Here is a 60,948-nt window from a genome sequence, read left to right as displayed (position 1 = left end):
CAATGGCTTAGCTAATTGGGGTCCCTTTCCACCCTTACTTTTTGCAATTCTATGAAATTCTAAATCCTTAATAAAAAGAGCTCTATTCCTATAAAGTATATGATTGACACCTCACCAAAAGCTAACTTAATAATTCTATCAAATATAATTATTTTTAATTCAGGTACAGTGTGAGCATGTTATTAAAACAGCACTAAGAATCACTTCTGTACATCCAGGTGTGTGTGTGTGTGTGTGTGTGTGTGTGTGTGTGTGTGTGTGCGTGTAAAAGTAAATGTATGCAAGAGACAAAAACAAAACATAGCCAAGAAATCAAGATTATAGAATATATTCTGGTCAGGGAAATGTTTTAATAATATCCCTACAGTTACATTTATCTGTTCAGAGCAGCTTAAAAACAAGTGCTGAGCTATACTCACTCTCCTGTAGGACATAATTGAGTAGCTCAATGGTTCTCAACCTTTTCTTCACCACGGATCCCCTTTAAATACTTTTTGTAGCCACGGACCATGGCCCCCCCCAAGACTTAACTCAAGATTTAAATCATATAATTTCTTCAAGCCTTTGTGGACCCCGTGACATCATGGCCCCCACCTCAGAGGTCCACAGACCACAGGTTGAGAACCACTGAGGTAGCTTGAAGAAGTTAATGGCCCAACTTTCTTCCTAACTCACTGAAGGCTTAAGAAGGCATGCTACAAAAATGTAAACAAAGGCACTTTGGTGATTAAACTGACAACTAGGCAGTAGCCAACGGAAGGCTCTTCTGACTTACCTGTGGCTTGACAAAAGAGGAGGAAGGTGCTATGAGCATTAACATGCAGGATCTGGTCGCTTAGGAAAGGTGGTAGCAGCATAACTGGAGCATGATCTGTGATAGACCAAACTTCAGACTGGGGACAGCTGGGTGAAGGGAAATCACTTCCAACACAGGACAAAGAGGTACCGGTAGGAGGAAAAGCTACAGAAGCGGAAGCTGTGGCAGAAGAGGACAGAAAAGGAAAAAAGAAGAAAAGGGCACTAAGGAAAAAAAGTCTGCAAGAAATACTTCACATGCCAAAGGAATAATGTGCATAGGAAAGAAAAAGAAGAGGAAAAAATAGAAAACAGAAATATAAAGGAAAGTCATGTGGATTCTGTCTTCATTCCATTCTGTGTCCACCAAACAAGGAACCAAACATTTGTGGATTTCATTGTGATAAAATCAATCTAAAGCTCAGATAATAAAGATGGAATGCAATTAATTTCAATATTTATTCCATAACCTTTTCACATATACATAGCTAAGATAGAAAAATAAAAGCAAAATGAATCATACAAAATATAGAACTATTCACAGCAATACCATCTAAGAGAGGTTGGGGAGTTAACAACAACAAAAAACCTTGGGGACAATTTTGCCTACTGAGCAAGGAAATTTCTTGCTATTCCTAACCTCCCTGTTTCTTGTATCACAAAGGAGAGACACAGAGACAGCAAAATACAAGTATTAAAACTGTACATCACAAAAGAATTTTACATACAAATAGTGCCACTGTGAACCACATTTAATGTATTTTAACCCATGAAGAGATAAAACAGTTTGGGGGCAGTTTTGGTTTGTCTGTCTTGTTTCTTCACTTGCTTTTTTTCAAATGTTGATGGATGATGTGACAAACGTGTGAAAACATTTGGCAAAGTTGACTACGGGTGGTGTAATCTGATTACTTTGCAACTGTGAAAAAGATTGAAAAATAAGTAGTCTCTATCACCTCTTCAGGGACATCCATCCAATGTTTGTCAAATTCTGCATTGTAAGCACACAAGGCTCTCAGAATGTGTGCAGTTTGGTGACAGTGCCTCCCCATCATCCAATTAAAAAAATCCCAAAATGTAGTTAGTATGGCAGCGTCTTAACACATTTTTGTTTTTTTTAAAAAAACCTCTTTCTAAGCTACATTTCCCCATAATCCAAAATTGAGCACTTATAGTGATTACCATAGTAGTATCTCTAAAAATAATAAAACAAAATCATTTAACCAAAATGTATCCCTGAGAACCTTATGCAAATCTATCCAGACCTGTCCCAATATACAGCATATTCTACAAAAGGTACACAAACTTTTTGAGAAAACTTAAATGTTTCTTTCATCAACTATAGTTAACAGACAAAATACGATGACGGCAGTACATTAAGCATTATAAATCACTAAATGCAAAGAAATGTCCAAAACTGGACAAAAAGCCTATAATTTACCAATCTGATAAACTAAATATTATTTCCAATTTGGAATTAAACTGAAATTAGATTTTTAACAGCAGTTAAATATATGCAAGCTGTAGCTACTTAAATCCTTTTTGGCATGGATCTGCAAAAAGTGTTAATTTTACTTTCTATGAAAACAGGAAATAAAGTAGTATGTGCAAATGTTAAATCAACCTCAAGGGGGGAAAAGTTTGAAATTTACAACTGGCCATTTAAAATAAAAATTCAACGAACAGATGAGAAAAATAAATGTGAAAGAAAATGGTTTTTAGAACACAGCAGATGGTTCTTTGTTCAATCCAGGTATGAAATGACAAAAGTATCACACATAGAACTAACAACATGTAGATAGCCCTTTACGGCCCAGTTATCACATTTAAAATGCAGTGTATTAAAAAAAACAATTTTGGACAATCAAAATTTCATCAGAAAAACTGGGACCTGTTGCCTTTAATCAGCTTCAGCATCTGAGTCAGCAAATTTCAGTTCACACTTAACATCAAAAGGTTTGTCCTTGACATCTTTGTAAGATTGCGAATGGTCCTCATCATGCTGAATGTGGCCATTTCCATAGTCTGCTTCGGTTTCATAGCCTGTGTCATGCGATGGCTTTGGATGTTCTCCACTTTGGGTCAGAAGACTGCCTGGCTCCACCAAGGTTTCTTTCACACTTTGCTCACAATCAGAAAAATCCGCCTTGGGCTTCTTCTTCCCAAGTAACATAGCAGAGCGGAACTTCAGACACTGGTCTGGTAAATATCCTTTGTAACAATTGTAGACAAACAGACTCAAGAACAGCGCAAAAAAGAACAAAAAGAGAAACATCAAAAGGGAACTATCATTTGATTTTAGAAACATGGTCTTTTCAGGGACCTCAAGAAGCGATTTGGAGCGTTCAATATTGGAGGCAGTACTCATTAACATTGGGACAAGAGGATTTGTTATTATCCTGGTTGTTGTGACTGGTACAACTGGAGTAGTTGGAATGTGAAGAGCTAACCCTTCAGTAGAAAAAAAAGCCATTCTGGATGTCCCTTTGTTACCTTCTGTTTGTGGAATAGGCTGCTTTGGGCTCAGAGTGGTATGCTGGATTTTTTTCAGTTGCAAAACATGCTTAGCCAACACTTGAGAAAACTTTTGATTCTTCACTTTTTCCTCTGACAGGCATTGATAAACACCACTGTCACCCTCAGACAAATTGAAGATGAGCAATGCTTTCTCCAGAAGACGGTACTTAGGGCTTTCCACTTTTAGCACATCATCCTTGAATTTCCAAACCACCTGTGCCAGTTTGGATTTCTTTGAACATTTTAACTCTGCAGTGCTCCCATGCCCGAAAGTGTGCTGCAGAGAATGCTCTCTGACTTTATCTGAAACAGTAAAATAAATGTGAAACCACATCAGAAATGACTTTTTGAAGAGAAAACGAGACTAATTCAGCCGTGTTGTAACATCAAATGCTCATAATGTGAGTGCAGGTAGCTTATGACATCACACCTATGGCAGTATCCAACTAGTATCCTTCTGTGGACAGGAAGCATCAGTCAGGGTAATACAATGGGGCCCTTCAAATACTAGGCATTCGTAGACTAGTTTGGAGGATGGCACAAGGCCTGCAGACTTATATGGTATCACTGAAAAAAATCATTCTTTATTCTGTTAATGAATGCCTCCGTCAGAAGACTTCACAATGGACATGACCATTAGCAGTGCGAGACAAGATACAGCTCAATATAAATTATACCCAAGTTCAACAAACAAATATGTGTAGAACTGAACTGCTGCTATATTTGGAAGTGGAAGGAAGCACAGGAAAAAATGTATGAATGATCAGATCAGATCAAAGTGAAAAATGTCTAACAAATGTAAGTTGTATAACGAGCATACCACAGTAACAAATATGGTACACAGGCTTAACCTAAAAACAAACGAACAGCAAATACAACAACAAATATAACACAAACTATTGCGAAAGAATTATCATCTTTGAAACTGAACCTTGTGTTTAAATACTCTTGTATAGAAAAACCTGTAGTTTAAAATAGTTAATGCTTTAAAAACAACTCTTATGATTCTTGGTACTTTTGATAAATTAGTATGAAATCTGAACCAGGAACAGCATCACTGGATAGATAGGCTTTCAGTGTTCAGAGCACAGCCTAATTAAGGAATGTTCATTATTTTATCAACTCTGACCACAAAACAGGCTTAATATGCATGTAGTGGAGTTGATAGGATTTTGAAAAAAGTCTGCATTGCAAAAAAAAATGATTTGGAGGTTTGATCAGAATTTGAAGGTAGATTACAGCTACAACAGTACCATGTCACAATAATTATCATCCCTGGACATTGAACATTTGTTTTGGAAGGCAAGATCTCTCAAGTAATTTTTTGGGGGGGTCAGTTTGGAAAGTCTTGCTCAGAGAACGAGGAACAAGAATCTAAAACCTATTAAAAAACCTCTTAATTAGGGTAACTAAATCAGAACACTGAAGCCATACTAGATGAAAAGTCTACTGTATGTATTGATCCATATGTAGGCAGATTTGCATATAGCCTTTGTGTAAGGCTATTGTTTGGTATTTCTCAGAGTTTCCCTTTATAAGACCCCCATGAATTCATGTGCGGCCTATTCCTGGTTTGTGCAATTGGGCAATTCCATAATGGACTTGGTTATGAATCCAGAGATGATCAATCTCATTTCTTCAAGATTTTTAAGGATAGTTACAGAATAAAAAAACGGAACACATTAAAAATATAAGCAACGTGATAACTATCTATATATTATATGCAAATAGAAATTATTGCCTGTAGTAATTATAAATAAATACAGGTATCAAACATTTGTTCTGTGTTATTGTTCAATCATTTATGAAAACCAAAGCTTACCTGAACAAGAAGAGGCATCGCCAGTTATATTCTGAATCCAATCCCTAAAAACATATAGTGTGAGATAAAATAAATTGTCATATTCCATATTTACAGCCCTACTACGAAATCATCAGAACTTTTTAAAGTTACACAAATGCACCACTAATTATAGCTAAAGGTAAAGGTTCCCCCGCACATGCATGCTAGTCGTTTCCAATTCTAGGGGCCGGTGCTCATCTCCGTTTCAAAGCCGAAGAGCCAGCGTTTGTCCGAGGACGTCTCCGTGGTCATGTGGCCGGCATGACTAGACACCAAAGGAGCATGGAACGCTGTTAACTTCCCACCGTAGTGGTCCCTATTTTTCTACTTGCATTTTTACGTGCTTTCGAACTGCTAGGTTGGCAGAAGTTGGGACGAGTAACAGGCGCTCACTCTGCTACACGGCACTTGGGATTCGACCAGCCAAACTGCCGATCTTCTGATCGACAAGCTCAGCATCCTAACCCACTGAACCACCGCGTCCCTTAATTATAGCAAATAATATTCAAATAAATACTGAGGTAGAAACATGTTTGCAGAGGGTTATGCTGCTTTTTGATAAACAGCTGCTCGCTGAATTATCATGCTACTGATAACTTGTCTGTTATGGTGATAGTGACTAAGTAACTGGATGAGTTACTCGTTATGATTTATCAATGAAGGAAAATGTTGTGCTCTGCTTACTATTTCCAACCACTAGCCTTTGGTTTTCTTAGCATTCCTGCCAAAAGTCTGTTGTCACTTAATCCTGGGACCTATTATCCACCTCCACAGAAAGGGGAGATCTGTAGGCTGCCATCCAACACATGGAAGAGTCTCCATGCACCAGTGTGACATTAAGTACAGAAAAGCAAACAGGAAAAGATATAACATTTGAAGCCAATGTGAGTATGTGTCTGTGTATGATCCTTTGATTCGTCAATCTGGTTTGAAATAATTCTTCTCGGCAAATCAGGACAATCCATAGTAAACAAAACAAAAAATCCCTTGCTGGGGAGGGGGCGGGGGAAGCAAATGACCAAGGCAAAAAAAGACAGGAGTGTCTAGGATAGACAAAATGGCTGATACCTTCCCATTTTCATAACTTCCTTATTCTCCATTTACACTAGGCACAAATAAGTGATCCCAATTTAAAGTAAGAAACTGTTTTTTCCTCCTAAAATATTCTAAATAATAATTATGTAGATAATATGCCTTACAGTACTGCTATGAAATGCAAATAAATATGAAAGTTCCAGTTGGTTTGGAAAGAACAGCAAGGCAGGTTAGTGTAGTCTATAATTGAGTTGGGAGACTGATCTAAGAGGTGTGTTCTGGTTCATGCAATTTGTTCTCTTACAGCCTAATTTTTGCTTTTGCATGAAAATAAGTATATAAAAGGGCCAGAACACAACAGTCAAAGCTGGGATGACAAAATAATTACACTATTTAGACAGAAACAATCCTAGTTTTTTTTTTCTTGCCTTCTTCTTTCCTCTCTGATACAATTAAAAGTTGTATTTTTCATTTATGATAGTTTGCCAAATCATGCAATTCTGGCACTCTGATTAAACTGAAATAGAGTTTATTCAAAAGCATAGTTTATGAAGCTGCCTGATTTCCATAAAATATAGCTTAATTTAATCACATTGGAATTTAGATACGATACTAAAGCATTACTAAAATCAGAAAGTGAATATTTCCAATGTATTGTACACAGAAAGACAAACAAATGCACCTAGGGGAGCATAACTGGAATTATGTCTAAACAACGAGTGCCTGGGCTGCACTGAGTGAAGAAGAATTGTCTTGGGGTACATACAAAATATATTATTTTATATAAGTTTGTATAAATAACAAATGTCCTTTATTATTTTTAATTATTTTGTGGGTCCTGTCCAGAACTGTGGACTACGGGTTGGATCCACCCAAACTAAACTAATCATGACCTGATTTCACAAAGCAAAATATTCAAGATATTTTTTTACTTTGCATGTTACATATTCTGCATTATATTTGATAGAGTTTGGTTTAGAATTAAGTTCTGTAAAGTTGCATACATTTTATGAAAATCACAACATCCCTATGAATCTTCAGTTCATATTATTTGTTCTAATTCTACAAACAAGTTAAAGTTGCAATTTATATTATAGTTCTTTACTTATGAGTAAGATCCACTGAAGTCAGCTGGACCTAGTTCTTCAAAGTAAACATACACAAATCTATTAAGTGTTCTGATCCCACGGTTCACTGGAAAGTTGTTGAGTTATTTTCTTTTCGAAAGTGTTTTTCAGAGATCTTTTTTCTCTTTCATCCCATCCCTACTACTTTTCAGATTTCACTAACTATCCATATGTGTGCTGCCACATGGCTGTTTTGGAGAAATTACAATGTGGGCAGTCAGACCCTCCTACCCTATGATGTATTTCCTCTTCCCTCCCCTTTCTGGGATGGACTTCCTCCTCTTTTGTCCCTGGAGTATCTCCTCCTCCATTAACCAGCAAACATGTGACAACAGCAGACATGTGCAGACGCTGGGAGTATTACCATTTTCTGACCTTGGAGATACCTTGGAAATATCTTGGAAATGCTGTACAAACATCATCTTAATGCGCCCCACCTACTGTATTTGACTCTACATGCAATAAAGGTATTTCTATATGATAAAAGGTGTTTTCCACAAGTTCAACTATCTGGAGAGAGCTGTTAATGTTAATGACATCTGCTTATATAGACCATAGAAGTCTTAACAAGAGATTAATTACAGTACAATGGCTTGGATCCAGAATAATATGCTTAAAGTTCTTTTGCCAGAGGAGGTAGAAGGAATTAGAACAAGAAATAAGAATTTTTTAAAAATGGGGACTCTCAAGGATGTTGCATTTTGTGTAATATGCACGCTTGGAACTGCTCATTGAATGACATTTTCTTTATTAGTTGATCCACATAAATACGTTTGATCTACATTGTAATATATAATGTAGATGCATCTCAGTACTTTTACCTGTTATTCTCACTTTCTTTGAAGATATCAGTACAAACGGACTTATGGGAATTCCAACCACAGTATGGATCTCTTGCCAGGACACAGTCCACACAAGTACTATACTTCTCACAAAATGCAACAGGTGACTGGACTACTCCAGTATTAGATCCTGCATAGAGGTATTGCTTTCCCTGCAGAAAATACAAAGGCAGTTGTTAGAAGATGGCATATTTCCCTTCCCACCTCCAGCAAGAAGGAAGCTTTGTAAAAGATTTGATACAGTGTTTCTCAAAAAAAAAAAGTGTGGTGTGTAAGCCAAGGTATACAACTAATGTTAAAACTAACAATATTGGGCTATTATGGGGCTAAACTGTTTAACACAACTTCTAACTTCCAATCTGTACTTATTACAAGGAGCTTCATTTAATATAATTGTGCTTTTTGTTTTTACTGTAAATGGGAGAAGCAACAGAAGTGTCTTCTGGACAGATTATTAAAACAACTATAGACCTTAAAACAACTATAGACCTTACTATATATTCCTACAGCTGTTGATGCTGCAACATTCTTTTCTCCATTGAAGAGAAGATTGGGGCATTAATATAAGCTCCCAGCCCTAATCTTTTTAAAAGAGATAGTTTATCATTATTTTATGATATGCATCACTTGGTTTAAAAACAGGAGATAGATAAACAATGGGAATGAGCTTGTAACATACTCGGCAGGCAGGACTCATCCATAATGGCTTCTAAGCCATCATGCGGTTTGCTTATTTATGCCTTGGTTATTGTATAACCTCAATCATACTGGTTTGTAAGTCATAGATTAAGGCAGGAGTTGACAATCTTTTTCTGAGTTATGAATGCAGTTGGTGAATGGTAGTCACAGATGGGGACCATTTTTTTTTTGGTGCCGAGTAACCTCTGGGAAGCCCAACACACTTTCACTCTTAAACCCACTTCCCAATCAACTTGCTGCTTAAATTCAGTAGCAAATTTTTCACATTAAGGTAGCTCAATTTCAAAGATTTGGAGGTAAGGATGAAAATGCTTAAATTTGCCACTGAAGATGTCAACTAGTTTATTCAACAAAGTATAATAAATTGTGGCTCAGTACTTTGTGGGGACACAGGAAGCTGAATGTGTCAGATTATTTGTTATTTGTCCATCTTGCTCAGTAAATCTGCACCCTCTGACATTAGTTCTCCAGGCAGAAGATAAGACTTTTCACTCCTCATGCAAATATAGGCTTACCTCTGAATGATTACATTCCTTCCTGCCTATACTCCCAAATCCAAAAGCTATACAGGTAATCTTCAATTTAGGACTGCAACTGGGAAGGGATGCAGTTGTAAAGCATGACATGCGTAACTACACTGCTTGGCAACAGCAATCCTGCATTTACTGTTGCCATCATTAAGTGACACCTCCTGCTCCTTCCCAACAACAAAGTTGGGGGAAGCCAACAGGAAGTTGCAAGTGCCAGGTGAATTACGAGTAGGCTGGCAGGTGGGTTACGTGGCTGTTGCTGGGTGGGAAATGGTGAGGAAGTGGCAGAGGAGGTGTGGCGCCAGCACAGCTGCTGCTGCATAGGAGAGGACATGTGAGTGGTGGAGTAGGTGAGGCACAAGGGTAGCAGGTGTTACTGGGTGGGAGAAAATGCATGTGTGGCTGGGGAGGTATGATATGGGTGCAGCAATGCTCAAGAAAGTTGCATGAGGGTATGCAAGGGGCTGGTGATGCATAGCATTAGCACAGAGGGGCTGGGGAAGGGTGCATGTGTGAGGGAGATTAACCAAAGTAATTTGGTGTCTTTCCCTGTCAGCTTCCCCACTGACTTTGCTTGTGGGAAGATGGCAGTGAAGATCACAAATTATGATCACATAATTATGAGATGCTGCAAGCATCATAGTGTGAGCTAGTTGCCAAGCACCCAGATTGCAATCACATATCCCTGAAAGAGCTGAGATGGCTGGAATATCAAAGTGGTTGAAAGCACCACTTGTTCGAAACCACCACTCACTGTAACTTTGGTCACTGAACAAGTGCTTGTTAACTGAAGACTGTAGTCTCTGAAAGGCTGCATGAATACAATTACAACTGGATGCTTCCAGATTAAAAGTGAGCATATCAACTGTCTTTTCGGGTTTTTGAGTCTTGTACATATTTCGAGCTACCCACCACCTAGGGATCTGCATCAGTCTTGCAGCTTAGCAAGACAACTGAGTTCCCAGTCATCATCTCTGAATTCAGCAGCTAATTTTCCCCCATCTTTACATATTGCAAGCTTTGATTCTCCCAGGCCTCATCTTCTTTTTTTTCAGGATTACAACAATTTCCTTGACTTTACCTTTTTTGAAGAAAGCAAGAGTGTCTGAATAGAATCAAAATTTGGGAAGAGCTGAACTTCTTCAATAATATGCATTCCATTTTCATAGCTGATTGCTTTGTGAAGAGCACCTTGATCTGAAATGAAAGAAAGAAAATGTTTTGGTACCCGTGTAAAAATAAACACACTTTGAAGTCTACAGATTTCTTCTTCACAGGAGATATCAAAACCTTTCAGCTTTCACTGCTTTTTCAATATTTTACATATTGCTTTTTACTATATAACTGCCTACTTCAGCAGTCTCACCTCCAATTTTTGCCTCATATTTTATCTCCATTCTGTTGATTTTAGTTTTAGGTAAAGTGCAGTGATTTATGTAAGCAGCTCTTGAAAAGTAGAATGAATTACCTAACTTACCCCACCTCAACCAAATAAACATACAATATACAGGTAGTCCTTGACTTATGACCACAATTGTGCCAAAAAATTCTGTTACTAAGTGAGAATTGTTAAGTGACTTTTGTTCCATTTTATGAACTTTTTTGTCACAGTTGTTAAATGAATCACTGCAGTTGTTAAGTTAGTAACATGGTTAAGTGAAAAGAGCCTTGGTGGAGCAGTGGGCTAATGCCTCCTTAAGTAACACCAGCTGCCTGCAATTAGTGCAGGTTCGCATCCCACCAGGCTCAAGGTTGACTCAGCCTTCCATCCTTCCCAGGTAGGTAAAATGAGGACCCAGATTGTTGGGGGCAATAAGCTGACTTTGTAATAATGCCGCTTGGGGGGGCGAAAGCCCTAATAATAAGCAGGCATATACATAGAATGAAGGCTATTGCTAAGCACATTGGTTTGTGCTTAGATTGTAAGCCGCCCTGAGTCTTCGGAGAAGGGCGGGATATAAATAAAATAATATAAATATAATATATAAAAAAATAAAAATAAATCTGGGTTCAACATTGACTTTGCTTGCCAGAAGATCACAAATTGATCACATGACCTTGGGACACTGCAACCATCATAAATATCAGTTGTCAACCATCTGAATTTTGATCACATGACCATGGGGATGATGTAACTAAATCACTTTTGTCAGTACCGTTGTCATTTTGAATGGTCATTAAACAAACTGTAGTAAGTTAGGGACTATCTGTAGTAAGTTGGGGACTATCTGTAGTATCAGCAGCTACTGCATTTCCCAGAAACACTCAGAGAAAGAAAATTTTATCCAGTGATAGAAAGCTGACGATACAAACAGAACATTTTATAATAATTCCCAAGCTGAAAAGATAGCATGTCTTTTACTTAATTGCTGAATTTCAGTTAAGCACTTCAAAGACACAAAGGAGAACTTCTGAAGATGTATACAGGTAGTCCTTGACTTACGGTCACAATGGAGGCTGGAATTTAAGTCTCAAGTTGTTGGGGTTATAAGTCAAGGCACCACCTGAAAGGACTTGATTTTACAGCCATTTTTACAATGACTGAAAGTGAGTAATCATGGTCATTGAGTCACATGGTCACTAAGAGAACCATGTGTTTATTAATCGAATCCAGCACACCCAATGGGCATTTTTCTACTGGAAAATGGCAAAACGTCATACATTGTAGTCACATGGATATGGAATACTGCAATCAATTGAAAAATTAAGCTGGTTGCCAGGTGCCTGAAATGTGATCACATGACCAGGAGCGTAGTTGTAGTTTCAAGGACTGAGTTATAATTAATTTTTAAAAAAATCCCTAGTGACTTCTAATGGTCATTAAACAAGTAAGTCATAAGAGGACTATGCAAGGAAGCACTTTTAATTAATTCTGGGCCCACTTTTCTCCCACTTTCAGTACACTGAAATTCACAACACAACACTGGATTGGTCTATTCAACTTCACTAAAAAGCTACCTCATCTCAATACCATGTGGTCTTGAAACCATGGAAAACTCACCTGTACCAAGAAACATGACATCATATAATGTGCCATTCAATGCACGAACTTGGTCCACCACAATCTGGGTATACTTCACATCACGCTTGATCAATCTGGGTCTGTCTCCTATTGGAGTCACAGAATCATCCATCAAAGGATGGTCTTTGACAAACTGTAAGGTTTTGTCAGGTAAGTTGAGCGTACTCTTGAAATTTTCTGCTTTAGCCTCCTTGTTTATACACTGTTCCACGAAAAATAAACAAAATAGACACACAATATGATTAATGAGCACTTAAAAAGGAATAGGACAGGTAATCCTCGACTTACAATAGTTCATTTAGTGACTGTTCAAAGTTACAACAGCATTGAAAAAAGTGACTTATGACTACTTTACACAGTTACAACCTTTGCAGCATCCCCATAATCATGTGATCAAAATTCATTTGCTTGGCAATTGGTTCATATTTATGACCACTGCTGTGTTCCAAGATCAAGTGATTCCTTTTTGTGACATTCTGACAAGCAACGTCAATGGGGAAACCAGATTCACTTAACAACTGGGTTACTAACTTATCAACTGTAGTAATAATAATAATGTTGGAAGGGACCTTTGGAGGTCATCTAGTCCAACCCCCTGCTCAGGCAGGAAACCCTATACCATTTCAGACAAATGGCTGTCCAGTCTCTTCTTAAAAACTTCCAGTGGTGAAGCATTCACCACTTCTGGAGGCAGGTTGTTCCACTAGTTAGTTGTTCTAACTGTCAGGAAGTTTCTCCTTAGTTCTAGGTTGCTTCTCTCCTTGACTAGTTTCCATCCGTTGCTTCTTGTCCTGCTTTCAGGTGCTTTGGAGAATAGCTTGGCTCCCTCTTCTTTGTGGCAGCCCCTGAGATATTGGAACACTGCTATCATGTCACCCCTCACCCTTCTCTTCATTAAACTACACATACCCAATACCAGCAACCGTTCCCTATATGTTTTAGCCTCCAGTCTCCCAATCATCTTTGTTGCTCTTCTCTGTACTCTTTCTAGACTCTCAACATCTTTTTTACATCGTGGTGACCAAAACTGGATGCAGTATTCCAGGAGTGGCCTTACCAAAGCATTGTAGAGTGGTATTAGTACTTCACTTGATCTTGATTCTATCCCTCTGTTAATGCAGCCTAGCACTGTGTTGGCTTTTTTGGCAGCTGTAGCACACTGCTGGCTCATATTGAAGTGATTGTCCACTAGGACTCCAAGATCTCTCTCACAGTTACTACTATTGAGCAAGGTACCTCCTATACTATACCTGTGCATTTGTTTTTTCCTGCCTAAATGTAGAACCTTACTTCTTTCACAATTGATTCACTTAACAACTGTGGCAATAAAGGTTTTAAAATGGAGGCAAAACTCACTTAACAACAGAAATTTTAGCCTGCATTGTGGTCATACATCGAGGACTACCTGTATAAGCTTTAAAATAAAGTCTCTGTTTTAAACATTATCTAGCTGTACGAAGTAATTTCTGTATTTTTTCAAAAGGTAAAACTCAAGACTTTTCTAAGCTGGATGAAATTAACCTTAACAATAGGGAAATCTTCTCATAAGCCTTTTAATTCTTTTAAAAGATATTCTTTGGAAATGAAATAGCACACTAGGAATCTTGAAGTTATTATAGCAATAGCATTTAAACTTATACACCGTCCCACAGTGCTATACAGCACTCTCTGGGTGGTTTACAAATGTCGGCACATTGCCCCCAACAATCTAGATCATGTTACCGACCTCAGAAAGTTGGAAGGCTAAGTCAACTTTAAGCTCATCAGGATCGAACTACAGACTGTGCACACTTTGATTGTAATACTGCATCTTAACCACTATGCCACCAGGGCTCTTATAACATATAGTCAAAAATAAAAATGGAATCTATCATGCTTTTAATGGTTTGCACTGTTTTCTTTTGTAATGTATGCCACATAGTTACATCATCTGAGTTGGACAATTATATAAATGTTCTAAACAAATCAAATAGATAATAAGCATTTTTCTTCCTCAATTTTTTCTTCCTCAATTATTTCCCATATATAGCTAGTTATTAACATCAGACAAGCAAACCTAAAATATACCTTATAATAATCTTAAACTAGCTAAATTGAGGGATCCTTGTGCTTTGTGAGCTTGGTTGTTTTCTTGTAGACCAGGGGTGTCAAACTGCCGGCTGGTTGCATCATACTGAGGCCGCGCTCACCCCAGCTCCAGCAGTGCAAAACAAAAGTCACGATACATCGTGACACATCACTTGATGTGGTGAGTTGGACACCCGTGTTGTAGACATTTCATTACCCAAACTAGGGAACATCATCAATGCTAGGTTGAAAACAACCAAGCTCAACGAGCACTAAGGATCCCTCATTTCCACCCTGAGCTACAATATTCTTCTTTATTGGTACTAGCTAATTTTTCCTTAATTAAGCCAAAGGGGCAAAAGGATATCCCTATCAATTAAGACTAACCTAATAGATGTTTAAAACCATCAGTGAGATTCCAGTGTTAAGACCAAGACTATGGTTCTCTTAAAATCCTCCCTTGTGGTCTTCAAAGATACAATTTAGCACTTATCAATGATGTTATTCCTGCTGTTTAAATAAAGAATGAAATTGCAGCAGTCCGTTTGGTTTTTATCCACCTTGTCAAGAGGTGTAAGAAATAACTCACTCAGACTGGTGCTACTATTGTTTGGAGATTATCACTATTAAAACTAGACGCCATCACAACAAGTGCATCTAATATTGAATAAAAACTGTCCTTACAATTGTTTTTTAGAAATCAAGATGAGGGAACAGTAACCAATTTATAGGTTATCCAGAACTTACTGCTCCAGGCCGTGGCTTAGGAATCTCTCCATTGTATCGCAACCATTTTGTATGGGATTGTTCAACTGTGGTGCTTTGCATGTACTTTCCTTTGGCAAAAACATCTTCCACTGTGGAAATATTGTAGGCACACACTGCTGAGAGACCTACATTATTCCTTTAAAAAAAAAAGGAGACTTATTCAACTTTTTACACTCCTATGGTAACAAATGGGGCTCTAAAACAAAAAGCTATTACTTACAACTGAGGAGTAAAAACCCCATAAATCACTGGTTCTTTTAAATTTGAAGTCTTTAGAATAAAAATATCGTTGACAATGTTGAAAAATAAATTTTTCTCTGGGACTGAACAAAACAACCGAGCCTTGAGGTAGGTAGTCCATTTTTTTTGTAAAGTTCGATGTCCTCCTTGGTCCCCCTTGGGAAAAAAAAGTATTTTCATTGTCCAAGAACAATATTTTTTTAAAACAGTTTTGCACTGTTACACTGTTTGAGTAGATACAAAATATGAAATTCTGCCAGGCCACTTTTACATTTTAAGTACATATTTAAAAAGCGCCAAACACTGAGGAAAAGTTCCAACCTTAAAATATCCATATCCAAACTTAACTAGAAATGTTCTGATCACAAAATGGACATTTCAGCTACAATATGGAGGTCTAAATGGTCTGTTTGGAGGTTAAAACAATTCTGGAGCATGTCTTCACCAAAGTTTCAACATGATATTAATAATCAGAATGTCAGATTTCAGAACTGAAATGTTTTGACTTCGGAACCTATTGTGTGTACACACACACACACACACACACACCACCACCACAAAACTTTTCAAATAAATGAATAAGAGCCTGTAGGCAGTTTCTGCTTTCACTTCATTATATATTAATAAAGGCCACTCAGGGTCTCTATAATGTTAATGGCTTCAGGGCTGCTGTGATAAATACAGCTTTTTCCCACACTACAAACAACTTTGGCATTAGGAAGAATTGTGTCTTTTCCCTGTGAAATTGGGGAGCAGTTGAAAATGTTTCTGTTTCCCTCTGCCTTTGTGGCACAGGAAGAATTGTGCTCCTGCACTGCTAAGTAACAGGAAGCCTCAACCTCCAAATAATTTTAAGTCAGAGCTTCTAAAGGAGAAATGTGTAATCCTGAAAGAACTAAAATTTAAAACATCCCTGGTCTCCAGCCTTTGCTGTGACCGCACCTTTTCAAAAAATGGACATCTTTTCCTAACTACCACCAGCAATGCAAGAAAGGTACGCTTATTTTTGTGCTTGTATGTGTGTGCCTTCAATTTATTATTGGCTCCTGACAACTGTTTCTACTAGTCCCTGCAGTTTTCTTGGCAAGATTTCAAAAGTAGTTTGCCATTACCTGCTTCCTAGGGCTGAGAAAGAGCAACTGGTAAAAGGTCACCAGGTTTTCTGCCTAAAGTGGGGCTAGAATTCAGTCTCTCAGTTTCTAGCCTGGTGCCTTAACCACTACATGAAGCTTGCTCTCACATTTCCCTACCCCCTTCCATATAATTCCATGTAAAAAAAATGGGAATCCAGATCATATATTAGTTGTACTACCACTTCAAAGTAATGACAAGCTGTCATTGGGTAGAGAACCATCATTGCCACACCAAAGTGCATTTGGTAAAACTGCTGGGATTTCACAAATCTTGCAGGCTTCATCAGCTTGTATTGCTTAATTACACGTTGCAAATTAAAAGCTGAGCCTAATATCTTACAAACTCCCGCACCCTTCCACCCACAATAAAAGTACAAGATGACAAAGCATTAAATGTTCTTTGGGGGGGATCACATTGTTTCATGGTAAATAGATCCCCAACAAAAGGAACTTTTTTTTACTGCACTCACATAGAGTGGCAGCACACTAGATATCAGCAATTTTCTCTTGGCACAGAAAGACACATTCCAGTCAAATAAGTTTGATGTCTTGATGCCAAGTGGTCCCTATTTCCTAATTCCCTCAGGCTGACAATGACCGATAAGCTCATATATATATAAAAGGAGAGAAGTGTGTGATAGCATCATAAAAATCCTTGGTTTTTCAGGATACCATACTAAGCCTTTAATTTTCACAGACAATTAGCAATTTTACTGAGCAATTCTGTTACCTCAGCAAAAAAACCTCATCAATAATTATCAATTGCTGAAAATAATTTGGAATGCTTTTAATGTTTCCTTCCCACGGAGAACTATATAAGATGCCTTCAAGATGATGATGAACAGTGTCTTGAAATCCCTCACTTTAGGCTATGCTGGCTGGGACTGCCAGGAGTTAACAACGTTTGGCAAGCCATGAAAATTATGGCTGTCTACAAACAGTCCAGTTTAATGTTATAGTGCTCTGTTGGAAGCACAGCAGATCTAATTTAAAGAATGGCAAGTTTGGCTCCTAAGCAGAAAGGACAAAAAAAACCCTAACACTGTTACCCTTGGGGATAGGCTGGGAAGAAGAGGCATGTCTGGACTGACAAAACAAATTCTTGTTTCAACTGGTTCCATCCTCCATCCCAGAAAGAAATAGAAAATGTTTTTACTATGACCCACCTTACAGACTCTAGCTATCCTTGGAATCATCAGTTTGTTAAGGAATTCATATTCCACTGATACCTCGGTGAAAAAGAAGTACACTTTGTCGTCATCTTCATCAGGGCTTTCTGGATCAGCTCTTATCACATCAGCAAAAATAAAACTTGGTTCTACATAAAGGAAATATAAACAAAATTGACTACCATCTAATTATTCTCCTGTGGGCCCCATTTCTGTAATGGTTCATTGGATACTTTTTATTATTTCCATGTTTCAAAAACCTAACAGGAAAAGCTTTGAGACACCACAAACTCCTGCCATGAATTAAACTCAGAAATCAAGATTTACGTACATGATTGAATTATTGATTCCAATCTAAATTCCTCGTTTCTCAAATAAGTTGCAAATACATACATAGCTCCCAAGACATGATGACTGTTTTGATAAACAGCATTGGATGCAACCCAACGGAATATTCTATGGGGCAGTGAGTTGCAAAAACAAGTTGAGCAGGTTACTTTCCTTGCTGTTTGCAGGTTGAAAGGTCTCCAGGTCATTTATAATCAAAGCCAAATTGCCTAAATCAAAACCAGCGTTTAGCCAAAGAGTCTAAATACTGAAATCATACTTGGAATTTTGACATCTCTTTCAAACATAGATGGAAAATTCAGAAAAAAAGTTATTTTCTGCAGCTATAGGTTTGAAAGAAATGCTGTTGGTTTTTTTAAAGAAAAATATAGGAAAATATCTACATGAGATAAAATTTGACGGTTTGTTGAAGAACATTGTAATGTACTTTTTTTTTTTTTTTGGAATTCCGGGTCATTTTTTGTATTTCTCTAGGATCAAACCCCCTCTAAATTTCCTTACCATTAAGCCAAGGAATTGCATATTCTGTCCTTAGTGGATTTTGCAGCGAGTTCCTAGAAATAATAGGTTCACTTCCTAAAAAATTGTAAGATGTTGCAGAGTAAAGATCCCCATCTGTAGAACAACAACAAAACAGAATAAAAATAAATGTATTTCGCTTGAAACATTATATCACACGCCATAGTACTATTTTGCTTTCCCATCCTGATTAAAATTGTACAAAGCTTTAAAAACTGCTTTCTTCCTACCCATCAAATCCCTAAATACCATTTCTCTAAAAAAAATATTTTGTATTGCTTTTAAAATAATGGAAATGAAAGAAACCCACAAAAGATAAAAACTACATGCATTATTAAAGAAAAGGAAAAAAACAGTATGAAAAAATTAACAAAAGAAAAATAAAACAGTGCAATCTTTTAAATGTAGTTACAATTCAATATGTAGTTATTTAATGCAATTATTATTCCACTACATTTTTATTTCTAATGTAAGTAAAAGGTAAAGGTAAAGGTTCCCCCGCACATGCATGCTAGTCGTTTCCGACTCTAGGGGCCGGTGCTCATCTCCGTTTCAAAGCCGAAGAGCCAGCGCTTGTCCGAGGACATCTCCGTGGTCATGTGGCCGGCATGACTAGACGCCAAAGGCGCACGGAACGCTGTTACCTTCCCACCGTAGTGGTCCCTATTTTTCTACTTGCATTTTTACGTGCTTTCGAACTGCTAGGTTGGCAGAAGCTGGGACGAGTAACAGGCGCTCACTCTGTTACGCGGCACTCGGGATTCGACCCGCCAAACTGCCGACCTTCCGATCGACAAGCTCAGCGTCCTAACCCACTGAGCCACCGCGTCCCTAATGTACCTCATTTCTATTCTTATATAAACTTTGCATTTGTTGGTTGAGTTCTTTGGTGTACAAGTAGAAGACAGGGTGATTTTAAAAAATCTCTCTCATGAAGAAACGGAGAGATTTTAAAAAAATATGAGGAAAGCAAAATTTAATAACAATTATTTATGCCAATTACCTTTTTTAAATCAGAAAAATTCAGTTCTAAAAATAGCTCGAAAGAACCTTGAGTACTACTGCTAAACAAACATGTATATCTTCCTGATTTTGTTTAAAGAATAAAATTGTTGAACTGTATACTTACCAACCATGACTGATGTATAACTTTGTGCAGGATCAAATGGGCATCTTCCTTTACCATCTTCATTTCTCCCCATAAGCTTAAATGTTGCCAGATTCTACAAAACAGTTTAATTTTTGTTATTTTCTATTTGAAATATAAGTAGCTACATTCTACTTTACAGTTTTGTGTGTGTGTGTGTGTGTGTGTGCGCGCGCGCGCATGCACACACACACATACACAGGGGGAAAGGTAAGGGAGAAGGTTGGAATTTTCAATTGGAAGACCGTCTTTGGAATTCATATAGACATCTACAGAGCTATAACATTTCATTTTTGGGTCAGACACTGCCCAAAAGTATGCTCTCATGATTATTCAATTTATTCAAATATTTTTATTCCTACTAAAGACAATTCAAAGTGGCAAACAACAAAAACAAAATAATTAAAATGTCAGTGGGACTGGAGATACACAAAGACCAAACTCATGCAATCATTTTTGAAATCATCTGCTGAAATATTCATAACTGTTTCAACTCATTCCAGACTTCAGTCTATTATCTCCTGGTGAATATCCCAAGACTTAATTTAAATAACAAATGAGATATTACCTTAGATGCTACAATAATATTGTTTCTTCCCCATGCTATCATCTCAACATAAAAGAAATAAATTTAAAAAATATTAAGGAAATCAGCTTTTGATATCTTAAATAAGCCATTTTTAAAATTACAGAATAGCTGTATTTATTTTAATGAAATTAAAAAGGCCTGTACTTAAAAAAGGAACAAAATCCAGAACTGTTTAACTTTAGCAGGATAGTACATATTTGCACTGTATGAATTCATTGAGTCTTATCAACCCTGTTATATTAATGAACAAATGAACCAAAAGCAAAGTTATGAGTGTGCTCTGAATCATAAAAGTATTTGCTTTTGAAATAAATTAGCACTGTTACTTTCCATTACATATACAAGAATATGTATAAGGAGACTGTTTCAAACAAACCACAAGGAAAGAGAGAGAGAGCTGTCTGGCAAAGACCTGGAACTGAATGACATCTCTGCCCCTATTTCGCTCAGATTCTACTTTTTCCCTATATAGGAAGGGTAGAATGAGCCAACTTGCCACAGCTAACTCGCCACGGCCAACTCACCATGGCCAATTTGCTGAGACCAACTCGCTGCGAGACAACTTGCCGTGGCCAGCTCACCATGGGACAAACCGCTATGGGACAATTCAACAATTCAGTTTGATTATTTAAAATAATTAAAAGAATATTTAAATTTTTGTCATTCACATTTCATTTTCTCCCTCCTTTGGCTTCCTTTCTTTAATAATTCTATTCCACTGTTTCTTTGATATTACTGCAACTCTTGTCCTGCAGTGAGTTTTCCCGCAGCGAGTTAACCATGGCAAGTTGTCCCGCAGCAAGTTGGTTGTGGCGAGTTGGCCGCAGCGAGTTGTCGTAGAAAGGGAATGCTGTCGCAAACCACCTATTCTCTGTTAATGTTTTTCTGCACTGTGTGGAATTCTGGACCCATAAGACTATAAAAAAACTCCACTGGTTCTGGACAATATTTGCTGTAAACAGTTGCCCTCTATTTGTGATCAAACAGAGGACCACCTCTATTTGAGAATGCTCATGTCTGCCCTGTTTTCACAATGTGTAAGAATCTATCATTATCTGCAATCAACAAAGGAAGGGTTGTCTTCATTTAGAAGCAAAATGAAGGAAAGGTTCCATTTAGAATGAAATTAAGAGTGAGCAAAAATTCAGGAAAGAGTAATATGGACAACTGAGGTATGCAGTAGAAAGAAAGCTGATATGCTATGGAGATTATTGATTATATTCATTCATGTCTCAGGTAGAAATATGCAAAACTCTTTTGCCTAAATATGTAGGAAGCCTTTTATTATCATAACTTTGTTGCCATCCAAATCAGACAACTAAGTAGCAATTTGAAACAAATACCGTTTATAACTATTTTGACCTCCTGTTTTGTTCTGAAGGTTACATGATTTTCTCAATCTCGATAAAATAAGAAAATATTTAGAGACCTGAATTAAACGTGAAGCATACTGAATTTGACTATACATATGAAGGAAAAAAGGTATGCAAATTCAATTTTTAATATGCCAAGAAATTATTATTCTAATTCTTAAAAAATAGATGGATAAAATTATGATAAAAATTAAGAGACAAAAGAGTGAAAGTGAAAAAAATCCAGAATGTCAACACGTGATTCAGAATGTTAAATAACGCTTCTAATAATAAAGAAATCCATTAAAGTAACAAAACTGCAGCAGTGTAATATAGAAATGGGAACTACATAGGTTTAAAAAGTTGACATTGCTTTTGAAGTGATGTTAAATAAAATAAGTTCGTAAGAAGAAAAGTTCACAAGAATTTTGTCCTTGGGAACAAAACAAGATCCAAATAAATGATCTATAGAATAACAACAACAACAATAGAGTTGGAAGGGACCTTGAAGGTCTTCCAGTCCAACCCCCCTGCTCAGGCAGCAAAACCTATAGCATTTCAGACAAATGGCTGGCCAGTCTCTTCTTAAAAACTTCCAGCGTTGGAGCATTCACAACTTCTGGAGGCAGGTTGTTCCACTGATTTAATTGTTCTAACTGTCAGGAAATTTTTCCTTTGTTCTAGGTTGCTTCTCTCTTTGATTAGTTGCTTCTTGTCCTGCCTTAGAATACAATGTATGGAAAGCAGGCAGGTGTGTTTTTGTTAAAAAGATGTCATTCTAAAGGATTCAGAATTGAAAAATAATGATCGAGTCAGGAGCTGACAGGGAGCAGAGAAATGGAGAGTCAATAAGTGCTTAGGTAAAGAAATAAAAGGAATATCAGACATGCAGGATGTTTCCATATGGTCTATTGTAAAAACAACATTCATTAACAAGGACAAGTCTTTATATCATACATTTTGTAAGAAATTTTAACTGAACTCCAATCATGCAACATGGGGTTTTGCTCTATTCACTACTGAACGTAATTTTCCAGTTGTCCCTAAATAAACTGTATTTTCACACTTACCAGATGATCACAGATAGGCTGAAATGCATTTGTTCCACACACATAGAGCAAAGTATCATTCAAATATTGTAAGACACGAACATAGTTAAGGCACTCTGTCTGTAAAAAAAAAATTGACAGGAGAGAAAATAAAGAAGGCAATTAATCAAAACCTCAATATTTTTGAAAAAAAAATCCAAAATTAGTAACACAAATGTCTTTAACTTGTGTACACAGGTAAGTTTCATCTCAACCATTCTGAGCATCCTGGTGCTAATACAACTGGTAACTAAAAGGATTAGTAACTCTATTACCTCTCCCCCCCCCTTGCTATCCACCTTTTCTTTTGTGCACTAATATAAGTCTAAAGGAAAAAATGCTCTTCTTTTTATTATTCTGTGCTCTGAGAGCTTTTTCGGATGAAAGAGAGTACAGATTACGCTGCTAGGAAAAATAAAAGAGCTAAACTACTGTATTAGTAACAAACTGCTGCTAGGAAATACAATTATTTAGATGCTAGATCACTGAGCCTGTAACCAATTCAATAAACAATGTTCTTCTAAAAAAATTTGTAACAGATTATTAGGAGTTTATAAAATCAGTAAAAATACAATAAAAATGTAGAAAAATTGTTTCATCAATAATTGGGGCAAATAGCCAATATTAAATATAAGATGCTAGATCATTGAGCCTGTAATCAATTCAATAAAAATGTTCTCCTAAAGAATTTTGTAATACGACTATTAGAATTTTGTAAAGTTGGCAGAAATACAATAAAAAGGGAAGAAAAATTGTTTCATCAGTAACTGGGGCAAATAGCCAATATTAAATATAAGTTTAAATGGATTAACCATGGGTTAAAATAATAGCCAATCAAATGTAGTAGTTTTAAAAAAATCCTTCAATATATTATTAGCCCACGCCCATTCCTGTTAGTAATCAAACTGCCTACCTTGTTTGCTACCATATACAGTAAAATTAGGAAATGTGCTATACACTACCCAATTAAGAAAACCTTTCTACCTCCTCAAGTCACTGTGATCCAAGTGTAATTCTCCATATTTGTGCAGTGGAGCTCACATACATGATTTTCAATTTCTTGGCACTCATCCTGAGGCCAGTTCTGCTGCCTAATATGCTACCTAGCACAGGAGGATCTAATCCTAATGCTAAATGTAATACAGTATACAGCTTTTAGCTTACAAGAGGGAGGCAGTGAGAAACTTTCATTTATCTGTGAACTTTGTCAGTATAGAAGAAATGACAATATGTTGACTGCCCATATAGTAAGGGCATTAGAATTCAAGTAGTCCTTGCTTGCCAATGATAATTCGGATCAGGAACTTGGGCACTAAGCAATGCAGTCCTAAGTTATGATGTCACAACTTATAATGGTAGTTCAGGCAGCTCCGGTTGCCATCATTAGGTAAATCCTGTGAGGTTGTGGCATGCTGTGGTTATATGATCACCATTTGTTGCCATCTTGGTAGCTTCCCCCATTGACTTTGTAAGCCAGCAGTGAAGATCACAAATGGAGATCACGTGACCGCAAACTGCTGCAACAGTGTAACTGTGAACTGCTTGCCAAGTGCTTGAATAATGACCACCTGACTGCAGGGATGCTGTGACAACTGCAACTATGAGGACCTGTCATAAATGTTCCTTATTCAGCACCATCATAACTTCAAATGGTTGTTGGATGAGCAGCTGTTAAACAAGAAGTACATGTAGCAGATGCTGCAATCTCAATGGAAGGCAAAAAAATTAAACATGGGGCTTTAGTAGATCTCCCACTGAGGACTGTGAAAGGTAAGACATCAGGTTTAGTCCTAAATAAGCTTTTTTGTTGGACAGAAAAAACTACATAACTAGTATCTGCCAAATACCCATCTGGGGTAGGCTGTATGAGCTCTAAAATGGGATAAAATACAGCTAATCTGTTTGCTATTCTATAGCTAAAACCCTTTGTTTAATAATTCTCATAGCTTGACTATACTCCATGCAATCTTATGCCGGCTGATGTATAAGTATGCACTATTGATTTATCACCACATATGTACGTATAGGACAGAAATCTATTGCTTTACTAATTTAATATAATTGCATTGTATTTTTAGTGAGCATGCCAATCTAAATACCATTTCTAACAATGGCAGGATGCTTCAAAAATTCAGAATTCAGTTGCCTTCTTTCCATCTTTAAAAATCTTTTGAAAGATAATGAAAAATAACAAATTAACACTGATAACAACTTTTTCACTGCTCAGAGCACAAACATTTGGCAAATTTTTTCCCCTGACATTATATATGTACACACACACACAAACACACACACACACACACACACACACAGCATGAACCTACCAAAGAGATTGCATGTGAAAAATGATTATTTGATCCTCCTTTAATTTTGAGGCTATTTCCTCAGGCATCCAAACTCTCAACATCCTCACAGCACGGAGCTGGGAACATTCATTTCAACAAAAGTAAAGAGAGATGCCAAATGATGGGTTCCACATTTGTGCTGTTAATCAAAAACTGATGTTAACAGCAAAGGAGAGGATTTTATCATCCTAGTAGGGGGGAAAAACACTCCCATTTGGTTCCAAAGCAGCAAATGTAAAGAAGATGCAAACCAAATGCCTTTTTTCCAATAGGTTGCCAATCCTTCAACACTAGTGTTTCCAAAGTGTTGCAACAAAAAACCAAGCCTGTATATATACTGGAAGGTGAAGACGACAGATGGAAGCAGTAGCTGGTTTAGGGAGTGGCTGTCCCAGTTTAATACTGCTTCTACCACATTTAAAGAAAAGTAAGAACACACACAAGTATGCTTTCTTAGAAGTACTTTGTGGTTAAAAAGATCAACTACTGTCATACATATGTACACAAATATGGCATGTTTGGCATTATGAGTTACCATGGAAAACTCACTCTACTACTATTTTAGGACCACCTAAAACAAAATTTCTTCATACCAATGTTTTCTTCAAAGTCAAATGGGTATGTGACAAACAACAACATTTACTCACCTGTTTTGATTTGCCCTTTTCTGCACATTTCGTTTTCTTGTCTTCTGTTACCTTCCAAAACACCTGGAGGAAAACAGAAGAACAAATCCAAAGTCTTTCCTGATGCTATTGCTCACAGAAATTAATACTAAAGCCAGAAGACAGTATTCCAAGACAAACACAAATGAAAATTCAAGACTAAATAAATAGGCACTGTCTTGACAAAAGACTTTCTCAAACATACCTGCCATTCTGGAGCTATGTCAGCATAAACTAAGCTTGAGCAACAACAACAAAAGGCAAAATTATTACATATTATTTATTCTATTCTATACTGAATGAATTTCTGCAGTGACTCATTATACCCTGAAGACTAAAAGGTCCTTCTCCATGCTTGAAGACATTTCCTACAGTGAATGGGCAATATAAGCAGCAGGAAAGCAATAATATAAAAGGCTACTGTGAATCAAAGACTCAGCAGCTGGAAAATAGCTGACAAGTTCCACCCGATAAAAGCATCTAGATTGACTTTTTACGCTTTTCATATATCTATGTCAGAATTACTATGCTAGTAGAATTTCACCAGCAGTGTGCTTCTTCTACTCATAACCACAGAAATCTTAATATTGCGCTGAAATGGTACTAGGAAGCAAATGCTCTTAAATTCACTGACTTATCTCTGATGAGCAAATGCTCTTAAATTCACTGACTTATCTGTATGACTGCATCATTGGTCAAGGGCAGAAAAATCTGAGAACCATAAAACTGCATACCTACCTCTTCCTTTTTTTCCACAATGTTGAATGAATTCAAAGCAAATATAACTTCTCTAGCCCCCACATACAAAGTTTCTCTGTCTTCGTCTAGTAACAAGGTTGAGTAGTTAGATATTTCTGGCTCTTGAAAGTGTACCAGATGAACTTCTGTTAATAAACAATGATTTCAGAGCAAATGTTAATTCAAAACATAGCAAGCTTAAGGCAAACATTAATCAAAACAAAGATCTGTTAGAGTCTTCATTTTGAGTCATGCAATGTTACATTAAAACAGCACAATTTACTAACTAGGATTTACAGAAACCTAAGAGGCAAAAAGTAACTCAAATGTTTAACTGAAATTTGTAATTCAAAGTTATATGAAGTAATATGATGTTTGAGAATGGGGCTCTTCCTGAAAAGCAAGCATGAGGAAAATAAGGATTTGATACTGAAAAATGAACCAGAAATACTGGTTCAAATATTAGTATGCATATTAGGATTAATATAAAGGTCAAATTCATTTGAGACAGACTGTAGAATGCTACTGGGACAAAGCAGTAATTGTTTCTTTAAGGTTTAAGGTTTATTAAATTTATATGCCGCCCTTCTCCCTGAGCGTAACATATAACAATTATAAGTATTTGTTCTCTGGCCATACTTATTCTTCACAAGTCAAAAAGCAAATGTAAAGAGAATTGGATTTCATTCAAATGGTCCTTATTCAAGAGACCAGATCTTGTGACCTGCAGTGAAAAATTTTATATATCCAATTTTCTAGATTAGTTTTTGTCACTTTACAATAAGCAGAGAACAATCCTTTACTTAACCATATATTTTTTCAAGGACTTGTTATTCACAAGTTTATGATAAGTAGTTTCAATGCTGGAATAAAACCCCAATGGAGTAAAAAGGGCCACCTATATTAGATGGAAGATTAATCTAAATAAATCAAGTCTATTTATTTTATATGGTACAGCTATTCCTTTAAAGAAGTCTGATTTTTGTTGGGGAGACGGATGCATTTATCAGATTTAGTTTGCTTTAACCAATTTTCCTACTCTTTTATTAAAACTTCTTTACAAATAGTTTGAAGAATCAAGAACTTTAATTATCTGTCTTATTGTTGAAACTCTATGCATATTTTGTTGTTTCACTGTGTTCCTGAATAGCAATATGAATTGTATTCTGAAAGAATAGGGGAAATGAAAAGTCGTATGTAACAATGAACTGCCTTTCAAGGTTGCCTCCAAAAAAACTGAGGAATAACCAAAGGCAAAGATAAAATGGCAGCATATAATGTTGCTTTCTATACACTGTCACAGTTCCAAGTCTTGTTAGAACCTTCTGAATGGAACTTGCATTCCCATTGATTTCATTTTGGTTTTGTGCCAAGTCCTATGGATATATAAATACAATACTGCCTTGTTTCAGCACATTTAATTCCTCTCTTCCATGATGAATGAAAGTATGGTTTAAAATAATTAAGGAAATCTCAAACTGTTCAAACTAGTTGTATTTTTTTAAAGAAAGCTATTTGTCAATTTGATTTGAAAGCAAGGATAAGCAATTTGAAAGAGCTAAAAACTGATCCAACATATAGATTTAAGGGTATGTTAGTCCAAACCATAAGGAATAGCTTCTTTTGCAGACAGAAACTCTATCTTGGATGTAATGAATTTCAAAGAAATAATACCTGCATAAGCATTTCAAGATACAAATATACTGAGAGGGAGACTCAGGGGCAGATAAGTACTGCTGGGCACCATAAACATGGTGCTGACAGCCATGGAACTTAATGAGGCCACCCAGGTATCGTGTATTTAAAGGAAGAGCAAAGGGCTGAAAATGTATCTCTGAGGGACTACAAGAGATTGTTGAAACAGCTTTTCTTGCAGAAATATTGAATAAGCAATTAAACAATAAGAATGCCAGCTGAGGACTAGGTTACAGAACCCTTCAGCTTACAGTACATGGTCTTTTGAATAGCAACTACTTGAGAACAACTGTTTGGCAATGGACGTATTGTACAAAATGTGTCACTCTTTCTATTCTATTTCTTAATTCCCTTGAGAACTACAGTGGGTAGAATAATCTATACTTCTGTTGTTGTTTTTTCCCTTTAGAATGGCTTATGAAGCCAACCTTTGAAGTGGACAACTTAATAATGAAACATTTCCTCATGAACCAGATAATGGATTGGATTATCATCATCACTCAAAAAAATATCCACCAATTGGGTTACCTTATCTATCAAAATAACTTATCACTTGACAATTTCTCCTTAAGCAATACAGTAGCCAATGTTTACTATATTCATATTGAATTTCTGGGAAGGGAAATAAGAATAAAATTCCAGGTCTTATTAAATAGAAAATATTTGCATTTAACTTTTACCATTACATTAATGGAACTCATCACGCTTTATATCTGTTTGCTTTTTACACATATACTGCTTCTCTCTTTAGTGAAAACAATTATATGAAAATAAGCTCTAAATAGTGAATTCAGGAATGAAACATTGGTCATTAAGCTATTTGTCCAGCCAAGTTTGCATTCTTTCCTGAATGAACATTATTTCTAGTAGTGTCTTATCACAAAGAAAAGAGGATTAAATAAGGTACACAAATGACCTAAATTAAATTCCCACTTATTTAACTGTCATATTAAACCAGTCCGGCCTGGCCTGATAGCTCTAATTGGGGTCCCAGTTTGTATTTTACTATTGTTTTTTTTCACTATTGTTCATTCTGTATGCCCACCTTATTCTGTACACCGCCCCGAGTCCCTCGGGAGAAGGGCGGTTTATAAAAACAAATAAATAAATAAATAAAATAAATAAATAAATTACACAGTACTTGCAAATTTACCTAATGTTTTTATTTCCATAAATTGTAAAGGTAGGCAAGCAGCATGATTAGAATGCCTTAAATTTATGTATCATTATCATTACCTGAAACTATTTCTTACCTTTATGTTCCCAAGTAATTCGGGGTACTGGACCTAATGCCGCTGACATTCCAAGATATAAACTCATGATCCCATATAGAACAAGAGCCATGTCAAAGATTTTTGTTCTACAATTGTAGATAAGTAACTGCAGCAGCAAAATGTTTATTTGGCAAAAAAAAGCCTTTTAACTTAGAAAGCTTGTGCAAATATAGAAATCCAATTAAATATGCTGTTGATTTCTTGTAAATGTCTATTATTGGATCACTTCTTCCAACAAACATATATTTGCCACAATGGTGAACAGAAGAAGCTTCTAGAATGAGCCTCAGTAATTCTTCTGCTTCTTAAGCACATGCTTCTGATTAGTTGGATTGGAATATAAAACTGCAGAAAGAAAAGGAAGGAATGAAGTGAGCAAAGGTTTTCACAAATGATTTCCAAACTACTTCATTCTTTGTAGTATAGCAGAAGACTGTGATCTTACAAAAGGAAAGAGTAGTTCATTTTCAAAAACACTCAAGAGGAGAAAATGACAGTAACGTTTTCCATGTGGTCTTGAAATTTATTTATGGCTAGAAGTTCAATATATTTAGAGACACATTTGCACAGAGGAAAAAGATGTGGTTTAATCTTTTTGCAAAATACTAAAATAGAATAAATCATATATATGCACAGATGTTTGAGATACAGGAAGCTTGAGGTATTTCTCTGAAATCTGCACAAATGTATCACAAAATGGTTTCTAAACTACTAAAAGATTCAAAATCTATCCACAACATTGTCACATTATACACATTCTCACAGAATGATTGCCATGGTGTGTTTATGAGTGTAAGCAATGATATAATGTCCATAAAATTAACAGGCTTGCAAGTATCCATATTTGATCTAATAATGCCACTTATGACCCAGGATATTGTTAGAAATAAATATTATTCCTGAAGCTGGTGCTTTATGTCACAACATGAAAGTTTCCATTCTTTTAAAAAAATAAAAATAAAGGTAGACCTCAATTTATAACCATTTGTTTAGCAACCATTTGGCACTGAAAAAAGTGGCTTACAACTGGTCCTTGCACCTGCGACTGTTACAGCATCCCATAGTCATGTGATCAAAATTCTGGCCCTTGGCAACCTGCATGTGTTTACGAAGACTGCAGCATCATGGAGTCATGTGATCACCAGTTTCAATTTTCCCAGTTGGCTGCTGATAAGCAAAGTCAATGGGGGAAGCCAGATTCACGCGATGAACTCATGGTTCAATTAACAACTGCAGAGATTTGTTTTCACAACCATGCCAAAAAAGACTGCAAAACTGGGCTGACTCACTTTAATAACCAACAGTATTGGTTACAATAATAGTTGTAAATGGAGGACTACCTGTATGCAAGATTAGAAAACATGGTGGGTACTAGGAAACATAATGGTGGACAAATTACCATCCCTGGACTCCATGCTGGGGATACAAGTTAAAATTAAACCTCTGTGTGCTACATGCATATTAAGGGCTACTTTCGTGACTACTGTGAATCAAGGCCCTGCAATGTTAAGATTCCAACTTCCATCACATTACTGGGCTGACTGGTGTTAGGTGAGGTAAAAGGAATCATTTTATGGGAGGTAAGTCTTGTAGACAAGACAGACTATCAAGTGAAGTTATTCCTGTTTTCACAAAGGTCATTGTTGCAGTTCATAAAATATAGATGTGTTAAATATACATGACATCATCTACTAGAAAAGGCCTACCCCTCAACCATGTATTTTAATATTTCTGTGACCAATCTGTTGTCTATTCAAAGTTGTTTTTATATATTTCAACATCATATATGTCATATCATACTTGGAAATAATCTCAGAAAATTTACTGAGAATGCAATTAAACATGTACAGAATTGTTGCTTTAATACGTTACTCAGTTATAATTATGTTTCTAGGCAAAAGCATATTCTTCCTTATTTTGTTTGCTCAGGTTTATTTTCTTTTATACCTTCATAAAAGGTGAACTAGGAGAAGTAACCAGAACAACTAACAAGTACTGTGGTATTGTAGCATACTATGGATATGAGGAGTCACTGAAAGTCAGGCAGCACACAACATTATTACTGTTATTGTGATCACCACTGTATCTACTAAGTTAATATGATGCCCAGCCTGATTTGATGATGATTCTGGAACATCAACTGGAGGGAAAAAAATCAGAGTTACACCTTCCATAAAAACATAGGAAAATAACTAAATGATGTCTCCTTATTTTTTCCCCAAAGTGGAACTAAATCTGCAAGAAAGCTAAACTATTGAGGATAAGACCCAAACTTTATAGAAATTGGTACAGAGATTTTGAGGCACATTACATTTTTGTGAACCATCCAGACATGTTTTACGTGTTTTGAATAACAATGTATTCAGATCAATGGAAAATCCAATTAATTCTTTGCTAGAACAATTTAACCAAATCCCACCTTTCATTTTCTCAGGACCAGAGAGGTAAACTGAAGGATACTAATAAGGATAAAAGACAGAAAGAAGACAGAGACATTGACACTTCAATGTTGTTTACAATTTTACATAGTAAAAGTAACAGTGTAGTGAAAGAATAATCTGCAATGATAAAACTGAAAAAGCATAGTGGAATTTTTATTATATATTTAAATTTAATCCTGTGGAGACTCAAACCACAACTACGCTGCTCACAGATGCACATTCGGTCATCCTCCCCCTTCTCAACACAGTTCTTCCCATCTCACAGGCTTTATATCACCCGTTTTTATCATTAACCACAGCTGTGATCCACACATAAGACAGCTGGTTTCTTTCCTTTGCCACATGCAATACACAAAACCAGACTCTTCCTGCCTTCAAACATGTCTAGCTTGCTTAGCAGCATAGAGTGAATCCCTCCCTCTTCATTTTCCATGTGGAGGACAGTATTTGTGTGCATGCATAAGGTTTACTTAATCATCAAGGTGACATCCTGAGATTTCCTATAACAAGTAAGCCCTACTGAGATGGGGGAAATTAATAAAGAAATTTAGGACTACCTACTCAGCTGCAATACTTTCCTCGGAAGTGGGACTTCTCTGGAAGCAAACATTCATGAGGATCAGGTTAATACAACCAAGAAGGAAAAGAATGCTCGCCTGGCATTTTACAAGAAAAACTATCTGTGCCATCAACACTGACTCATGATATATACCATTCTATATATATACATTTTTGTTTTTTAAAAAAAATATTAGGCCTCCTAAATATTTATACAATGTGAACAGTTTTCCAGATACAGCTCAATGTCTACAAACTGATAGTTGCAGATGGCAGCCAAAAAGCCAAATTAATTTGACATAAATTTTGAAAAATTAAAATTAAATTCATCTGATTTCACATGACAAATCTTTTCTCATGTGGTAAAACTTACAAAATTTTGGATAAAGATTTAAAAGAATATCCTGAAACTGCTAGTCAACTACAGAAATGTTATTTGTCAGTTTATATTGCTTACAGGAGCAGGCTAAATACAGAAGATATTTACAGGTAACATTAGTCTCTCCAAATATTGACATTTTATTCAAAGAAAACAAGTGCATCCCTTCTCACAGAACACTTTATTTATTTTGCAGCACAATACCCTCCCCCCAAAAAAATAACTGTGAAATTCAAGGGTTTGGAGGGGTAGGATTGGGGATACTGGAAATTTAAATTTTGTATTTAGAATAAAAGTTTTACTTTTCATTTTATTGCCAGTTTTCTATATCTAGAGCAGACATGTCAAAAGCAACGTATCGGGACAGTTTTGCCATTGCCGGCATTGGGTGGGCGCGGCTTCCATGTGATGCATCCGGCCCATGGGCCGGCAGTTTGACACCTCTGCTCTAGAGCTTTGCCTCTTGAAAAAAATAACAAAACAAACAGGTCTTGTGGTCTGAAAACCCCTATTCTACTTCCCTGTTTTTACAGAATTCTCAGGGAGTTTTTTTAGAGTTATTTGCTGAGAGACAAAAAATTATTTTGAAATATTCTAAATGTTAATACAGCGCAATAGCATAGCTTTCAACGCTATCCCTTTACTCCTACTAACGAGCACAAATCTCGATATATGTTAATACTTCTCAGATAATTATTTATTTTTGTTACATAGGTATGATTTAGAATACAAACATTTTATTATGCAATATCCTAAATGTTTACAATTCTTTAAAATCATGAGACAATGTGGAGAGAAGTCCTTTTTACCTCATCAATGAAATCTGTAGTTGACAAGCAATTCAGTGGCAAATTCAGTTATGTAAATAGCTCAGAAATAAAAAAAAATGTGTGTGTTTTATTTCTGGAATGAGCCTCTGGGTGAATGTGGGGAAAAATCCTGAGATACAAGGAAGAAGATAGAAATAAAATATTTTTTGTAATTGATGAAGAAGCTGATTATTATTTGGAATTAGCACTTCCTCTGAAGTTGACTATAAGCTTTGAATAGTATGTTTTAGTTCTAATTCTTTGAAAGATTAAAAATTCTTATCTACTATTTTACTTCCTTTTCTGATAGCTATTATTTATTTTAACATTTATTTATTTATTTTCATCATCACTAACCACCATATTAAAGCTTTATGTTGAAAACTGGGATAAAATGATAAAAAATGTTTTTGGTAACTGCATTGATTTGTATTACTTCTAAAAATATTGCTGGCATTAGACAAATGCATAAAATAATACATAAAGCAGTGAACATCAAACTTTCTAAGATAGTGATCACTAAATAAATGTTCAAAAAATGTGAATCCTATCCCTTTCTGTTTCTGTTTTTTAACAGCAGAGAAATTCATAATTTCTGGTGAATAAAATAATGATTACTATGTGACTTCCCATCTTCTATCCCATTTTGAAGATCTTTTAAAACTAAATGTTGAACCAAAATTATTTTTTAACCTCTTAAATGTAAACTTTGTCTTAGTTTGTGTATATCATATATGATCTATCGTGAGTCTTCTCTGCTCAAAAAGAATATTCAATAGAAATCCCTGAACACTTAAAACTTTCATCTCAGAAAGACTAGCCAATTCAATAGCACTGAACCCTGGGGCTAAGGTGGATAAACTGAGTCAGACTAATAAATGTGGTGGAGACTGTGGCAGATCACCTGCTAGACTCCTCAAACATCTAAAGTTCCACATATTCTGAGATCTGAGAAACTTAGAAGAAAGCATATATGTGGTTAAGCCTGCCTACGCTGGATAATAAAAATGAGAAATGAGGCTAGAAAGAACAAGAGTAGGTATTATCCAAAGTTTTGCATACAACAAGCAAAGACATTAAAATAACAAGAGAAACGTTTAGAATGTAATCTAACTCTCTTCTCAGTTGTATGACAGAAGATCTGTACTGCTGTATAATCTTCTACTGCACATAATTGGATGCCAGGCAGATGGATATGGAGTCTGCTCATCTCTCCTTTTAAAATATATTTATCTTTTTCATTGTGGAGTAGTTTAATGGCAGAACTAATAGTCTTTGTGTTTTGGGATAAATTAGTATGTGTCACCCTAGGAAACAGCTGCTATAGTTAAGCAGTGTTATCTACTGCGAATGATCTACCCATTTTTGAAGTCTCCATAAATCCCTCCAAAACAACATTATTTTAAGTTGTTGGTTACATTAAATATGTAGATGACCATCCTATGTCCATAGGTATACATATACCAACCTATAACTTGAATTAAATCACCAAATATTTGAAATATGTTGTAGTGATCAAAATAACCATAAATTGGAAGTGCTTGCATCTACTTCAGGCTAGTGGAGAACAAGTGTGCAGAAAAATAAATAATTGAGAATGGAAATGTCTAGCTGGATTAAATTACTACTTCTTTATATAATGATAGAAGAAATGGTTCTGGGAAATTTGCAAACAAATAAGGCTATCAGCAATGGTTTTTGATATCTCTGAATTCAAATGCTAACCATAGTTAATAACTGGAAAGATAAAGGAAGCAATAACATGGGCATAAAAGAATGTTCACCATCTTCTAAGGACATCTTTGTAACGAAGTTCTAATTTCTTATGGATGCAATAGTATCTTTAGAAGTACCTTTAAAAGTACAGTCTTAAACAATGGGCCTCCAACAAGCAGAAATAACAGATAACACATTTCCTTGAAGGAAACAGTAAGCTTACTAATAGAGCGAATGCTCTACATTGTAGTCTCCCTGGGAGCTTCCAAGAGAAACAACTCCTCATAAGCATTCTTGGTCCAGGCAAACTAAAGGAAGGAGATCTTCTTGTCGTCTTCTCCACATGTATAGCCAATACTGGACACAAATAGCATTAAGAAATAAAACGTGTTGTTTTAACTGCTGAAGTTCAACGTATGTCTTTGATGAAGATGTAGTGTGGCTCTGAGAAATGTAATTATACAAGATTTATAGGTTGCCAATCAGTGAACAACACATCACTACAGCAAGCTTATCTTTTGTTTGCAAAGCAGCTGCATATCTACAATATAGCCATACAATATTATTGGTGAGCAATCTGCCAACTGCTGATCCTTAGTAAAATCTCTTTGACAAATCCTCTCCCAGCCAAGAGCTTGTTTAATGTGCCCCTTGGGTGTGGAGTACCTTTTTTCAAGTACGCAATATCAAGTGCTGCTAAAGTGATTTAGGACAGAAAGACAAAATAATGGGCTTTGCATCCCTAAACTTGGCTAAGAAAGAAAAAGTTAAACTTTGGAATGTTTCCATCATAACTTAAAACACATGGTAATAATTTTGTTGAAAGGATCTTTTGTGAAAATGGGAGTATCTTGTAGTGCTTTCCAGTTAAGTAGCCGCATACTGAATGTTTTATGTTTAAGTGCAAAACAAAACATAGTTGATTTGTATGAAATATTGTAGGAGACAATTCATCCTACTATTAAAAGCTACTGTTTAGAAAACGCTAAATAAATACAAGTAGTCCTTGACTTATGACTATTTGTTCAGTGAGCGTTCAACATTACAACATGAATGAAGGGACTTATTTGTGTCCAATGTTATGGCTGTTGAAGTGCCCCTGCGGTTACATGATAAAAATATTTGGCAGTCTGCTCACAATATGACCGCATGGGCATTGCAATGTCCCCCATTTACCTATCTCTCCCCGCTATCTTAGCTGCCCTCTCGGATCACCACACCTGGGAAACCCAGGCCAGCTCCCAGCCCCTTCAGGCCTGAAAGGCCTTAGCCAGGATCCACCGGTGTGCATAAACTGCCTCACAACTTATGAAGTTTTTCTGCAACTGTTGGCGGGCACGCCCAGTTTATTGTGACATGTGGGTTTCTTGAGACTGCTTCATGCCATTCTGCAAGTAGGCACCACCGTCGCAATTGTTCAGAAGGCTCCTTAACCAAATTGCCTAATTTGAAGAAGCAACCTTCTGAATGATCACATGAATGGTACCCAGATGCAGAATGGTGCAAGATGGCTTTGATAAGAAGACTGCACCTTGCAATAGATAGGGCCTGTCAGCAGCTGCAGAAAACATGCAAAACATGTAGGGCAACCTATGCTTGCTGGGGGGGGGGGGTGTAGCTGCCCATAGCCTCCTGGGCCACAGCAAATTTTTGCATGCTGGTGGGCCCTATAGGTTATGCTGGGTCTCCCCCACTCCCTGAAGCACCTCCGCACTCCAAATCTCTGACTCCATCCACTTAACAACTCATGAGATCATTTACTGACAACCAGAAATGTAGTCATTGAGCAAAATGATCATGTGGCATTTTAATGACTGCTTCACTCAGTGACTGAGAGTCCAGTCCCAGTTGTAGCTGTAAGTCAAGAACTACCTGTCCATACAAAATATTTTTTTAAAAAAAAAATCTAGCTATGCATCTTACCCAAACAATTTTTAAAAATACATCAGGTGAAAATGTTTAAAAATGTAAATTTTTGACTTTTTTCTTGCTTTAATACAATTGCTGGTCATTTTGAAGGATATCAGTTGTTGAATTTGTTGGTTATGACCAGGCTGAGTCTGAGGGAGAGGGTCAAACGGGTTATCAGTCATGAGTCCCTGCGTGCCCACAAATATCTAAATCCCACTCACTTTGAATTCCTTTAACTCCTGCTAATTTCCCTTAACTATTAGTAGTTCTGATTCTTGTAGTGTTTAAGCTTGCAATTAATCTTTATACTCATTTGAACTGCCTGATTTCCCCAGCACTTGACATAATTCCATATAAATCTATTCTCCCATCCATAAGTGGTTGATAGTATTACTTTGAAATGATGACAGGTTTCCAATTGTAATACAATTCTAAAATGAGCAGACTAGATAGCTGTTGAAATGAACTTTCACAAAGGAAGTTCTCCATTGGCTTTTCTCCTAGAAACCCATTTTACCTCTTAAAAGACAAGTACATTATTTTAATCCTGGAACAGGTGGTCTTTCCATTGTCCTGATCTGTGACCACTGAAAAGTTTATAGATCAAACCCAGGACTTATCACCCAAAACATATACTCCCAGCAGATGTTATAAAGCAAGTTTTTACACTACAGTGTAATTTTATCCAGCCACACTGATCCTGATTGAAAATTATGAAAACTAGATACTTCAGCAAAAATGCACGTTTCAAAAGCAATATTAGTTTTCTTCAGAAATATATATGCATTTATTTAATTTATATACAGCTTAGTTCTCATATGTTGACTGGACTGCTTCAGCTAGCAGACTGACATACTGAATGGCTGAAGCTTCTCTTCATAAGCAAATATTGTTGCTTTATCAGTATATGGGGTCACACCCTCTCGTAAAAACCTATATAAATCATACAAATACATTCAAAAAATAAATCTTTCATCTACAGGCTGAACTGCTTCAGCTCAGACACAGATTTCTTATGTAAGAAGGAAGCATCCCTATGCAAAATGCATTATTCCTGCCTGTCAGGGACAATCAGTCACCATTTGCAATGCATGGAAGCTTATCCCACTTTAGTTTGTATTTATTTATTTATAATTGTAATTTAGAAAAAAAACTTATTTCAGTTGGGGTGATTTAAGAAAAAATACCTATTCCCTTATGATGATGATGATGATGATGATGATGATGATGATGTTAGATTTCTATACTGCCCTATTCCCGAAGGACTCAGGGCGGTTTACAGGGCAAAATAAAAACAGTTAAAACAGTACAAAAATTAAGATAACATTAAAATTAAAACAGGATTAAATAACAATAGCCCAAATTTAAAATTCCCAACACCTGTCATTTTCTTTTAGAAAAAATCTGCCTGCCATGTAGTGCATGCCTCCAATAGAAAAAAGGATACTCACCAATATGGAGTCTAAACTATCTGAATACCACTAAAAGGATGAATTTTATTGCTGGGCTTTAAAGGAACAGACTGAAATCTGTACTCCATGCAATACTGTGGGATTATCCAGGATAGGTTGAGAGCCAGGCTTGGGGGGGGGGGGATTTGTTAGGAGATTGGCAGTTTGAATTCAAAAGCAGCCATTCATGAAAACAAAGCCTTATTGCCTTCCTAAGAGTTAACAGAATGTTTTGACAGGGATTCCTCAGGCAGCAGGATTCTTACATGCTCCTAGAGGAGTAAAGGGTTGTGGAGAAAGGAAAATGCAACCGATTTACACTGTCCAATGTTTGGCCACAAGGCCTTCAGTGTTTTTGTCTGTCAAGATCAGTTAAGGGGCTTAAAGTTAACTATCTGTCAGACATTAGTTACCATGAAATACTTGTCATCCTTCATTCTCATGCAAGAATGACAGTCTTTTCAGACAAGGGAGAACAGCAAGCCATTTCCCCAAATACAATTCCAGAATGGTAATTGTTTAATTATATGGTTCTCAAAAAAAAAAAGTTCAATATGTACAGGCAGACAGGTTTTCATGATGGTTTCAGTGGAATGATTTCTAAGGGCAGAAAGAGAAGCAGTGTTTTTTAACAGTCAGAAGAAATTACCGCTGATTTGTTTGGGAAACATGTCTCCTTTTTCTGCCTTATTTCTCATATTTTCAACTTGTAGGCCAATGTGCATGCAAATCTGTTAGACAGGATTCTCAAATCTTGGCCAAACAATAAGTAAAAGGTAAAACAGTCTGGAGACTGAATGTATTTGCATATAAAAATATATGATGAGACCTCTGACTGCTTGGAAGATCCAGACAAATTGTAACTGATGGGTGGACTAGAACTCACAAATGGTCTGATTTTAGCAAAGTTCCACAATTGCCACTTTTATTGTTAGACCAATCTCTTCAAGACCATGTTTTATTTTTAATCAGCAGGCCACAGGAATAAAATAAATAAAAACCAAAATAAAGCACTTCAACATAAAGTAGTAGTTATTTTACTATCTGTTTAAGAATATAATTTCAGAGAAATATTGAAAAATATTGTGTTATAATCTCAATACCAGAAAATCCACTGTTCATTTTGAAAAACGACTCTACTCTTTTTCCTCACCCCAATCTTTTCCCAAGATTTCCTATTTAAAAAAACAGATTAAGGATAAAACTGCCTTTTGTCCCAATATTTATTTCCATTTTCTCCTCCAAATCATTTGTATAGTTTTCTATGCTAAACTGAAGTAGCACATAAAACTATTTTTAAAAGCAGGCAAAGGGTTATCAGAAAGCCACTTGATAATTTATGTGGATTTATCTTTGTGGGATAACAGGTGTCAGGAAAATGCTTACAGCAGAACCAGCCTAAAACAGCTAAGATGTTAAGAATCTTTATCTAATCTAATCTAATCTAATCTATCTTTTAATACTGTACCTTAACATCAACATGCAATCATATGTCATTGTCTTTTAAAAATTATTTTATCATAAAGGGAAAAATAAGATCAGAAAGGTAAAGAAGAAATTTCACCAAACAAAAAATTATGGATCAAGAAACTTGCTAGAAACTACTCTCTATATTACTAAGCTAGTAGCAAATTAGCCTCATAAATTTTTCAGTTCTGAATCCAAGTTAAAATTTATTTTTATTGGACAAAGATTATTATATAAAAACATAACTTTATGATTATTTTATCCTGGTTTAATGCACTGTTATTGAAGGATGCAAGGCATCTATGTATTGACTATTTAGATACCGGTATTATAATATAAAATCCCATGAAAAATACTTGTTACTTCAGATATTGTACCACTTATGACATTAAAAGTGACAAACTACATTTAAAGATAAAGAAAGAAAGAAAGAAAGAAAGAAGAAAGAAAGAAAGAAAGAAAGAAAGAAAGAAAGAAAGAAAGAAAGAAAGAAAGAAAGAAAGAAAGAAAGAAAGAAAGAAAGAAAGAAAGAAAGAAAGAAAGAACTACCTGTCACCATTTGGAACTTGTCATTTTCTCCCTCATGAATCAACTACTTTTAAGCATATGTTTTCTGTAAAAGGTAAAGATTTCCCTGTTAGTTGTGTCCGACTCTTGGACATGGTGCTCATCTCTATTTTTTGGCCAAGGGAGCCAGCATTGTCCAAAGTCCATTTCTGTGGTCATGTGGCCAGTATGGCTATATTCCCACCGAAGTGATACTTATTAATCTACTTGCATTTGCATGCTTTCAAACTGCAGGATATATTTTCTGTATTGCATACTAAATGAACTCCAACACTATAGCCCACAATCTTCAGTGCTATTATTAAAAGAGAAACAAAGGGTTACATTATTTTACATTTTATTTTTCTTGACAAAATTATTTTGCTTTGTAAACTATGAGGAAAAAAGTGTTGGCATTTCTGTTCAGAACTAAACAAATCTCCCAATCACTTTCCTTGATAGAAAGTACACACTATTTTACTACTCATTGCGTGTTTTGGTTTGGGTGGAGGTGTCTTTTATTGCAGTGCTTTAACATTGAAGTGAGAAATTCCAAAGTTCAAACAACCGTGGAACCCCCATCCCCCTGGCACAAAAGCCTTGTCTTCAAATCCCAAAGGCTATATGATAAATCAGAGATGGATGGATAAATTAGAGATGAAAGGATATGCAGTGAAAGAAAAACTGGTTTGCCACTATCTATTTGAAAAGTTGAGTACTCTAGGGTTGCAAAACCTCTGCTTTCCGTATTTGAGAACCTATCTTGAAAATGAGTCCTGAGTAACAAAGGAAAATTTATCAAGCAGAAATTTCTCCTCCTACTCTGAACAGTCAGAAGCTAGCATGAGTCAGTTCCCAATATATATATATTGAGGCCTGCTCTGCCATGAAACTCGCATATGAAAATCTCATTTAATATAGGATATGTAAAAATTCAGTTCTCGAAGAGGCAAGTTTCAGTAAAACCAAGTGTCTCTTATTTGTCAGAATTATGTCAGTTGTTTTCTACTTGACCAAACATGCAGGGCATTTCTGCCATAAGCATCACACTGGGAAGCAAAACAAGAATTTAAGTGAATTTCTCTTTCTTGTGAGCCTTAGTACTGGAAATGGGCTGACTCTGGAATTTGTCAGCACAGCCATAGCCAATTATTTCCCACCAATTAGCCATTCTTCTGTCCTGATGAATTGAAATTCTTGCGGGACCCACACTTATTCTACTCCAGTGCTAATAAAAGAACCCACAAGAAAAGGATAAGGAAAAACTAAAATACTGTTCAGAATGAATAGGGAAGGGAACCCTTCATTAGTGTCCTACCTCCTACCTCCTGTATTGCTACAGAACCTGAAAAGTTTACTTCTGAACTATTTGTACAGATAGTGGAATTCTTTCCAGAAAAATGAGTAACTGAAATACACAGATAAGAAATATCCAGTGTCTAATGACCTTCCTCAAGGGCATTTCTCAACACTGACTTAAACAATTCCTCTAGGACAGTGATTCCTAGAGGGATTCTCAAACTGAGCTCGGAAGTCTACCAGATGGTCTGCTAAAATTTCCCCACTTTCGCTGGCCAGAGTCAATTTGCTTCTTCAGCCCTGTCTCTGCATGCCATGATGATCAGCTGGCAAAAATATCCTTATCACACCAGTTCCTACCTAACCATCTGTCTCAACCATCATTTGCTTACATGAATGAAATTCTTAGTTAAATTTAGAATACTGACATTTTATTATAAGATTTTGGAACTAACTATAAAAAGTAAAGAGCTTCTTGGGGGAGTCAGAATTATTTTTGGCTAAGATAAGCAATTTTATGATCTTAGAAACTGGACATTATAGGGGACTAAAGATTCTAAGTAGAAGGAAAAAAATACAAGCCAACTTTTGGTGTTAACTGGGAGTTACAAAAAGATATCATATATCGTAACACAGCATAATACTGGAAATATTAAATGAGATCTTTGAGCAATGGAACAAAATTAGTAGCTACAATATCAACAGTGTCAGTAATAATGTCTGACTCAATGAATATATTATCTCCAAAAGATGTCAATGAGGGAATGACAGATTAGATCAAAATGATCTGACAAGGCTTAGATTAGAAAGTACTGAAAGTGGAACTACAAATGGCAGACTAGGAGAATGATGCATTATAAAATATATAAAAGAAAATGGCTGTAATTTTAAAATTAAAGAAGAATTAAAAATGATAAAGAAAATAATCTGAAAAATGTTTTCTTACAAAAGAGGATTGTTATTAACTCTTGAAGAAGTCTGTGTGATGAGACAGAAAGAACTGAAGAAATAAAATCCTACAATATTTGAATAAACTAAAGATTAAAACAGCTAGAAATAAAAGGAAATATAAAATTGATTTGTTTAATCAAAGTTAAAATAAGATATTTATCTGCAAAGTTCTGGTAATTCTTTATACACTTTTTGATGAACCAGGGTTAAAAAGTTGTCGTTTTATGTATTTGTTAATAAATAAGATATAATATGGGTAGTCCTTAACTTATGACCACAATTTAACCCAAAATGTCTGTTAAATGAGACATTTGTTGAGTTTTGCCTCATTTTACAACCTTTCTTGCCACAGTTTTTAAGTGAATCACTGCAGTTGATAAGTTAGTAACACAGTTGTTAAATGAACCTGGCTTCCCCATTGACTTTGCATGTCAGAAGGTTGCAAAAGATCACATGACCTTGAAACAAAGCAGTGGTCAGTTTGTATCACTTTTTACTATTTCAATTAAAATCTTAATAAAAAAATATTTATAAAAAATGGAGATTGGAAAGGCATACATAAATATAATCAAACTCATTATCTGCTGTAAAGTATGGACCAACAACCTAATGGACTAGAACAGACATGTCAAACTCATGACATCACAAGACGTCGCGCGATGTATCAGAGCTTTTTCCCCATTGCTGGCAATGGGGTGGGCATCCGGCCCACGGGCCAACAGTTTGACACCCCTGGTCTCAAACCTAAATGGTATGCTACAAACCACCTGGTGGTCCCAGTCATTATCGGCACACTGGGTGCCACATCAAAAAATCTTGCATGGCAACTTATAAGATCACACAGCTCTTGTAATTCTCTATCTTCTTTCTTTCTGCATACATCCATGGAGCTTTAATATTCTTATTACACAGAAATTCTCTTACTGTTTCATCTCTAACTATAGTTGGTAGGACTAAATAGATTCTTGCCCACAAGTTTAGTGTGTTACAGCATATATTTACTAAGTGGACAAAAAAGAAAAAATTTCATAAATTAAATGCATCAAGAATTCATTTTAATAGGAATTTCAGTTCCACAGCACAATTTCCCACTTAACACTGTTTATTCTCTGCTGTGCCTTCCATTCTAGGAGCCAAGCAAAGCTAAAACATCAGCCGCCATTACGATGAGTTAACTAGCAAAGCCCATTTTAAGAATGAAGTAAAAGCAATCATTGTTCACCACTTTCAAGTTAGTAGCTGTTTAATTTGCAATTATGTCTGTAGTTAATGTTCCCCATCCAAGGTGGTTCATATTTTTTTAATCAAAGCATTTTATGGCTATTACAAAGGTAATAGAACTTTTTAAATAATTGCACCATTAAGTATTTTAAGGCCTCCTGAATATCTACAATATCTGATTACAGTAATTTGTGACAAAATTGATCATAAATGGTCTGAAACAGCTGCTGAAGAACTGAACTTTATAGCATGACTGCACAGGAGATGACTAAATTTGAGTAAGCTATTGCTTTTCAGATGATAAATGTACTTGTTAAGAGATTTTTTTATAATTCATCTTATAACCTATAATTTTGGATATTGTTAAGTTAAAAAGTAAGAGAAGTTGTTTCACTCTCAATTAGTGAACACAAACTGGAGATGTTTTTGTGTGTACTTGCATATATGTCTTGATTTTTCCAGATCATGGTATTTTTTTTCTTTTTACATTGACCAAATTGCTGCATTAACAAAAATGTGAACAAGGAAAAAAGGCAAGAGCTAACAAGACTTAAATTTGGCAATTCTTTCATTGTGAAATGAAATAAATAGCTTACACAAGATCACATTCTAACCCTCTACAGTAATAATAGGATAATTATCATTTGTTAGATCCTAATATCATAGGTTTGAAATACTTTTGTGTTTGCACTGAAGGAACAGAACAGGAAAATCTTACATATTCTTCTCTATAGCTAGTATAGACGTTATATAACATGAAACAAAATTGCTTACTATATATACAATGCAGCAATCATCCACAAACGTATTTCTTCCCTGGTATGACTTGTGAATATTCAGCCACATAACCTTACTTTTTCCACCCTGAAAACAGAAATAGGGCAAATATTGCATCGCTGTTTGGTGATAGTACTAACATCTGAAAACTTAGCTTCAAATGAATGATTAAATATGATTACTGTCTTGCATTTGCCACTGCTATTCTTCATAGGAGAGATAACAACCAGGTAACACTTTAGGTACCATTGTATCTTCAATAAGCAAAGAAAGCAAAACGGGTAAACTGAAGCAAATTAAAATAAAAATTGTTTATTTTCATTCAATTCTGTATTTAGGACAGATACAGATTTATTGCATCCAGAATATCAAATACAGAGAAAGCTTCAAATCCATCTTATTATTTGGCAATGCAGAATTACCAAGACTTTATTTCCTGGTAATTTCCTATTTCCTAATAGTCAAGACCAGAACTTCCATTGCTAAGTGATATGGTCGATAAATGAATTGCATCCAATTTTTCAATCTTTTTGCTACAGTCATTAAGCGAATCACCATGACCATTAAGCAAATTCTATAATTGTTAAGTAAATTCAGACTGCCCCATTGCTTTGCACGTCAAAGAAAGCAGTTTGGTCTAGTGGTTAAGGCACCACTAGTTAGAAAGCAACAAACTATGAGTTCAAGTCCTGCCTTAGACATAAATGCCAACTGGGTCACCTTGGGCCAGTCACTCTCTCTCAGCTCTCTCAACCCAACTCACCTCTCAGGATTATTGTTCTGGGGAAAATAGGAGGAGGAAGGGGTGTTGGATATGTTTGCTGCCTTCAGGTATTTGTAAAAATAAAAAAGGTGGAGAATAAATAAATAATAAAAATGTCAGAAGTCTGTTGAGAAGGTCACAAATGGTAATGCTGTAATCTTACGCTGCTACATAATATATGCTGCCATCATAGATATTGATAGCCAAGTGCTCAACTTTTGATCACATGACAAGGATGTTGTAATGGCCATAAATGTGAGGAACATAAGTCATCTTTTTCAGTGCTATAACTTCAAATCATCATTAAACTCAGTACTATTTGTACAGGATAAAGCATCCTATATAACAAAATAACTCCACTCACGGAATACAATTTTACAGATTGAATTTCCAAAAATAATTGCACATAATTGTAAGAATTTTATCCTCTTGCCAGAATTAGATATTAAACTTCTGCCCATCCTCAGGCCTACAAACTTTCCTCCTGCAACATATTTGCTCTTAAATCAAGACGTACTTGCCCAGAAGCTGTGCTTACTTGCATAAATATTTAGTTGGGAACTGCACAAGTTTCAAGTTCTGTTTTAAGTATTATGTTACTAATTAAAAAACTGCAGAATAGCATGAATAGGCTATGTATTTTTATCTGAAATCCTTCCCATTTGATGCATTTGTTCATTCATCATAAAATGCAATTGATTTTTAAAGAGGTTTCAAGACAAAAAATCTTATGTAGAAAAACCAGCTATTGTCATGCACACATTTATCTGTTCCTCCAAGGTTATGTAGTCCTACATAAAATGAACCCTGCACAAAACAAAGAAGTGCCTTTTGAATAGCAACCATATAGGGTGGGATAGGGAATTCTGGTGGTTGTTAACCTAATACATCAAAAAGGAACCAGCTTAGGAAATAAAATTATACCTAAATTAGTTGATGGGAATATTAATGACACTGTTATACAGTGGAACTCCAATTTACCAGACTTCAGCACAATGAACTTTCCATTCAAAGCAGCCAGCTAAGCCTTCCAAAGGATGTGACTGCTTTAACACTTCCAAGAATGGTACTTTGCATTAACACCTTTTGTGAAGCACCTCTTCCAATCCTTTGCACAGCCCTGTTATATATATTAAATGATTAGGAATGGTTTATGAAATGTAGAAAAAGCTATTTGTGCTCAGTCATTATGCCTACTCACCTGTAGATAAACTGTACTGAAGGAATCATAGACCAAACAAGGCTAAGAGCAGTTCACCTCTGAAGGCAGGGACAGTGTTTCAGGAGCCAACTCAGGAATATATCCGAATGCTTGAATTTTCAAAAGGAATGCAATCTTTTCACAACAGGCTTAATTTCAACTGACTAGAGTTTCCCCCATATTAAAATTAACATAACATGTAAGATCACATGTTAAGATGAGAATTTTAAGTGCCAAAATATATCCCTCAAAATTAGGTTTGGCTTATCCAGGAATATACACAGGTAGCTCTCGACTTATGACCAGAATTGGGACTGGAATTTCCATTGTAAATTTGACGTGCCTGTAAAGCATCATCATGACCTACATTGACCTACAGTGGCAATTCTGGCTTTCCCTAGTGCAGTGGTGAGAATTACGGGTTGTTAAATGACATTCAAGACATTCCAGGCTTGGTCCCTCAAAGTCTTGAGCCTCAGTAAGGTAAGGGACTCTCATACGTGGATGAGCTTGGGGAAGGAGGAAAAGCATAGGAAGCAACTGGAGAAGAGAGGCAGGAGCCCCCAGTGGTTTAACTGTCAGAGGAAGAAACTTAGGAAGGCCCTGCCCTAATGGATCAAGCAGTTAAAAGTGGCAGCAGGAAGTCTGCATTTTCAGTCTTACAAGATTCTGCTAATGTAGTCTTACGATAAAGAAGAATTAGTTCACCTTATTCTGTTTTCTATCTGATTTACCTGGGAGGCTAACAAGGACTGCTTCTAACTCTCCCCCATTCCCTGCGACCTGTTTTTGCCTAATCTTTGCCTTTTTTGGCTGGCATCCACCCTGCCTTGCCAGGTGGCAAGCAGCCCCAGAATTGCATAGCTCTGCAGCTGCTTACCACACTCTCAGCAAATGCCAGCAAGCATTCTTTCGTCCAGTTGCCTTCTCTTCCCAGCCCCATGTGGCTCCCCAGGTCACCCCAGCAAGCAAGCATTCCTTTGCTAACGTTGCTGCAATATCACCAGGCAGACTTGCCCTCTAAGCAAACAGAAGAGGTGGGGCAGGCGAACAGTGGTTGCTCTCTGAAGTTGAGGGGGGCAGAAATACCAACCTCTCCCAACGCAAGAGCTTGGTGGGCTACAAAGAGAGTAGAGCAAAGGTGCTTGGCAAGACTGCTCACACAGAAGGATACTCACTCTGCTAAATGAGCTACACCTGGGCTGCTTCTATTAAAATGGTTCCAAACGAATGGGTGTAGGTTGATTAGAGGTAGTCCTTGATTGACAACCACAATTGAACCCAAATTTTCTGTTGCTTAGCGAGACAGCTGTTAAGTGAGGTTTGCCCCATTTTACACCTTTCTTGCCCTGGTTGTTAAGTGAATCACTGCAGTTGTTAAGTTAGTAACACGGATGTTAATTGAATCTGGCTTCCCCATTGACTTTGCTTGTCAGAAGGTGATAAAAAGTGATCACATGACCCAGGGGCATTTCAACCGTCATACAAACCAGTTGCCCAGCATCTGAATTTTGATAATGTGGCCATGGAGATGCTGCAAAGGTCTTAAGTGTGAAAAAGTCACTTTTTTCAATGCCATTGTAACTTCAAACAGTCACTAAATGAACTGTATTAAGTCAAGGACTACCTGTATTGTTTAAAAATACCCATATGTAGGAATAAAACTGCAAATAAACTGTCTCTCAAATTTTTAGCCAAAATATTATGAAAAATGTATAATCCATGGGTTTAGATCATAGGTCGGCAACCCGTGGCTCCGGAGCCGCATGCGGCTCTTTAAGCCGTCTCCTGCGGCTCCCGGTTGCCCGGTGCGTGTGCACCTCTCCGAACGGGAGGAGGTGTGCGCGCACCACTCCGAACGGGAGGAGGTGCGTGCGCACCACTCCAAAGGTTTGGAGAGCTGCGCGCACACCTCTCGGAACAGGCGGAGGTGCGCGCGCACCACTCGAATGGGAGGTGCACACGCACCACTCCAAAGGTTTGGAGAGCTGCGCGCGCACCTCTCGGAACGGGCAGCGGCGGTACCCGTTTGGAGACCTGCTGGTGCCGGTTTGGAAAGCTGCCGCGGCCCATTTACAGAGCTACCGCCTTCAGTAGCTCTGTAAACGGGCCGTGGCAGCTTTCTAAACCGGCACCAGCAGGTCTTCAAACCGCACCTCCGCCCGAACACCAGCAGGTCTCCAAACGGGTGTTCAGGCGGAGGTGAGCTCGCACCTCTCCAAAGGTTTGGAGAGCTGCGCGCGCAGGTCTCCAAACTGGTACCGCCGCTGCCCGTTCCGAGAGGTGCACGCGCACCTCCGCCCAAACACCCGTTTGGAGACCTGCTGGTGTTCGGGCGGAGGTGTGGTTTGGAGACCTGCTGGTGCCAGTTTAGAAAGCTGCCACGGCCCGCAGCAGCTTTCTAAACCGGCACCAGCAGGTCTCCAAACGGGTGTTCAGGCAGAGGTGCGCGCGCACCTCTCCAAACCTTTGGAGAGGTGCGCACACACCTCCGCCCGAACACCCGTTTGGAGACCTGCTGGTGTTCGGGCGGAGGTGCGGTTTGGAGACCTGCTGGTGCCGGTTTAGAAAGCTGCCGCGGCCCGCAGCAGCTTTCTAAACCGGCACCAGCAGGTCTCCAAACGGGTGTTCGGGCGGCAGTTTGGAGGTCCCGGGGGTGGCTCCGGCGGCACCCGGGCTGAAGGCAGCGCCGCAACCCAGCGCCCGTCACCAGGGAGACCCGTCGCCGCTGGCGTGCAGGTGCGTCCACATAAAAAAAAGTGGAACCGTAAAGAAAACATTTTGCACATGCGCAAAACATTTTTTTATGCGCATGCGCGTGCGTGGATGCGCGCGGCTCCCACTTTTTTAACGTGTGATGGAACCGGTTCCCAGTGGCTCTTTTGCTTTTTCAGGTTGCCGAGCCCTGGTTTAGATAAACCAAATGTAAAAATTAAAATGTACAAAAATTTAAAGGGTTGACTTATTTGTTGGTGGCACATTTACATAATATTTTTGTTTAAAAAAAAAAGGTGATGGTCAGATTATCCACAGATGGGCTTATCTGTAAGTATATACACCAATTGATAAACAAGAGTTGTGGGGTTTTTTTATACCCTCTTGTCCTACTCAGCACTGTTTACAAAACAATGAATTTGTTTTTAACCTGCTGCTGTACATAAATCTGGAATTCCCAATACTTTCAAGCATATCAGGCATACTCTCTGAGAATTTAAGGGCAGCCCATAATGGTGATAAAATCCTATGATGGACAAGGCTACTTTACAACTACGCATAAAACATCACAACATCTTATGATACTGTTGATCAGAAACGATGAATGTTGAAGATCAAATTATCAAATAGTAATAGCTGTTTCTGGTAATTTCACACACAGAGACACAGACACATACTGAAAGTGCTGTGCGTATTATCACTCATGAAGAAAAATAAACTGCTAATTATTTTGGCAACTACATACCCACAAGGATTCAAAGGAAAATCCATTTGAATATGAATGACTGAAAGCCTGGAACTACTTAAATGGAATAGCATAATTACTGTCTTCAAAAGAAACTCTATTTTCTCAAGGCTCCATTATAAGAATTAAAATAAAAGCTCTAGGTTTATTATAAAAGCAGGAATTATTACACCTTTACTATGCAATGTTCAGCAAGTCTAAAACATCCAAGTAAATGCAATTTCAAATGACAATTTAAGCATTTCTAGCCCTTTCTCACATACTTTGCTTCCTGTTGATGCCTCTTCACTGGAATGGCACAGGCATACACCCAAGAGCTAAATGCTACTCACTGCACTGCTTTTGAATTTGAAATCACTGCCAAATTAAAAGTTCTGGGAAAGGTTCAGTATTTGAGCGAGCAGCTGAGCAAGAGAATTTATATAGTGGTGCTGTAAAGCCTTTTGAATTGTCTATTTCTACATAAATATGACCTAAAATATTATCTGTTCTTCATACAAGTCCTAAAACTAGGTAAAGAAGACCCAATGTAACAAATATGCCAAAAACAGTATACCTGTTCAATGACCTGTTGAGGAAAATGAGCAAAGCTACTCTTTTCCATGTAGCAAAAAGTATGTCAACCTTTGCTTTCAGTTAACTGGCGTGCCCCTTTTGAATAACAGTAACTGCAACACATCTGATGACACTTTTGATCTGTCCTCCACATCAGCTTAAGGAATTTTAGCCCATTCTGTCTTAGAATTCCACTTCAGTTCAGGGATGTTGGTGAGCTTCTTTGCATGAACTGCTTGTTTCAGGTACTTAAACAACATTCTCTAGGAGAGTGGTCCCCAATCCATTTGGAACCGGGCCGTGCAAGTGGTGGGCGAGGGTGCACATGCAGCTCTACTTGCACGTGTGGTGGGTGCTCATGTGCAAAGCATCATTTGCACTTGTGCTCGAAGCTCCATTTACACAAGTGGCCTGCGTGCGCGTCCACTTGTGCAAATGGAGCTGTGCACACTTGCATATGTGCCTACCACTAACACAGAACCATGCCCTCTCCCCACTGCCGGTCCGCCAAGCCGGAAAGGTTGGGGACCACTTCTCTAGGATGAAGGTCAGGACTCGGCCGTTCCAAAACATTTTCTTCTGCTTTAACCATTCTTTGGTCATACAACTTATGTGTTTTGGAATGTTCACTCATTTCTCTCAAGCTTCAGGTTCACAGATAAGATACCCTGATTTTGCCCTATTTTCCTGTAGAAATGCTGGTACAATTCAGAATTATTAGTTCCAATAATGATAGCAAGTTGTACAAAGGCAGCAAAGCAGGCCCAAATCATAATATTGCCACCATGTTATAGATGGGATAACGTTCTTATGCTGGAATGCAGTCTTTGCCTTTTGCTAAACAATGGTTTTCATTCAAACATGAATGTTCCATTTTTGTCTCATCTATCCACAAAACTTTCTTTCAATAGCCTTCTGCCTTATCAACATGGTTTTTCATAAACCATAGACAAGGAGCAATGTTCTTTTGGGAGAGTGGTGGCTTCCTCTTTGTAATCCTGCCATGCACATCATTGTTATTCAGTGTTCTTCTGATGGTGATCTCATAAACACTGGCACTGCAAGAGAGGCCTTAAGTTTCATAGTAGTTACTCTGGGGTTTTTTGAGACTTCCCAGAATATTACATGCCTTGCTTGTGGTGTGTGATCTTGATTGACTACTTCTACCTAGGTAGTACAACAATAATGTTGAATTGTTTCCATTTGTACATGATCTGCCTGACAGTGAATTGATGGCATCCAAATACTTCTGACGTAGTTTTATAGCTTTTTCCAATCTGGTGAGCATCAAGAATAAATCTTCTTTAGGACTTCTCACACTTACCACTCCAGTGATCTGACCTAACTTTCCCTTCAAAGGAACCAATAATCTACAGGTTCACATACTTTTGCCACAACAAATATGTAGCTTTGGATTATTTTCATCAATAAATAAATGGACAAGATGTATGTTGCGAAGAGATCATAATTATTTGGATCATATTTATATATTTACTTATATTTATTTTTTTCTTTTTACAACCCTGTAGTCCAGACATGTCAAACACAAGGCCCGGGGGCCAGATCCGGCCCGCGAAGTGGTTTCATGTGGCCCGCGAAGCCATCCTGGAAACAGTGAGGGAACGACCTCAACTGCCTTGGCCCTGGCCCAGAGACCCTCCTTCTGTCAGAGACCCTCAGATCTGCCCCACTCCTGCCCAGGCTCCAATAGGTACCCTTGATGCGAACGATGTAGAGCTGGCCACGCCCACCCAGTAGACCATACGCACTCTAGCCACGCCCACCCAGTAGGCCACGTCCACCCTGGCCATACCCACCCGGCCCCTTGAGGGCAACCGCAATGCTGGTGCAGCCCTCAATGAAATTGACTTTGACACCCCTGCTGTAGTCCCTTGATACGGGGTAAAGTCCCAGTGACTGGGTGGAGCTGAGCGTTTATTGGTTGAATGCCCTTCCTAATGCCTACATGGAATTCACAGCAATTTTTTTAGCCCCCTAGGAGAGAAACATCTGCTGCTATCTAGGATTGAACTCTCAATGGTCAAGAGTTCACAAAATTTTAAGCACATCTCTCTCTTTCTCTCTATGCCCGTGCCCATGCAAAACAAACATCAGATGGAAGAGAACAAACATCCACATTTTCATTTACTGTCATCCTGATATGCCTTTATTACTAACCTGTGATATAATTATCACATGGGGAGAAACAGACTTCGTCTCAATCCTGACAAGACTGAGTGGCTGTTCATACCGGCATCTCGGGCTGACCAGCCTTCTCCATCATTAAAAATAGGGGATGAGGTATTACCCCCCGTTGATAGGGCTCGCAACTTGGGAGTCCTCCTGGATTCACGGCTCAGTTTGGAAGATCATATAGGAGCTGTGACCAGGGGGGCTTTTGCCCAGATTCGCCTGGTGCGCCAGTTGTGTCCCTATCTGGACCGAGATGCTCTACATACAGTCACTCATGCGCTCGTGACCTCCCGGTTAGACTACTGCAACGCTCTCTACATGGGGCTGCCCTTGAGGACCACCCGAAGGCTTCAACTGGTGCAGAATTCAGCCGCGCGAGTTTTGATGGGAGCTTCCCGATACTCCCATGTAACACCTCTTCTCCGTGAGCTGCATTGGCTTCCGGTTGCCCTCCGGGTGAGATTCAAGGTGCTGGTAATGACCTATAAAGCCCTAAATGGCTTGGGTCCGGAATATCTAAGGGAACACCTGCTGCCGGCATCATCTTCCCATCATCCTGTGCGCCCCCACAGGGAGGGCCTTCTCAGGGTACCGCCGGTTAATGAATGCCGGCGGGTTATTCCCAGGGGAAGGGCGTTCTCTGTGGGTGCGCCTGCCCTATGGAACCAACTACCCACAGAACATAGGACTGCCCCCGACCTTCGCTCATTTCGCCGGGACCTGAAAACTTGGCTCTTCGATCTATTTGGTCCAGACTGTGGGGTTGTTAATTTAACTGGGTTTTAGATTTACTCTTGGGGCTTGAATTTAATTTGTTTTAATTGTTTTTATTTTTTGTATTCATGGTTTTAACTGCCCTGTAAACCGCCCTGAGTCCTATGGGAATAGGGCGGTATACAAATCCAATAAAATAAAATAAATAAATAAATAAAATAAAATAATAACTTCTGAATTATCATCTATCCCTTCCTATCCATCCAATTTTTTATTCCATATTTGTTGTATAGTATTCAGCTTATTAAACAATAATACAACAGTGTAGGTGTGTAAAAGTGCAAGTGTGGTTTTTGTTGGTATTTATTGTCAAGAAAGAGATAATAAAATGATTTGTTGATGTGAAACCCTTTTACTTTATCCATTTGGATTACCTGAACTCGCTCTCTTAACCCAAGAAGCAAAATGTTATTCTCGGGAGACTTCAATATAACTTAAACTTTAAAAGAGAACCTTGAGCAAGACTATGAGTGAGAAACTTTTATCCTTACTGACTGTTCTTCATCTAATATTTCAGCCTTTGGATACTTACATGTACACATATCACACAAAATTTTGGTCTTTCTCACCACTGAGCTGCAAATTATTTTTTATGCATTTGGGAACAATTTCTTGGTACTGAAAGACCAAGTAAGCAATCAGAATACACTGGTTTAAAGTCTTCTGATATTGTTCTACCCTCAGAAAATGCCGGGGGTTTAATTATGAGAAGTTTCAGATGCAGAATCATGTAGTATAAAAATAAGTTATCCTTCAAAATATAAAACGGAGGTAGTTTGGCATGGGATAACGTGCCTAAACAACAATTTGGAATGCTTTATAGCTGTTCAAGCTAGCTATTCATAAGACCAATGTTCCTTCATGAATTAATGTTACCTATTCAAAATAAGCAGTGATATTAATCATAATACCTCAGAAAGAACTATTGGGTTTTTAAATCCATTGTACAGGGATTAAAAACAGGTCACTTTGAACTTTATGTTAATAAGTGGGTATAAGAAGTACTGCATTTTTATGCCATGCTACCCATTTCCCATTCAGAAAACCAGGTGCAAATCTTTCATAATACGCACTTTGGATTTGGTATCAAATTATGGGAGAACATTCCTATGTGAGAATTATAGTAATAGAACCTCTGCTTGTTGAAATTTCTCAGTGGGCATTACGTTCAAGTTCTGCCAAGACCTCTCCTCCACCACTGCTCAGCAATACTGAATAACAGTGAGAGGAGACATTATTACAAGCTAATAATTAACTATGAAAAAGAGTCATATTTTTAAAAAGAATACATTTTCATGTCTCAGAAAGAACAGTGACCATGATGTTGTAAATTAATGTGTAAACCAACATGTCAAGCAAAATGTGAAATAAAATTAAGAGATTAACCCAGAACAATATTGATAGCTTGGACTGAAGCATCCACCAGTTGGGGCAAATACTAAGTCCATTCTTCTCTCCCACATAAATTTCTGAATTCCACGTGAATATACAAAAGCAAAGAATTCACAGATTAAGTTACTGGTACAGCCTCATATTTCAAGGTATATAGTCTTGCATTGTGTTAATTTTTCCTGAGAACGAGCCCAGTAAAGAATGCACAATAACTTGATTATTCCTGTTCAAGCATATCAATCACTCTGACCTTCCCACTTAAGAACATCTTGGCATTTTATACCATTAATTGAGTTCTCCATTTTGTTTCAATTAAAGTAGTCTTGTGCACCTTGTTACCCACTATACTGAAAAGTACCTGCCACAGATGTTCTGACACCTGGAAGGTCTTGGCAGTTCCCACGTATTTGCAAATTTCAGTCTAGCAGCAAACCCAGGTAGCTTGTAAAATCTTTGGCAAGATTCCAATTTACTAAACCACCACACTAGATTACGCAATTATGGAAAGGATTTAGAAACAGAAAAATGAAAACCTCTACGTGTAGTTTGTTATCTGGCTATTTATGTTATGGAATTTAAAATATTTAAGGATCTTGAAGCATAGAATTCTTGTGCTGGCACAGATGCACAGATCACTTGACTTTTCACCATCCCTCCCCTTCACATTTCTATATCTGATTCAAACACAATTTAGAATCTGATGGGATGTTGTTGATGAATATATTGCAACATCAGCTAAAGTCTGCCAGTTTACTCCCCCCTCCTTTATCTAATATTAGTACAAAATCCACCCACACAAAAATAGATATTGCTTCTTCATGAACTGGTTTTCAAAAACAAGGAGAAGGATCCAGGGAACAACAGGCCCATTACTTGATATCTCAACTACCGGTAAGCACATTTTTGAACAGATTATCAAGCATCATCTCTGTGGATGAACTTGGATTGGCCTGCAACAATTAACAGCAACAAGAAGAGGTCATAAACATATGCCAGGCTAACCCTAACTGCACCTTTGACTGAGTTAGCTTAGCAGATCAGGGGACTACTGTAGGTTGGTCTGAAACAAAGCCTTTTTTATTGAATACCATTTGATACTATCCTTAAAATGTTAAGATATGGATGAAATATCCCTGTTAATATTACCGTATATACTTGAGTATAAGCCGACTCGAGTATAAGCCGAGACCCCCAATTTCACCCCCAAAAACTGGGAAAAGTTGTTGACTCGAGTATAAGCCGATCCGCCGTTCTGCATGCCTCGGAGGCTGGATCCGCGCTCTGCAAGCCTCTGCCGCCAGCAGAGGCTCGATCCGCCATTTTGCAAGCCTGAATACACAGGAATACCCTGTGTGGCCGCGGCTCTCGGGGAAGCCCTGGCTGTCCGCTTCCTCACTCCACGCTGCCATTCGGGGCCCGCGCGTTCCCCGGGCAAATCGCGGCGCCCAGCAGGCGAGGAAACACGCCCGTTCCAGTCGCCCCCCCTTCCCTCAGGAGACGCGAAGCAAGTGACCGCCCGGAGCTTACCGAGGACTTGCGCGCGGCCGAGGCTTCGGTACTTCCAGGATCGCGCGCACCTCTCCCAAGCCGCCGCCGTCCGGAGACCTGCCGACGTTTGGGGAGGTTTGGGCGCCTCCCCAAACCTCCCCAGGTCTCCGTTCCTCCTGCCGAAGTTTGGGGAGGTTTGGGCGCCTCCCCAAACCTCCCCAGGTCTCCGTTCCTCCGCGCAGACCTGCCGACGTTTGGGGAGGTTTGGGCACCTCCCCAAACCTCCCCAGGTCTCCGTTCCTCCTGCCGAAGTTTGGGGAGGTTTGGGCGCCTCCCCAAACCTCCCCAGGTCTCACTATACACATTCACCCAGAAGTGACTCCCTCTGTCCTGACAGGGGATTATTCCCCTCCAAGTACATCTAGAATGGTAGTCAAAAGAATTGTTAAGTAGTTTTTACCTTTCACAAATCTCTTTCAACTTCTTTAGTTGATTGCTTTGGCATTCTTCTGCTACATCTGTTAGCTTTTGTATAAGCTTAGGAGGGGGAAAAAACAGATATGTCATAGACTGTACCAGCCACACATTCTGTTGATAAGTATTGCACAGATAGTCTTCAGGTTGTGACCCTAATGGAGACTGCCATTAAATAATGTTAAATGAACTGCCTCAAGTAATGACCAGCCATACGTATTCTCCTCAGTGCATTCATTAAAGAGTGCACTGGTCATTAATTGAGGGTGGGGGAGATCCTGGGAGGCCTAATGCAAGCACCAGCCCGCCTGCCTCAGGTCTCCCCCACCCCCAGATACTGGGCTTCAGCACAGCTGGCTGTCTTGCCAAAGAGAAACATCTGGGAACAAAACCCTGTCTTACCTCTTTCCCAATTCTGCCTCTGCCCTTCCTCCTACCAAGGTGTTCTGGGACTAGTTCCCTAGCCTTTTGGAGCTTTTGGTGTTCGCCCATCAGCTGTCTACGGGGAGGCAACAAAGCTGCCTCTCTAGGCTTTGAGAAAAGGCCCCTTGCACAAAAGGCAGCTTCAGGACGAGCTTCCAAAAACCCTTTCCTTCCTTAACGCCCTCCCCACCTTCCCCCAGAAAGCCATATTTCTTTTTTTTTTATTGAAAATTTTTATTGAAGTTACAATATTATCCCCTCCCCAACCCACCCCAGAACCCCTCCCCCTCCCCCATATTTCTTCAATAACAAAAACATAAAAAGCTGGTTGGGATGTACTCGCTGATTTCCCCCCCCCCTTTTTTTTAGATGCTAAAACTAAACTCTCCCTCTGCCTTCCAACCAATATCCCTTTTTAAAATCTTACCTTGGCTCCAGATGGAAGAGTAGAGGAACTAAGCTAGTAAAGAGAGAATTTTTTTCTGCAACTTTTTACTCCTGAAGTAGTAGTAGTAGTAATAGTAGTAGTAGGAATAATAATAATAAATCCCTAAAAGTTGTGCCAGAAAATGGAGGACGCTGGGTCTTTGCAAGTTTTAGCTGTCTGTCAGACTGCCTGAAAAGGGCGGCCTTCAGGCAGCCAGGCGGACAGCTAAAGCTTGCAAAGACCCAGCGTCCTCCATTTTCTGGCATAACCTTCGGAGATTACTTTAAAAAAAAAACAAAAAAAAACTTCAGAGGAAAAACAGCTGCAGAAACATTTTGTCTCCTTGCTGGCTTGGTTCATCTACTCTTCAGCCAGGAGGGAGTCCAAGGCCTAGAGAAGGAGAGCTTTGCAGCATCCCTATGGACAGCTGATGGGCAGACAGCTGAAAGAAGCAGGCAGGCAGGGCGCGGAGGAACGGAGACCTGCAGGTCTCGGACGGCGGTGGCTTGGGAGAGGTGCGCGCGATCCCGGAAGCACCAAAGCCTCGGCCGCGCACAAGTCCTCGGTAAGTTTTTTTTGTTGACTGGAGTATAAGCCGAAGTGGAATTTTTCAGCCCAAAAAGTGGGCTGAAAAATTCGGCTTATACTCAAGTATATACGGTAGTTAGAGGAATTCATAATTAGTTGAACAACTACACCCTCTCAGCTTGGATGGATATATTGAGAAGTAGCTTAGATGGGAATACTGGGTGGTTTTTGTGCTAGGAACTGTGCTGCTCAATATTCTTATCAATAGCCTGGCCAAAGAAGTTGAAGGACACCTATAAATTCTGCATAGAATTCAAAATTGTGAGGAGTGGCTAACATTACATAAAACAGAGAATATTCAGAAAGATGTAGTGAGGTTTGAGCAATGGACTGAATCAAGCAAGATGGAATTTAACAAGAAATGCAAAGTTCTGCATGTAGGTAAGAAAAATATAAGGTACAAGGATAGAATGGGGGAAGACGTGACTTGGCAGTTATATATGGGGAAAGCATCTGAATATCCATGTTTATCACCTGATCAGTGATACAGTGCAGCTGCTCCAAAGTCAAGTGCTATGTTGGGAAGCACTTAACATGAGCATAGAGGTAGATCATGAGAACAAACTGTTAATTTCTATACTATTCTGTTCAGGCTCCATTTTGCACAGTGTCTCCACTGTGGGGTTGGGGGGGGAGTGTTGACATACAGAAGACACAATGGATTTATTCACTATTGCTCATTCTAACACTGTTCCCATCATGATCAATCAGATGTATACTAAAAGTGCACAGGAACACAATCACACCTTTTTTAGGGGAATCACAACAATTACCAGAGAAAGAGATTGCTTCTGATCTGGGAAATTATAGTCATCATAATGAGTAGCCACAGACAGCTTTATCTTATATGAATGTGTGTCATTCCCTTACTACAGGGGTCTTCAAACTTGGCCCTTTTATGACTTGTAGACTTCAACTCCCAGAATTCCTCAGTCAGCCATGCTGGCTAAGGAATTCTGGGAGTTGAAGTCCACAAGTCATAAAAGGGCCAAGTTTGAAGACCCCTGCCTTACTACATTGTTTAACTATATAAGGTGTGAAAAAATCCTGTCTTTCTTTTGCAATAAATACCTCATAATTTAGCTTGACTGGATGACTTTGGCTTCTAGTTTATAAGACAGATTCCTCCTGGTTATTTCTTGCCTTATCATTTACCTTCAACTAAAAAAACCACAACCCCAAATATTACAATCTTTTTTCATAGGAAATGATTCAGATTCTCCTTTCGTCTATAAACACTGGCACAGAAATAAATCTAAAGGGAATGCTACATATTTTTGGCATAGATTAGAAACTTCATTATTTTATCCTGGCCTTTAAGATTTGAAAATCAAGGAAAATAAGGTCTTAGCCTGGCACTGAAATAACAGCAAACCAAGCCTCAAATGAGCCTTCCTGGAGCAAGTAATCTAAAAAATAGGAAGCAAGGGCACCTCTGGGAGAGACCTACTACACTCCTGAACAGGGATTCTGATGGGGATCCAACAGCCAAAAAGGCTGATGTGGAAGCAGGCTTTCCGTTGAGTAACTGATCTCTCAAGTTGAACAAATAGCTTTAAAGGCAAGCACTGGCAATGGAAATTGTGTTAGGAACTGTATAATTAATTAGCCTTGGGCATCAGATGAAATGATTGTAATTAAATTTATTAATGACATTAGAGGTTCTAATACAAAATGCTGCCCTGTTTTTCTGCAGGAAGAAAAAGACAGATGGATGTAAAAACACAGGCAGGTTATAACTGAAAGCAAATAAATAAATAATATGGAGGCAGGGTATCAAGAGCCCCTTTTTCCCCAGAGACACCTCTGGATATCTTCTCTTGTTATAGAGATGACTGTATCTGGGAAAGAAAACTGGAAAAGCATACCTATCCTATAAGGAGAAGATGCTCTTCAAAATCAGAATATAAAAGACTTGTAGATTATTTATTTTCAGAATAATATTTTTTTTACAAATTACATCTAGGTATTTCATGTCTGGAAAGCCAAAAACAATGCTCTGAAAATAGTTTGACTAATCTCACTAATTTCAAAATGCTACATCAGGGGTCTTCAAACTTGGCCCTTTTATGACTTGTGGACTTCAACTCCCAGAATTCCTCAGCCACCATGCCTGGGAGTTGAAGTCCACAAGTCA

The 60,948-nt window shown here is 37.8% G+C and overlaps 1 protein-coding gene and 1 long non-coding RNA gene across 2 annotated transcripts; one reads left to right on the top strand and one right to left on the bottom strand.

Moving 5' to 3' along the window:
* Positions 1–807: 807 nt before the first annotated feature.
* Positions 808–29,837, bottom strand: SEMA4D (semaphorin 4D). Its single transcript, XM_081320553.1, has 14 exons — positions 29,527–29,837; positions 26,579–26,724; positions 25,823–25,885; positions 22,813–22,911; positions 19,784–19,877; positions 18,637–18,750; positions 17,785–17,936; positions 15,466–15,641; positions 15,225–15,381; positions 12,390–12,612; positions 10,470–10,585; positions 8,139–8,311; positions 5,135–5,178; positions 808–3,615 (listed from the first exon to the last, which is right to left on the bottom strand). Exons 1-14 carry the CDS (start codon positions 29,615–29,617, stop codon positions 2,696–2,698), a joined length of 2,568 nt encoding a protein of 855 aa, XP_081176679.1. The 5' UTR covers positions 29,618–29,837; the 3' UTR covers positions 808–2,695.
* LOC308663828 lies at positions 5,856–11,087 on the top strand. The gene is made up of 4 exons (XR_014025503.1): positions 5,856–6,039; positions 7,470–7,784; positions 8,163–8,440; positions 10,444–11,087. It is a non-coding gene; the product is annotated as an uncharacterized lncRNA (long non-coding RNA).
* Positions 29,838–60,948: the final 31,111 nt, after the last annotated feature.

Source organism: Vipera berus (assembly GCF_964194415.1).
Source record: "Vipera berus genome assembly, chromosome: 2".
Taxonomy (NCBI): domain Eukaryota; kingdom Metazoa; phylum Chordata; class Lepidosauria; order Squamata; family Viperidae; genus Vipera; species Vipera berus.
This window is presented reverse-complemented; position numbering and strand designations above follow the sequence as displayed.

Coding starts and splice junctions, on each gene's coding strand:
- SEMA4D (XM_081320553.1), bottom strand. CDS start 29,617: ATGGCTCTTGTTCTATATGGGATCATGAGTTTATATCTTGGAATGTCA. Junction 17,937..18,636: donor TGCAATTCCTTGGCTTAATG/GTAAGGAAATTT, acceptor TCCTTTATGTAG/AACCAAGTTTTATTTTTGCT. Junction 8,312..10,469: donor TCTTGCTTTCTTCAAAAAAG/GTAAAGTCAAGG, acceptor TATTTTCTGCAG/GGAAAGCAATACCTCTATGC.